The sequence below is a fragment of the Dermacentor andersoni genome, chromosome 2 (assembly GCF_023375885.2).
Source record: "Dermacentor andersoni chromosome 2, qqDerAnde1_hic_scaffold, whole genome shotgun sequence".
Classification (NCBI taxonomy): Eukaryota; Metazoa; Arthropoda; class Arachnida; order Ixodida; family Ixodidae; genus Dermacentor; species Dermacentor andersoni.
The window spans coordinates 210,828,989-210,901,077 of record NC_092815.1 but is presented as its reverse complement, the minus strand read 5'-3'; the positions used below and the strand labels follow the sequence as shown (position 1 = coordinate 210,901,077).

The following is a 72,089-nucleotide window of genomic DNA, read 5'->3' as shown; positions in this document are numbered from 1 at the left end:
CACAGTGCTTTTGGTTGCTCGGAACAGACGGTGAATCGGCGCAGCTTCCACGAGCGACGGTTTCGCGTTTGCATACACGCGGAAGGGAGAAGCCGCACTATAAGTAAGCTTTTACATTCAGTGGTGTCTTTTGTCTTACTTAACTGTTGCTAATAAGGTGCTGATGTTCTCTCTTCTCCAGCTTAAACTAACGCGGATGAAAGCGCGGGAGTCCTTTCACAAGCGCTCTCACGTGTGCCCGCTTTGGCTGCGTAGCTTTTCCTTCTAAGCCAGAGAAAGTTTTCCGCTAGTATAGTACAGGACTAGTGCAACATATCAGAAAAACAGAAATCTTCGCTTATGAAAACCTTCGCGAGTTTATGAAAACATTTTCGCGTCTAAGTCAACCACTCTGTTGCGCTATATATATTGCGCGAGCTACTCCTGCCGTAGCTATTATTTACGGTTAGTGAAGGCATCATTATTAGATTATTCTGCCGAGCGCTGTGATCCTCTGCTGAGTACAGCGATTTAAATAAAGTATTACTAAAAATTTAATTATGCATTTAAGTATCCATAAGCAACACATGGGCTATAATACACCGTGAAGGGAGATGGTGCACTGTCACAGGATTAAGTTCGACGACCTCATGTGCCATTTAAGCGACACTAATGACAAACACTAAAGAGCTACGCGGCAGCCCCCCCCCCCCCCCCCCCCCTTATTTTTTGTCTTCTTTTTTTACAGCGGGCCCATGTTTGGTGTCTTTGTAATAAAAAAAAAAGAAGCTGCCATCATGCCTGGTGTCAACGCTTCGTACACACGACACGAATCCACACACGCATAGATAGCTGTACCAGTAGGAGAAACAATAAATAAATGACGGTGCGAGCGCTCACAAGGCCTGCAAAAGGATGCGCTACACTTGAATCTGTGAGGGTTATGACATAGCCATAACACAGATCACTACCACGCATGCGCATAGAGAAGCAAATGCTGCTCATGAGCGCAAGTGATTCACTCAAAGACCGGCGGCGAAACAAGAGGTCAACCTTGTAATTGGTAAGGGAAAGGCTGACTGGTTCAATAGTAAGGGTACCCTAAAGAAGTCAGGTGAAGCAACTACGGAAGTCTCGAAAGAGGTTTACGTCGTTAAGGTCCTCGCACTTGCGAAAAATCGCCTGTCTGTTTCTTAGCTCTTTGTTCGGTGCGACGACCTCGTCTTTTGCAATCATAGGTGATAATAATAGAATGCGATCGAACACTTTACGGGGTTTGTGTTCTTGTACAGTCGAATACTTCATCTTCATGTTTCTTTTTTTGAGGATATAGCAACAGCGACTTGCTAAAGCTCGAGTCTACAGAAGCGATGTGGGGAGATAGAAGGTGACCATGCACATAAACGAACGATACAGCAGGTGGAATTTCGCGCAGACGTACGAGATGGTGCATGAGTAACTCTTTGTATGATTCAGTTTAAGTCGAACCTGCAACCTGCTGATCTGCCACAAAATTATTTCACAATGGCGACTCAGGGGTCGAGTGAAACGGCGGCTTTAAAGTGCCAAACTACGCTGCTTGCGTTTCTCGGTGAGCAATCGAGCTCTAAGACGCTGACAAGCAGACAGACTGCTGGGACGAAGCCGGTGGAACTGTTTTCGCGGGCGAGCTTATCTACACTTGAGAGGCAGGCGATATCAGAAAAGAAGCACCGCATCCCTGTATCCTGTTTTTCTCATATCGCATTATCCTAGACCCATTCGTTTTTTTCGGATCGCGCCAGCTGAGACATTCGCGCGCGCAAACTCATCTGCCGTTCTCCAAGACTGCGTTCGCAGCGGAGTCTAAGAGTTTGAGCTGGCTGTTCTTACTCGAACTTTGGAAGAACGGCGCACCAGTTTCGCGAACCGAACGGGCCCTGATTCTCGACCGCAACGAAGCACTGCAGCGAGCGTACCTGCACAGTGTAGTTGTGAGTGTGTCCGAAATAAACAGTCGCCGATTTCGCTAAGCGAGACAAACAGCGAGCAGTGAGCGTACACTGCGTGCCTTACCGACCTGGAGCGCCGCAGGGAAGGTCACGAAAAAAAAAAAGAAAGGGCCCCTCCTTTTTTTTTTTTCCGTTTGCCCTCCCCCATCCGACTCCCCAAGCTCGGTAGAAGGAAAGCCTGGTTGTCAGGACCAGGCAGGAGGGAGGCTTCCGCGGGCAAGGAAGGAAGAAGGAAAGGCGGCAAACGAAGGCGGCGATAGCGGGCACAGCGAGAGATGGATGGCAATTCATCCCACTGGGCACCAATTAGGCCTCGCCGGGGGTAACATTCGATTTGCGCCGCGCGCGCGGTCGCCGCAAACGAGCCCTTGCGCCGGACGTCGGCGCCCCTATTGACCGGCGCAGATTAATGGCACTTGTTGATGCCGCTGCGGCTCCCTCGCCGCCCGGGAGCGCGGAGTAGGCCTCGGCGCGGTTGCCGAGGGGGGAGGGAGGCGGCGGCAACGAAGGCGGGTGCAGCCGGCCGCCGCTGCCACGAGCGCGTGCGGCGACCAGCGGAGCATCACGCGCGAGTTGTGGGCAAGCTCGAGGGATGCGATGGGGAAGACGCCGCGCGGCGCTCCACTCCTTCCGACGGGGTCTATCGGGACAGCGCTTCTGCGGCTTCTCCCTCCCCCGCCTCCTGGGGACGACGGTCTTGCGTACGAAACCGAGCGCAGTGTCATTCCGCGACGAGGAATCGCTCCCGCGCCTGGAATGTAATCAGGACCTTGGTCCGAGCCTTTCGCTTCGCACGGGGCGCGGCACTCTTCGCGACTGGCCAAGACGCAAAAGCGAGCCTAACGAAATTGGGATTTTCTACACGGCCGGTGCGGTGCGCGCAGTGGTCTGCGCTGAAGAAGTGCGGCACTTCGCAGTGATACGTGTAGCTCGAACGTAACCTTTATTACTATTTCGTTGCTTCGCGGTACTCCATGTGAAATGAGTGACCGGTAGTTTGCATCCAATCCTTGTTGCGGACGCATGAACTTAGCGAAGGCCGATTTTGGCGACACTCAGAACGCCGTGTGCTAGCCCTGCGTGATGGTGCGAAGTGTTCAGGCACATGTGTCCCTTTTTCCGAAAGAGTGAGCAGGCAGGCGTTGTGCCTCCTCGCTGGAAGCTGCCAGCCTGCTCCTTCCTTTCCTCTCTTTCAGTTGTGTATATGCTTTGAATAATGATAATAATAATAATAATAATAATAATAATAATAATAATAATAATAATAATAATAATAATAATAATAATAATAATAAGAAGAAGAAGAAGAAGAAGAAGAAGAAGAGGATGAGGCGACGAAATATTCCAGCACATTCATTGTTTTATCGCGGCTCACTAGAAAGAGGGGAGAAGGGTCACGTTATAGTCGGGATACTCAAAGATCTATTAATGACAGCCATGATATGAATAGGAATAGCGAAACCAGGTTTTGGCGCCGACATCTTTCCCCACGGAAAAAAAAAGAGGATACAATTGACGCGTTAACTGCTAAGGCACAGTACACCGACGGAACCCAATTACGTAAGGACCTACTTTGTCCCATTTTACTCATTTCAATCATCCATACGCTTAAGTGGCGTTTCCCGGCAATAGCGAGGCACGCAGGTTTGCGAGGACCAAAAACGAAATAAACTATTTAAATTGTGTGCATTTCCGTGCCTAAACCACGATGCGATTGTGAAGCGCGCCGTAAGGGGGGACTCCGGTTTAATTTTGAATATCTGTGGTTCTTCACCATGCGCCCAATGCACGGCCATTTTCGCATTTCGCCGCCATCGAAATGCGGCCGCCGGGCCATGATTTGAGCCCTTGAGCTTAGCAACGAACGCCCGTGCCACTACGCGACGGCGGCTGGTGAGCCAAACACGAAGGGCCATAAGGATGACATAATCGTTACAAAACACGGACGTGGTTCTTGGTTTAGATGGCTATCTGATGCGGACACATGGGGAAATAAGAATTCGTACGGCGCTGACGTGGCCAAGCCTCCGTGGCACTGGACGGTGGGTGTTTACGGCAGCGTGGGGCTGGACCGAGGCCGTAGAGCACTGCCACGGCACCCTAGCCGGGGCTCAGGAGCTGTCGCTGGCCAACTCTCAGACGCCCCTTCACCAGTCCGTGGTCCCCGAAGCTGCCGATTCCCGTTTCCAGATGACAGCTGAAGGAATCCCTGCTCACCTCCCTTCGCTTTTTACAGCGAAGCTCGTTATGGCTAGGGTCTCATGCCTCCTTGTTCTGCGTCAACGAAAATGTGGGCCGATCCTGGTGATAGTGTAGAGAGGGTATAAGCGCAATGGCTCATACCCTTCCGGACTCCGGGTGGTAGACTCCGGGACCTGTAACGTGTCCTTCAACTACTCTTGTGACACCTGAGACCCAAAGAGGTCCCAGGCACAAGGGTAAGAACAGATTTTATTCGAATGTTCAAGACAAAAAGAATAAGGAGAAAGGAGTGAGAAGGTGACAAGAAAAGAAGGGGAATAAAAAAAGAAAGAGACAGAGAAGGCAAGGAAATGGGGGGAAGGGCCTAATAGGATGTCACTAGCGGTAGGCGACGTAACGCTGGTAGATCTGCCGTGACGCGGCAATGACATCGCTGACGGCCAACCTCTTGAAAGGCCGTAGGTAGGAACGGGAGCAGAGCCGTCGCATTACGAGGTCGTTGGCGGGGTCCCAACAAGCCAGGGGCACCGACGATAACAGCGTGCACCGTCACGCGCCGATACCGCCGGGCCAGAGGAAGACGGGCGGGCTAATATTTGGTGACTTTAGCGTGACGTGCATCGGTAAACGCCTGCAGGCGGTTGTCAAACGGACAGCAGACATACACGATGACTGCCTCCTCGCCACGAGCCAGGTCGATGTCAAGGAGAAGGTTGGTTTCGCCGGTTGGCCGGTTATCGTAGAGGATGGTTAACCGATCCCGGCACGCTGTATGGAGACGCGACACGATGTTGTGTCGCGCCGTGTACAGCGCACTCTTGGCCATGTAGTGACAAAGGACGTGCGGTAGCGTTTCCCTTGCGTGACCGCGCACCCGGCATCGCTGCTGACGGTCGGCCGTCATCCCATCGGATCTACGATCGGATCTTAGCCCAAAAACCGACGCGCGTCGGCCATGTCTGCGTTCGCACCGCCCTCTCTTTGTCGGCGTTCCAAACACTTGCGTATCTAGTTTCATTTCCTTCCGCTCTCCGGTGGTGGCTGTGCCGTTAAAACTTCACGCCTGTTTACTTTCCTCCGGCTCATCGGGGCAGCGGTCCCGTCGTCCACGCGAATGTGTATAAAAAACCAGAAAGACGAGTTACCGTTCTCAATTTTGAATTTCTGTCGTCCTAATGGGGAGACCGCGTGTAGCCCGGACTCTCGAGGAGCAACACGCCCACGAAGAGCGACATCCCGCAAGCGCTTGGCATTTAGTGCACGATCTTCATCGGTGGTGTTTGCCGCCCGCCGGCGACGATTCCATTTTCGTCTTTGTTCCTGCCGTCGCTCTTCGTAGGCGGGTAGCTCATCGGGAGTCCGGGCTATACGAGGATTTGATGGAATTAATATAACAGATGTTATACGAGAATGAGTTTGCGTACCTATCATCACGATGACCACCGATAAAGACAATAAATGTGTTCGTACCTTTGTTGAAAATTCTGTGTCACCTCTGTTTCGTGTGCTAAGCAGCTTCGCTAATCATCCAGCTTCCCAGATGGGAATGCTTCATGATTTTCTTCTTCATCTTCTCTAGCGCTTCACGTGCTTCATAACATCACGTGTCCACGAGATGCTCCCGACTTCATTTCATCGACCGGCATCGTCGACGTCCTCACATATTCACCCCTCTTTTGCATGTAGTTTGCCGGTAATAGATGACGTTGATGCTGCACTACATATTAAATCTGAGGGCCGTTCTTTTCATCACCTTGATGGGCAAGCGGGACACGTTGACCCGATTCGCAGTGAATAAATCAAGACTGCACTGTGGAATAAGAGAAATCACTTGCGGTACATAGAAACTAAGACATCTCAAACTCGCAAAGCCGTTAAACAAAAGCGAAAAGTGAAATGGACACTCGAAAGAATGCCCCAAGTGCGACCCAAAAAAACACAGGCTGGCCCGACGACGGCTATAAAAAGGACAACGACGTCACCGGCTCGGCGATGATGACGGAAATCAATGCACGACGACGACCACGACTGCCGGTGATGGAACAACTATTGGTCCCAACTAATGGCCCCATCAACAAGATTCGAATCCTATTCCACGACTTGTGGACATCCATGCGGTCATTTTTGTCGTTACTGTCGTGATTGTCGGCGCCTGGTCACCAACGTCGTGTCGTCTTCATTAAGCCATCGTCACCACCGGTGTCGTCGCCATTTGCCCATGAATTCTAGGCCAAAGCATCATAACTGTGATCAAAAACATGAAGCGCATATGAGAACTGTATTGTCGTGTTAAACAAACATGCTCTTTCTTCTTTTTCTTTCTTTATGCAAGTTCGTTTTATGCAGAGCCTAGCTCGCAGAGGTTACCTAGACGTTGCAGTGGGCGCAAGAAGCGTACAACCTATTTTTGATCCATTTTAAGCAGCAGTCTGCGTTGCACGCACCCGGTTGTCGCCCCCAGACTGCTTAGCACTGCCCTTTTCTCTGGTATTGTTCAAGCCACCGAAACAGAAGACAGCCTTGAACATATTTTGCACCCTTGCGTACTTGGCGGCGCAAAGCTGTTAGAGGTGTCACGGCGTTAAACGTGTCACGCCGATGACGACACTTTGTTTATGGTGTATCCACACGACGGACGGCTCCGCGCAAATCTGTGCCGCGGACGCTTATTCCGCCGCCCGTCCGGCTGCGAAGCGCATCCAGACGACGGACGGACTGAGTAGACGACCGCGCCGGAAAAATAAAGATGGCGGCTACGCCCGAAGCGACTGCCGTCCGCCTCAAACCTGTCAAGTCGTCGTCGTCCACTGTGCGGCCCGTAACTTTCAAACTGAGGATTGTATTTGGTTTAAATTTGTGTCCAGAAGCTTCGACGACAATGTATTCGTGATGAGTGGACACCGTTTCCGAAAGCGATACTCAGATTCTCGGCGTGTAGGCTTAGAGTGGCTGTATTGGCTGAACATGGCCTCGAAGATGTTGCGGCGGCCCGAGCGGATCTCAGTGACCGTAAGTTATTATAATTGCTTGTTTCTACTCGCTCTAGATGGCGCCATCGGTGTAACAAAGACTTTTTTATAGGTGTTTTCACTCTGAATGAAAATGGAGGTCGAAAGGAAACGACGGTTGGCCGCAATGGCTGTTGTTTTGTCCGAATTGGACACGAATGGTCCAAGCAGCGATGAAGCTGTTTCAGAAAGATCCCAAAGCCGCGCTCGTTGCCAGACTGTAGAGCATGCTAGGCTAAATCCGCAGCATTCGACCCCCAAAATCCGGATGCGAAAAATAGCTCGGCATTTTCCGTCCGTTGGGGTCGCGGACGACGCGCGGACGGCACAAATCCGTGACGCGTGGTCACGTGATGCGCAGTCCGTCGCGAAAAAGACGGATTTCGTCCGTCGTGTGGATCCACCATTACCGACAGCTAAGTCAGGGAAGTCAGTCTCGTAAGTCAGTCTCGGGCAGGAACCCGTAATATGACTAGAGCGCTCAAAGCGGCTCTACGAATTTTGGCTTAGTCCTGAATTAGCGCCTTTGTTGCACATACTTATGATGTAAAATTTTCAAGCGCATTCTTAATTTCTTCGATACTTCCTATCCCAAATTTTATCACCGAAACTCTTAGCCTGCCCACTAGAACGACACAAATGGTGTAGTAAGCATTACATTACAGTTTGCCGTTACGGAAGCTGCAGGTTGGTTCCATGTGGTATGATTGCTCACCGCAAATAAATAAAGAGAAAGAAACGCGTGGCCGAACCTGCGTTGACTTTAGGGAATGTCTTCGGCTCATGCTAGTAGACCATGGTGAAAAAAATATACAGAAATAAAACACATTCCATGCGCCTACTGTCAACGGCAACACCTGCAAAAACTTTCCGACTGTCTGCTTCTGTCACCAGAGTGCGGTGAACACACACACACAAAAAAAAGTTAAAAACGTGTCCCCAATGACCTGATCCTCTATAGCTCAGGGCTGTGTCACCTTCGTCCAAGAAAGTCTACTAAGTCGCCATGAGGCATAAATGCAAACCGTTTTATCGCCATGATTTGGTAAAGTCCGACGCAAACGTGCAACCAAGTAGCCACGTAGCGCACGAGTAGACACAAGGGCGGAAAAAACGAAAAGACAAATACGAACGAAGCACTCCTTGCAGCAAAAGTTTATTTGACAATGCACGCACTCGGGTATATGCACAGAGCGGTGTACTCTGCATATGTGTAACGGACAAGCATAATCGACATGCTTTGACAGTCAACATATGAGAAACCAAAGTACGCCTACGAAACCGCGGATAAAGATAAGCCTTTCTTCCAAATAACCTAAAGGCGCGGCCATGCGTGAGCCCTGGACGCGTATGTATTTAAGCACTTAACCTCCTTGCTGGGCAACTATAGCGACGGAGCGCTAGAGTAAGTTTTTCTCTCCCAAAGACGTCTGCAGCGCTTCAAAAGGAAGTCGCGCAAACACGCCGCCACAGAACGCTTCCGAGTGAAGAGATCAAGTCGATGGAGGAGCCAAGAGCTGTCGCACGGGGAAGGAAGGCATCAATAGGGGCCCGTGGGTCCAGAAGCGCATCGGTGCGCGAGCAAATCTCGCCAGCATGCGCCTGACCGACGGGCACGTCATCACACGCCGCGCTTCCCGGGGGAAGAAGCGAGATCGGGGCGGCGTTCCTCATTAGCGACGGCGGCGTCTTCGGGGTGTCTCCACGCGTCGACCGAGGTGCCTGGCGCTGGCGCTCTCGAATCCCGAGAGAGCTGCCGGTCAGAGCGGCGTGCGGTCGTGCCTGGGACCCGCGGCGTGCGTGTCGCTCCTATCTCCAACACGAGCTGAATGGCCGGCGCGGTTAACCGCGTGCGAGACTTCTTTGCTCGGTGACCCATGGCTACCGCACAAACTGCACTGGCAAGGGCTGCCAAAGGGCATCTAGTTTTTAGCATCGCTCCCCAACTTCCCCAACTCCTCTCGTCCTCCGCAGTCTGCTCTCGAACTCTAGCGGCGGTATCTGCTCGCCACACGCAGATTCTACAACTGGCCAAGAGGACGCTGCAATGAAGATGAGCTAGACTTTTTAGCGTATCTGTACAACTGCCACCAAAAGTCAGCTCAGTGCGGCATAGAAGCCGCACGCCGTAGTGTACTTATGCGTATTGTGTATCTTGCGCAATTCTAGCCGGAAGCAAACAAGGCTGCGTGACAGGTGGTCGACTTAAGACATTTCTCCTTTGCACTTGCCAGAGAAGGACGTAGCTTCCACCGGCTGTCGCCGCTGTTTCTGGGCGAGCCAGCACTATGCAAAGCCACTTTCTCCACTTTTGATAACAGCAAACGTGCTCCTCCCCCCTTCTCTCTCTCTCTCTCTCTCTCTCTCTCTCTCTCTCTCTCTCTCTCTCTCTCTCCAGCAAACGCATCTCCCGTCCCCACTCACAAAAACAAGGTCCATCTAATGCCCGTACGAACGCTATTGCGTGTACGCATCGGTATAAAACAATCGCCTGCGCATGTAGCTGCGCAGCCTGCGCCCGACGTGTCCTAAAGCCAACGGCAGATGCGCGTTTATTGCGACAGCCCGAAACCTGGGTCAAATGAACCTCTCTATCACGGAGGCCAGCATCTGTGTGTTTATTCTGCAACAGAGAAAGGCGTTTCTTAATGCCCGTCTGCGAAAAATAAGATATCGGCCTACTTCCCGAGAAGGACGCAAAAGGGATCGAGTTTTCCCCATGGTACCAGGATATTGCGTTGACTACAAAGCCCGAGGCATCGTTTCCACAGCCGGTACATCATGCAATAATGCCAACTGCATATTCCTAACAGTCATACAGCTGCAGCATGACAGGCGGCTACTTCTCTTTCAGGGCAGTATACCTTACTGCATTACACGCCATTGTACTTCGCGAATCGAGAACAGCTTTTATCACGTAAAGGATCCCTAAAAGCTCCCATACTGCTGCGTAAACTCCGTATTATATTTCTTCGCGGCACTGACGCACTCATGAATGTTCGTATATTGCATAGCGTTCGTGGAATTTCGGCATATAACAAAAGCAGGGCGCGGTAGCTCGGCCCGACGTTTTTCAGCGTCGCGCTCCTGAAGCGCAGATCTAATGACGCTCGCATACTGCAAAGCACAACCTTAGAGACGGGCAGAGATAATCATGCCGGAAAAAATAGGGGAGGCAACCGTCACCGTGGCGTGCCCGCGAAAACAACGCGCTCCGCTGAAGATCAACGTGAACGAAAGAAAAGAAAAAGCACGCGACCGACACACGAGGCGCTGGAGAAGGCACACGAAATCTGGGAGACTCGCTTGCGAGACAAAAGAGCGGAGACAATTAACTTGGGCCGGGTCCTGCAGCATCTCAAGCAGCTTAGCGAAGGAACCAGATAAGCCCGGGGGTAGCAAACTCCGCAACAGGGGAGAGAAGGTGGGCGGGGGGGGGGGGGGTGACATCGAGGAGGGAGGTCACCGGCTCGTGTCTCTCCTCTCCGATAACAGTAGACGAAGACGACTCCGGGACGCAGACCGTGGAGCCTGGACTTGAGGCGCTGGCGGCATTTCGCAAGAGGAAGGCAGGCGGGCACAGAGAGAGAGATGCCTCTTTCGGCATGCAATCCCGGGCAACGCTGCCAGGGCGGGGGGTCGAGGGAGAGAACGCCAGCGAACGACATCTTTTCATCGAACCCCCATTGATCCCTTGTTAGAGGAAGCGGCTGCCGCGCCTGTCATTGTCTCTCGACGGCCGCGCGTCCGATGCCTGCCGCCTTCGTTATTTCGAAAGACGCGGCCGCCGCGCGCGCACACTCCCGCTTCCCCCCTCTTCGCCTCCATCCCGGAGAAAGTGTGGAGGCAGCGCGGGCTGCTGTACAGTGGGCCTCGGTCTTCCTCCGCTGATCCTCCCTTTAGCGTCGCGCACACGGCGCCGATTGCCCCGAGAAGGTTTCGGGACGCGGCAACGAGATGAGACACGAGCGCCGGCGCAGCGCGTGCGGCCTGCGAGGTGTGTACTGTGGGCGTCAAGCTGAGGGCGAGATGCGGGGCACGTGTTCTCTGGGTGTCCGCGTTGCGCTCCGTGGTGCATAACTTCGTAAGCGCCGTTCTGAAGGCGACCCGTTCGGGCGACATTAACCATCCGGAGAAATGCGGGAATGGACGGAGGTTCTCGACGTTGCAAATACGCGCCGTAGTGGCTCTGTGGCCATGGCGCTTCGCTGAAAAACTCGGAGTAAACTTCAAATTACCTGCGATGGCAGCCGCACTCTGAGTCGAGAGAAATGAAAAAAATTCTGGTGGTTGGGTACATATTGAAGACGCCTAGGGATCGGAAATTATTTCTTATCCCCCCACGACGACTCTCATGGCCCTTGTGACACTTGGGATCTCCCACTCACTATGTAACTCAATCAATCAATCAATCAATCAATCAATCAATCAATCAATCAATCAATCAATCAATCAATCAATCAATCAATCAATTACCAAACAATTAATTACTTCTCTAATTCATCAATCAAACGTTGTGGCAGATATCCTAAGATTCGGAAGTATTGGAAGTCGTCGTGTTCCGCATGGCAATCAATAGACTACTTTTTGGTGCCGCCGTTATTTCTCGACACCTACTTTGAAAAGCTCGCTGTAGTGTTTCCTTTCAATGATATTTATCACTGAGTTGAAGCATCTTCGGTCTTATTTATTTCGTGAATGATTACTTAGAAGACATAGCCGCCCTGATGTTCCATTGATTGCTGCAAGTCCAAGACTTGGCCGTATAACAGAGTGCCACTCTTTACCGAGCAATATGGAGAAGGCTTTTTTCCAAACCGCGAATTTCGGTTCGAGGATGCTCGTATACGAGCAGGACAGGCTTTCTTAAATAAAAAGATCGCGTGCAAACTTTCGCTTAGATATTTTTAAAAGCTTGCTTCTCAAGCTGCAAACAAAACACACACGCTGCGATAATGCAACAAAAGTCTTGGGAATGTAATGACGGTAGGACAATCTTATCAGTTCACTTAATCCTCGAGCGCCATCAAACCCGTTTTACTTCACTGCGTTGAAGTTCTCTGCACAAGCTACACGAGGTCCAGCTTCATCAACGAGCTGTAATGTGAGCACGAATGAACTGACTTTGCAACAGAAATTCCTTATACCTTTCAAGCAATCGCTTTCAACGGACGTCGGCTCCTTCTTCTAATTCTTTTCCTTTCTTTTCTCGAAACACAAGGAGCTTCCTTGCTAAGAATGCCATCGACCTCGGAGCTCTCGAACGCGCACGAAGGATCTGCGGAGCAGCTTTTCGGGACAGTAAAAGCGCGTCGGCGCCCGATCTATAGCGGCCCACTGTCAATCCCACGAAATGCCCCGATAACGACTAAAAGGAGACAGACATAAACGCAGAGAAAAGGCGAATTGATAGCCCGCAGTGGTGTCCAGGGCGAAGAAGACACCGACGACGACTGGCCGCTGCACAAGTTGGCAGAAGAAAAAAAAAAAAAAGAAAAAGGCGGGCAGCCAGTAACCGCCAGCGAGCCACCGGTGACAGTGGCATGAGCGACCGTGGCTTGGCGTGGGTGTAGCTCGGCGGTGGCGTGGCGGCAGTTACAAGGCAGCGCGTCTAATGACGTGCCCCACCGGTGGTGGTGATAAGGGGGGCGTCGTTGCGCGAGAACTTCCTTCCTGTTATAGGAGCGCCTAGAGCGGTGGTGAGGGCGGGGCTGTGGGATCCACGCGACGACATCGAGTTACACCCACGGTTCGGTTTCTCTCTCGCGGAAAGTAAATCACGCCTGAGGCCCGCTGGGGACCAGGATCGGCGTACCTGCGCGGCCAGTGGCATCGCGGTACGCTCGTCGGGGAAGCTCCCGCGCTGCATTTATCGCAAAAGTTCGTGCGGTCCAGCCGCAGTGATTGATCAGACACAGATAGATAAACTTCATTTTACAAGCCGCTCTTTGCCCGAGCCGTCGTCGCTGGTGACGCGGCATGTGGTGCAGTCGAACAGGCTGTCACCTCAAAGAGAACAGCAACAAGGATGCCACAGAGGTGAAAAAAGCAAGAAAAGGTGATTGTAGAAGATTGTAGTTACGCAAAAGAAAACGACGATAAGGAGAGAGACAGTGGTAAGAACGACCCTATTATTTCCCTCATTATTTCTTGAGCCTGTCTCTGAACATGAAGTTTTCTCTGTTTTCATGTCACTGGGAAATAGTTCCTCGTGTGATTTTGAAGGCATGCAAATTAGACCGATAAAGCACGTGTTAGATATTGTCACAGCGTACCTTACCTATATTATTAATTTATGTTTGTCCAGTGCAACGTTTCCCAAAAGAATGCAAATCACTAAATTGAGTGTTTTATTTAAAAAGGGAGACAGAAATGATATCCAAAATTATAGGCCTATATCCATATTGCCTATCTTTTCTAAGGGCCTGGAAAAAATTTTACGTCGCCAATTTAATAACTTTTTCGAGAAGAACAATATAATATCCCCTGCCCAATTCGGCTTCAGAAAGCATAAATCCACCGAATATGCACTGTTGGAACAAAAGGAATTCATCTTATCCCTGTTCGAAGAAAGAAGACTTGTGCTTGGCGTCTATGTGGATTTTAGCAAAGCATTTGATAATATTCACCATTTAACATTGATTGAAAAACTTGATAACTATGGCATTTGAGGTTGTTCTTTAGCACTAATTAAATCTTACCTAGCAAGCAGACGGCAATTTGTTTACATAGATATGCATTGCTCAAGTATGAAGCCTATTTCAAAAGGAGTTCCGCAGGGAAGTGTTTTGGGGCCCCTTCTTTTTAACGCCTATATCAATGATGTAACGAATATTTACCTAAACGCGAAATATGTCCTGTATGCTGATGACGCCAGTATATTTGTTTCAGGAACAAACTGTACAGATATAGAGTATGAAACGAACCTCATGCTCTCTAAGCTGAGGGACTGGTCAATAATGAACCAATTAGAAATAAATCCAAAAAAAAAAAACCCAAAGCTGTGCTCTTTAGGCCTAAAAATAAGCCAGTGAATTCAAATATTAACGTTATGTACGATGAAAAAACGATAGAAATGGTCACTAGTATGAGAACTCTCGGCGTGACGTTTTCGAGTAATATGCTTTAGGACGAACACATTGACGCAGTCACAATCCAGTTATCTAGGGTCATTGGCATGACATGGAAATGTAAATCACTATTGCCGTTTAAAGTTAAACTTCTCATTTATAACTCGCTTTTTTATTCGTACCTCTATTATTGGTTATTGTTATGGGGTACAACTACTTTTGTTAATTTGCATAAATTACCTGTCTTGCAAAAGAAGTTTGTTCGGCTGCTCGTTAATGTCCCCTACAACTCCCATACTATAAACTTATTTCAGGAAGCCAACATAATTTCTTTGTTAAAGTTATACCAGTACAAGTTAACAACTGCAGTTAGGCGGGAAGTAAAACTGAACTGCTCCTTTCTACGAGAACTTTGTAACCTTGAACTCAATGACAAATTTTATGTTACCCGTCATAAAGAGATATGGCGGGTGGTCACACCCAGAACAAATTATTTAAGGGAAAAGCTGTCATACACAATGTCAATGCTTCTAAATAAATATAAATAATTGATGTCACGCAAATAACGGTCCAACAACTGAGAGACTTGTATGTGCAGGATTTTTAAATTACTGGTTAAGTGTACTTCCTCTCGGCTAGTATGTATATAAAGCGTGTATATATGCTTCTGTATATGTGTGTGTATAATGTAAATATGCATACGAGTGTGTATGCATATACGGGTATATGAATGCATGTGTGTGTATATATATGTGTGTATATAATAATGTTCAGCGGCGTCTTATTTCATTTGAATTCACCACGAGAGCCACACAAGCTACCCTACGTATTTCTTGATCTAGTCACCAGTGGCTCTCTAAGTATATGGATATGGGTGTGCATGTGTATATGCGAGTATGTGGGTTCATGAGAGTATATATATATATATATATATGATGTATATGTGTTTGCATGTATGCTGTTGCCGAATATTCTCTAGGGGGGGGGGGGGGGAGAGACTGCGGGCCTCCTCAAGCTGCCTCTACTGGAGCAGGTTTTACTTGCAGCCTCCTCCATCAAGTAGATGGAAATAAAGTTATTCTATTCGATTCTATATAATTCTAGAGATTCTTGCTTCAAAAAATTGGAAGTGGTTTAGCTCGGCTATTGCGGCTTTTATCGGCGTTTAGCCAGTCGTTCGGCGCGCTGTTCGTCTCTTTCCTGGGCGATTCGTTTCCTCTTCATCTCGTTCCAATGTCGATTCCAGGCCGCGTCCTGCTTATAAGAATTGTCGCCGTCCATACTGCCGCCTCAACTGTGGTTGCGGCGCACGCGATCTCTCCTTTTCAATCCTCCGACATGTTATTAGGCATGCGACGCAGCTGGCGAAGCGAGCGGAGGCGAACGCAACGACGAGGAACGCAGTGTGACGTCATGTGCCTCCTCGGAGCACGGCCACGGCGAAATCGCAAGTTCGCGGCCAGTAAAGCTTTCGCTTTAAAACCAAAGCGCGCAAACGCGTCGTTTGATTTGACGGAGTCCACAACCGACTCGCTGGATGAGCAGTGAAAGCAGAACAAGCACACACGCGTTCGCGCTTTTCTTGCGATGTTTTAGCCGACCGCTAGTTTGGTCAATGTGCGGCTGCAGGCGCTGAGCCAGGAGCCTCGGAGGCGGTTCGATTCGACAGCTAGTTTCGCTCCTTGTCGTGTTGGATCCCCGCAAGGCCCAAACGGAAAATTAAGGACATTCGTTCACATATATTTCGTGCCACGGAGAGTATACATTCGTACGAATAGAATAAGCAAATAAGAAGTGAGTAAGAATTCATTAGTAATTGGTTGCCTGAACTACCCGCAACAGAAAACTCAATCAACCATATCGAAAACGCTAGTATGGGCCTCTCGTTAAGTTTACAGCGCTTAAATAAGACCTTTGAGGCATCAAGTACAGCGTGCCTAAATTGATTCGCTGCGTTTTCTGGGAATGTACCAGCGTCTCCTACTACTAACCGACAGGATACGAAACCTTATCCGATTAATGCTATGATTTCAGAAAGTTTATTTCTGATTGCGACCGCGGGAATTCTAAGTACCAGGATTCCGCTTTCGGAACACGAAGATGCCAGAACACAACGGTACCCCCCCCCCCCCCCCCCCCCTGACATAGTGGCAGTGGCATCATAAGTTACGCCAGCTACTCGCTCTAGCTTACCCGAACAATGCATATCAACGATACGCCCGCTCGGCCTAACCAACTAAAACGATAATAAAATATATACGACTCAGCGCCCACCTTTACGTAGTTTACAGATAGTTCACATTATCACATTTACGTCAGGACACATACTTTCAAATGACGTAATTACGCGCTGTATTACAAAGAAATAAAAGAAAAAAAACGTGAAATAAAAATAAAAATTGATGACGCCTCGCCTACCGGGAACAGGGGTGCACGCGAAGCTCGGGATCCGCGTCTTTTCGTAGTCGTAACGCCATGGGTTTGCGTTCGCTCACGGCGAGGTCGGCACATCGACGACGAGCCCTTTCTTGAGCGAGTTCACGGCTACGTTCATAAAACGCTGCCTGTTCTTCGGCAGAACGCACGACGCGTGGCCCGCTCCAGCTGGCGTTCCTGCAACGCAGCCCGCTCTTCGGCAGAACGAACCAAACGCGGCTTCCGCGTCTGACTACAGGGCCTGAACTTGCGGGAAAAGGCGGGCGCGAGGCTAGCAAGCACGCGATCTCCCCCTTTCCCTCCTCCGGAGGAGAGGACACATGTGATTGGCTACAAGTCCGGCTAACAACCAAGTTAACGTACACTCCTATAAGTATCTCATATCTCATAAGCCAAAATTTATTAGAACAATACCTACACGTAACAGTATGTTGGGTTAAATTACGCACTTTAAGGCGATCTCATGCTTTTGGTTTCTATTTCGAATCTCACACGGGTAGGAAAAATGGCTGTAACATTCGAACGGCTCGAGGTGAAAACCTAATTCATTTCGCTAAAGAATTTTGAATAGACAGGAATATTGGAAACGTAAAAAAACAGAAAATAAACCTGTTGTTTTTCTAGCAATGCGTTTTCAAAGATGGCGACACGACTTAAGAACAGCGGACATTCCTACATATCAAACACCTCAGTCCTTTTCAAAGAGTACGCTTACCCACAATGCCGATAAGTTAGCAAACAGAGCACGCTTTACAGGGGCTGACGACTCGCTACCATTCGTATAATTCAAACATAATTCCCTTAACCGAGAAGATGTCGCATGGCAACAGCTTCAAACTAATTCATTTCCCTGTCTCTCTGTCTCTTTTACCTTCACCTCTACCCGCCCCCACAATATCCCTCATAATGTCCCTACTGTGGAGTAAAGCCTACAGTATATCCTGATAACATCGCTGACATTAACGACCGATTATTCCTCAGACAAAAAATCAGTGCAATATTTGGCTAGTACGTAGCTAAAAACAAGTATCTCTTATAGTTTTGTTGTTCTTAACTTTATTTTTGTGTATTCATCTACGCATTTGTGTTAAGATTGTTTGCTTTATTGTATACTGGAAAGCTAGCAACTGTCAGTTTACCTTCCTTTGGTTTCGGCACGTAAAACCCCATCATTAATTAAAAAGTTTACCTTCCTTTCTTTTTATCTTTAGTTATTTCAAGTTCTTTGTTTATTATTTGATTCTTGTTCTGTTCATATTTATGTAACAAAAACATGTTTTTGATCCACAATTGTTCTCTGTACCGCCCCCCTCACGCAATACTCCTTCAGGAGTCTAGGTATATGAAATAAATAATATAATTGCACCTGGAAGTGCCCACACTCCCCTTCACCTTCCCCTTCCTGCTCGGAGACTGCGCTGACCAGCTTAGACCCGCAAGAGCAGGGAAGGCTGATCAGGCAAGAACGCAGAGTGGCGCGAGCCAATGGAGCCCTAAACTAAAGGCTCCACCCAACGAAGAAGTCTCCCCACCTCATTAGAAATAAATGTTTTCACTGACTCCCTCTCAAACGCTTACTGCTTGTATTTGAGTATAATAAAAGTTTGCCTCTGAAATTAGCCACTAAATTCCTCAACTTTACACTTATAGTCGCTTTTCTAAGGTAAGAACCTTAACCCAACCGAAAAAGTACTCATAGATAAAACCATTAATGTAAAGATCGATTACTCTCGCTTCCAGTTTCCAGTTTGTAATTTTCTGTCATAGGTAATGTGGTTGCACTAGCATGTAATATTGTCAACCTATAATGCAAGCACTGCAAACGAACTACTGAACTACTACTCCTACACCTCCTCCTCCTCCTCCTCCTTCAACTACTAATAACAATATTATTCTAATAGGGTAATATTACAGACAAGAATAATAATAAAGAAATAAGAAGAATATGCGGAATACAAAGATAATGGCCAACAGCCTGGCAAGAGAAGATGAATTCAGGATCGCCAGTCAGGTCAGCCTCTACAGTCTTTACAGCAGTACCGTTATTTAGGTCGATTACTCACAGGGGACCCTAATCATGAGAACGAAATTCATAGAACAGTAAAAATGGGTTGGAGTGCACACGGCCAGCATTACTAAATCCTTACCACTGTCATTGAAACGAAAAGCGTACAATCATTGCATTCAACCGGTGCTAGCATATGGGGCAGAAACTTGGATGTAAATGAAGAAAATCGACAAGTTAAGGACCGTGAAAATATCGATGGTACGAAAAAACTCTGCCCTTTCACACTGTGAAGAAGGATGACCTGCGAAGCTGTGTATGCGGGCCCCCAATAGCGAACTGCACCTCCGCCGCGGGTCGGCCCGGCATTGCACTATCTTCGGGATCGGCCCACGTATGGGGAGTGCTTAACGCCTGCTTCACCTGCGCGGCGGGTCCGCCCTGCGTTGCACTATCTCACGGTTTGGACACAGGGACACCCTTTGCCCTGGAAACCGCACGACGTGGACACGTCAACTATCTCGAAGCGCAAGCGCGTGTAAAGGCAGCGTCCGAAAAGGACTGGCCGAGGGGCGTCCTCCGCGAGGGCTCATATTTCTCCGCACATGGTTGTAGGCTGCCTAATACGGCCGCAGAAAAAAGAGCGTAAGAAAGAAGAGGCGCAAGCAGAAAGCGCGAAAGAAGGAAGAGACGCACCTGTGTTGCTAGGCGACAACTGCCTGGGCGGCGCATGCGCAGAGCGACGGGCTTTTATGGAAGATACCGCAGAAAGAAGCCCGAAAGAAAGAAGAGCCGTGTCCCCGTTGCTAGGTGACACCGGATCTACGGAGCATGCGTAGCGCGGCGTCCATCTGGGACCTCCAGCAAGCCGCTCTGTGTAAACATTTTCATGGTTCAACCGGAGTACTGTAGAAAGTAACGTCTCTATTTAGGCAAAGGCGCTCAATACTGTATGCCTATAGTAAACGTTAATGTGTTAAAGGTTATTGTAATCTCTACTTTAAGTGCACACCTACTTGCCTTTAGTAGAAGTTAACATTGTAAAGGTTGATGTTTAACTTATAAATTAACGGCGCACAAATTTGTGAGAACATGCCCCTTTAATAAACGCCACCGTGCTGCGCGACATCCGCGCTGCTACTCTCGTGCGAGCTACTCCCGCTGCCGCTCGCGTCGAGCGGAATACATGGGGCGAAAGGGCGCGCACCGGCAAAGCACCCGCTCCTATATCCTCTGCGCCCCCCTCCCCTGGAGCGCACTGTGACTGGTGCGCTCTTCGCCCCCCTCCCCGACACGCCCTCTGATTGGTCCATTGTCCGTCCCGACGGGGCCATGGATGGATGGATGTTATGGATGGATGTTATGAGCGTACCCTTTGGAACGGGGCGGTGGGTTGCACCACCAAGCTCTTTCTATTATACTCTCTAATGTCCTATCTAGGTTAAACAAGAAAAAAAGAAGAAAGAACGCCATGAACTCCCACAACCAAATTTTCTGATTCCCTATTGCGAACTGTGCTTTTGTACGTCTCCCTTTTTTGTCGTTTCCCTACTTTTATTCCACCAATCCTCCAATGGCCTCTTACTAATCCCTATTGCGGTCATGTTCACTTTTCCACTGCTCTCGCTGAACCCAAGGGCTTCAAGGAGGCCAGTGGTGCCTAAATCGACCGCTGGGTAGACGTCTTCACATTCTAATAAAATATGCTCCATAGTTTCCCTAGCTTTACCGCAGCAGGCACATGCTTCTTCTTTCTTCTTATATCTCGCTTTATAGGTGCGTGTTCTGAGACATCCCGATCTCGCTTCGAAAAGTAATGAGCGTCCCTTTGAGCTATCATAAATTTTTTCTTTCCTGATCTCGTTTTTTCCTCTTAAGTAGTTACTCATGGCAGGTTTCTTTTCCATTGCCGCCACCCATGAGATTATTTCGGCCTCTCTGACTTTCCGCTTGACGTTCTTTGTTGCTGTGTTGCCCACCCTACAGGTCGCATACTTGTTGGTAAGCTTCTTAGGCCTTTGGCTCCCCTGTGAATCAGTTTTTCCTGTACCTGAACACTCTCCCAGCCCATTTACTTTCTTCCATATTCCTCAGCCGTCCTTCATACTCAGTCGTGCTCCTACTCTCGGCGCGCCCTTTAGCTGTGAGCTCCGGTACCTGCCACCCTCCTGCGTGACACTGGAAGCCGGAGGGCAACAGCTCGACTTGGAAAAGCTCCGTTGTTAAAAAATGTACCCGGATGGCCATGTGATGCGTAGGGTAGATAACCACTGGATCATTAGAGTTATAGAATGAGTGCCAAGAGAAGGAAAGCGTACCCGAGGACGGCAGAAAACTAGGTGGCGTGATGAAATTAGGAAATTTGCATGCGCAACTTGGAATCACCCAGCGCAACAGGGGTAATTGGATATAGTATAGAGATGCCTTCGTCCTGCAGCGGACGTAAAAATAGGCTTATGATGATCATGATGAAGCACCGGCTACCACGAAAGAGCTATGGTCAGGCTAGCCCCCCCCCCCCCCCCCCCCCTCCCCGCCTAAGTATCGTGTGCGATTGTGGGAATTATGAGGGAGAAAAAAGCTCATTCACGAAAATTCATGAGTAAACACAACATTTGCATTAAGAAACATTACGCATATTGCCAGGATTAACAAAGAACAATTCAGTAAAATGTGTAAAACACAATTAGCTCATCATTCAAATTAGGCATGCCTCTGGCCCATGATTTCTGCAACTCATGTGATTTAGCAATAACTGTGATGTCTGATGACATTTGATCTATTCAGATAATGCGGGACATCAATCAATCATTGATCAGCCAAGTATTCAATCTGTCGGTCAATGGCTGAATTCACTAAATAAAAAGAAGAAGTACAGGTTCATGGAAAAGGAGCAAGCATTGACAGCTACGTAACAGGCGTGAACAGAATGATACATGTCTGTTATTGTGTAGGTGGTAGACACTCGCGGCGCAACAAAGTGTTAGCTTTGCCGCAAGGATCGCGGTTTTACGTTCTTTTCCGTGGACGGCTATAGACGAAATTTAGGAGAAAGTGGTATACACGGATGCAGCCCTATACCCGTGGGACCACAACACCAAAGAACATAGAGTTGCGGCAGTGACCGTGGATCACATGGGAGAGCTAATAAGCAGCGCAACCCTAAGGAGCTGCACGGTAACAGAGGGGGAAGCAGCAGCTGTGGCTCTAGCAGCGGCGGAGGGTTGCCGTAGAAACCGATCCTTGATAATACTCACAGACTCTAAAGAAGCATGCATAAATTACACGGCAGGTAGAATCAACAAAGGGGCGCTGCGAATCCTCCTCGAGGCGGGGCTTCCGAACGAAAAGATACTGCATACAATTTTCTAGGTGCCGGGTCACCAGAGGGCCGACAGTCTAGCTCGCGAGCTCAATACCGAGTGGGACAGTCAATGAACCAATGAACCCGGATACCACTATGACGGTGGAGCCAACGTACGCGGAAATACTAAACTATCACCGAGGCACAAGGATAATATATCCACCACCCCACCCATCTTTAACACAAGAAGCAGTCGGCTGGCGAAGGCTGCAGACAGGAACATTCTCCAATCTACACATCCTACATAAAATATTTCCCAGTCAATGCAGGGACACACGCCCATGGTGTGGGGCCATCCCAACACTATATCACATCACATAGGAGTACAGAAATAACTTCTCTTTCCACAAAGGAAAAAAAAAAAGAAACCAGTGCGGAACAGTGGGAGGGCCTGCTCATCAGCGGCGTGCTCACAGTCCAAAAATGATTGGTGCAACACGCTCTCAAAGTGGCCAGGCTCAGCGGTGCTCTGGAATAGGGGCGCCGACCACTCAAGACGACGGAGACTTCAGTAAAACATGAAGACCTCTGTTAGCCGCTGAAAGCTGTAAATAGAGCATTAAATTTTTTCCTTCCTTCCTTCAAAGATAAACGTGCTCGCTAGAACCCGCATATAGGAACCCCTCTAGGGTAAGGCTACGCTGTGAATGCGAGTAGACATAAATAAATAAATAAATAAATAAATAAATTAATTAATTTTATTATTCATAACAACATAGAATACCGTGCATCATATTTATACAGTGGGGACCCCAGAACTCAGTGTGAGTTGTGGAAGGGGTCCCTATGATAGATAGTGTTATTTATATCCGTGTAAGAAGATCATATGGATGGGTGCATACATTCAAAAAAAAAAAAAAAAAAGATAACGTTATAGAAAGAAAGAGGGGGAGCAGGAAGCGAAGGATAAATGAAACCAGGAAATTTTGCCAGGACTGAGCCCAGCACCCTGCAATGGGGAATACGATCCTAGAAATTCGAACGCGAATGGGATAAAATTGTCAACTCAGAATAATTGTAGCCTTACGCTAGGCTTACAGAATAAATAAATAAATAAATAAATAAATAAATAAATATATAAATAAATAAATAATGTTACAGCTGGAAAACGAGGGAGAGTGAGCAACAATTTAGAAAAAAAAAGCATAATTGACAATAAATATATGCGGTGAGTATAAATCGAAACTAGTCATTACAGTTTATCTGCTAAACATTTATGACAACCGCGTATTCGAGCTCCACCTGTCTTTAGGACACAGAGTGCAGATAGGCAAACATGGGGAAGTTATCAAGAAAAACTATATCATTCTAAATTTGTTAACTTTACGGCCGAGAGAGCGGAAGAAGGAGCACGCATCATCAGATCTCATAAAATTGTAAAATAAAAAGCGATCGGAGAAAGCAAACGAAAGAAAGAACAGGTCGGTGGGAAACACGTGAAAGACAAGCGAAAGAGAAGACAAAAGAAGCAGCAGCAGACCGGTGACAGGAAGAAACTTTCTTCGCCAAAGTGCGTTATTGATTAGCAGGGTCATTACAGCTTTAGCGCTGCGGGACGCAGCCGCCGACCGCATAAAGAGGAAGAATTATTCGCTCATGGGGAGCGCACGCACAAGGGGGGTGTGGGACGGAGGGAGGGAGGGTTAAAGGCTAGTCGTGTAGGCTGGTTAAACAAAGGCCAGATGCGTATCTGCAGCCGATATGCCACAGGGCGTTGGCCGACGACACTGACGTCGCAGCCGCCAAAGGGTGGGGCTCTGCCGACCAACGCGTGGAGGTTCCGCAGCGACGCTGCCACGAAGACAAAAAGAAGAAAGAAACAGGGAATGGAAAGGGAGGAGGCGAGTGCGTAAAAAAAGGAGAGAAGCAGAGGAGCGATCGAGATCTAGTAATGGAGCAGCCGCCGGTCCCTAATAGGTGCCAGAAGTTATCAGTACTGAGATCGTGGCAGATAGATAGATAGATAGATAGATAGATAGATAGATAGATAGATAGATAGATAGATAGATAGATAGATAGATAGATAGATAGATAGATAGATAGATACTAATTAACGACGTTTATTACATTAGAAAAGCAGATAGCGTTTGTTACTGGATATTCAGCAACAATTATTTGTAAAACGAATACAGACAAATGATACGAGTACACACTCAGATACACGAAGAAACAGAGGTAAATATAAAACATTCACCGACGATACGGTACTCCCTAATGTGAAATTTGAGCGCAGCTATATACGTATTTTCATTTCTCGTGTCAATATTTGGTATTGTGATTATGTAGGTGCACGGTTTTTATTAGGTAGAGAACCCTGTGAGTAGCGTAGCTGGCGTGGACAATATGCCTCGTGTGGCCCATTGCAAACGGAGCAAAGTGTGGCGCGACTGCCTCGCTAATCGGGAGAGACAGCGCGTGGGTGCCGCGTGGACGCGATTAACAGCAGCAGCGATGCAGCTCAGGCAGCGCCTTGTTTCCACACAGACTCTGGCTCTCTGCCGCCATATCGTAGCCATCGTCGCCGCATAGTCCGTCTTGCGCGGCACAATGCTCTTCTTCGCACGCTTTGGTTTCAACGACGGGCCGTTCGTAGCGAGGAAATCGTGCCACCAGTGTCAACGGCGACAACACATAAGGGAGCGTCAGGTCGAGCCTTACTCGTAGCCGCTTGCCATCGCCCCTTGCAGGAGCAGTGATCGCGGTGACACACGCTGGTACCGTGGACTAACCTCAGCAGTTGACGCCGCGGAAGAACGAAGCCCTTCTCACCTCACGGCACTCTGGGCCCCCTCGAAAGCGCAAATGAGATCGCCCACGCGACTGACGATGCCATGGCCGCCGGCAACCCCTCGCATGCGCAGGCCGTCTCCCCTCCGCTCTTCCTCCACTCTCGCCTCATGCTCTCACCGTAGACTCCTCCTCAACTTTCCTCCTCGCGCGCCCTGTTTTTCACCTGCCGCTGCGCTTCGCGTTCGCTCAGTTACGAGGTATTGCAACGCCGACGCTCAACGTAGGAATGGACGCCTAAGAACTGTGCCCTATAACACGTAGACGAAGAAGAGCACGCACACGACGAAAATTACGATTTAGTGTCGAAGCGTTTGAGTCGCTGACAGATGCCTTGGGCCTTCATTTTCGCCATAGCAGGGACATCGAGTTTAACGCGGTCATCCCGTGGGAAAGAGACACCGAGAGGAATAACGGAAACGAGCATGGGTACACGCTGGTTCATGAAGGTGTCGATAGCGTACGCGGTACTGCAGCACCGTTGTTACGTTATAGGGATACGTATATTCATTTTGTGCGCCAAGGAACGAGACGATAACGCAAGGGCAAACAGAACGACCTAGCTAAGCTCGGAGAAAACGCACTGGATTGCCACTAGAATCTTCCTCTTTGCCCAGTCTACTCTTACATGCAGTGAAACTGCACGCGTTCGCGTTTGTGCTGTGGGATAACGAAACAAAGGCGAGGAGAGCAAGCCCCGAAGACTGCTGAGGTCACGCTGTCCAATAAGTTTTTTTCTTTTCTCAGATCGACGAACTGGCAATTTATGAAAATATTGTATTATGATTAGGCTGTCCTAATGACGAACCAACGCATCGAAACGCTAGTTTCGAATGGTTTGAGTGAACGGATTAACAAATTACACGCATAGACGTGATTACAAAAGAGGATGCGGGGGGGGGGGGCGTTTAACTGGAGTGGGCCTACATGCTTCTCCTCTCAGTACGAAGCACCGAAGGCGCATTTAAATAGGATTGCACGTAATGCTTATGCTTCCTTACAAGCATGCGTACCAATCAACTACAGGTGGACGGCCTAGAAGCAGTCAGTATGGAGCACGGCAAAGCGAACAATGCCGTCTCCTGCACGCTCAACCCGGCACTATAACGCTGTTTTCATATTCTTGTTGTGGTATATGGAGTGTTCTGGTCACGATTCAGGGCACGCGCTATACAGATGTACTCTCTCTTCCTACAGCAGTAAACGTGACTTTCTACGGTCTGCAAATCGTTCGCACAATAGCGCCACGAGCGCCTCTTGCGTGTGCAGGTTAACTGAGAAGGTGGTACCACGCATTATCCGACCAGAATATTCATGAGCGCCTGTTGCTTAAGCTATCAACTTGTGACAGAGCAGCTTAAACAAATACGACGGAGACAAACGGAAGTGTTGTGAATCAGCATGCGCCGCTGACACGTGTTGTTTTGTTAGATTCACCGGCGTTGCCTCTTGTGAATCGGCAGTGGCTGCGGCTGACGTCACAAGATAAAGACTATAAAAGCTACACTAACCTTTAATAAAGCGTTCGTTCCTTGCCAACTGCTTCTCGAGTTACTTCAGTGGCGACGAGGCTGCCCACCACCGGGCCGGGCCTGCTCCATGGCGGCCCACGCCGGACCACCGGGTTTCGACGAAACGGAAGACAGTTGGGACGCCTACCAGGTGCGTCTGCAGTCCTACTTTGAAGCTTACGATATCGTCGACTCGAAGAAACGACGAGCCCTGCTAACGGCAGCCTTAAGTACGGCAACAGTCGGCATAATAACGGTACGGTGCGCGCCGGCGAAGATTCAAGACCTTACCTATGAGAAGCTGCTTGAACTGCTGGCAGAGCACTTTGCGCCACAGGGCAACGAAATAGCGGAGTCTTACAAGTTCTTCACCAGATGCCAGCGTCCCGACGAGTCAACGAAGGACTTCATTGTGGAAATTCGGAAGAAGGCCTGCAGGTGCAACTTTGGCGAGGCACGGGACAGGATGCTACGAGACAGACTTGTTTGTGGTCTACGTGATACCGGCGTTCGTCGGAAGCTTTTGGCGAGACCTTCGCTGACGCTGAAAGAAGCCGAAGATATAGCGTTAGCAGCAGAGATGGCAGCTCTCAACGTTGATCACATGGAGAGGACACAGGATTATGGCGACGTCCATGCCGTGAGGAGCAAGGTGCAAGGTCAACCGTATTACCACAAGACTCATCCGAGCACTTCTCGACCAAGCGAAGACGTCGTTTGCCCGTGCTGTGGTAGCACTAAGCACAAGGCAGCAAAGTGCAAGTTTCGCCGGGCGGAGTGTTTTCGCTGCCGACGTAAAGGGCACCTAGCTAAGATGTGTGTATGGAAACAAGGGGTGGCCCTTTGTGAGGAGCATTCTTCAGAGAGCGACGGCAACGAACTTTTTCTACTGAGTTTGTACACTACGTCGGTAAACTTGGTCAAGCCTGTGGTTCGCACCCTCTGCTGGAGCGGAATTCCGCTGACAATGCAAGTGGACACCGGATCGCCTGTCTCCATCATTACGTGGAAAACATACTGCAAGCATCGGCATGCCTGGCCTGCGCTCCGCGAGACGTCCTTACAGGTGTCCTGCTTTCTTGGCAAGCTGCCCGTGAGGGGTCAGCTGAAACTTCCGGTCTCGTACGCGGGAAAGACCCTAGATGCAACTCTAACCGTACTGCAATGCGATGGCCCGAACTTGTGCGGGCGAGATGTCATCAGCGCATTTGAGCGTCGCGGAAGATCAGTCTTCAGCATTCTCGACGAGGAAACCTCCGGTGAGCAAAATGTCCCTGACAGTACTTTGGTTAGCGCACTCTTAGAGGAGTTCGGCGATTTGTTTACGCCAGGTCTAGGGCTGATTGATGGCCCCGCAGTCCATTTGCGGTTGCGGGAAAATGCGATGCCGCGGTTCTGCAAAGCACGTTCTGTGCCGTATGCAATGCGGGAGCAAGTGTCAAATGAAATAGACAGACTTGTTAAGCATGGCATTCTCTCGCCTGTCGACAGTGCAGAGTGGGCCACGCCTTTGGTTCCCGTTATCAAAAAGAATGGTTCCATTCGGTCGTGTGGCGATTTTAAGGTGACCGCAAATGCTGCATGTGTCACGGAGCAGTACCCATTGCCAAAAATAAGGGATATCTTTGCAAACCTAAACGGTGGTGAAGTATTCAGCACCATCGACTTGAAGGATGCTTACAGTCAGTTGCCGCTTGACGAGGAAACGAAGAAGATATTGGTCGTAAACACTCCGAAAGGCCTGTTTTGCTTTAATAGGCTTCCTTTTGGCGTAGCCTCTGCTCCTGCGATTTTTCAGAGACATATGGACGGCATCCTGCAAGGCATTCCGGGCATTCAAGTGTACCTGGACGATGTGGTAGTCGCGGAGAAACGCGGAAACTGCGAGACGCTGCGTGAAGTTTTCAGACGTTTCCGGCAACACGGTGTCAAGCTGAATCCGCAGAAATGCAAGTTCCGACAAGCAGAAGTTGAATTTCTGGGACATCGTATAAATACGAACGGATTGTTACCTAAGATGGACAACATTGCTGCAATAATGAAAATGCCGAAGCCAACCGGTGTTGCGGAACTACGGGCGTTTTTAGGCTTCGTGACCTACTACCACTCATTTCTGGGAAACTTGGCTACTGTTCTAGGAGAATGTTTGTCCTGGGAGGTCTGTTTGTCGCCTTTATTTTTATGTATAAGTAGCGGAGAAATCGTGCCACCAGTGTCAACGCCGTTGGTGCTTGTCTGGAGCGAGGAGATGATGTTCTTAAACGGAGTAACTCGGAGCAGATCGAATCAGAGAGCGCTGTTTCGGGTATAGTATGTTCTGTCGCATCGACGTATACAAAATATTACACGCAAACACACTTCTTGAGCGCAGCAGCAACATTTCTTTCTTTCTATCTCGTACATTTTGCTTGGTAATTTTGCTGCTTCGATGTCGACTCCAGAATTAAATGACGGTGTTTTACGTGCGAGAACCACCATCTCATTAGGAGGCACGGCGTAGTGTGGGAACTCAGGATTAATTTTTGATAACCCGGGAGCTTCTAATGCACCGCTAAATCTAAGAACTCTCGCGTTTCTGCATTTCGACCCCACTGAAAATTGGCCACCGCGGCCGGGATCGAACGACACAGCCACAAAGTTAGCGCAACGAGTATCCACTCGAAAAGAATAGCAGCTCCGGAAAGTTTATCTGGAGTGAGAGACTGTCTGGTGTCGCGGAAGAGGCATAAAAGACGAGGGTACGAAAACGTAGCCTGCAGGGACAGAGGGTATATCTGTATAGCACGCGCTCTAAATCGTCAACGTTGGTCCTCCATCGGGGTTGATTAAATGCGGGAGGGAGTCGCGCTCCCTCGCTCTGCCCTTTGTCCTCCGATTTTCGCGCATTCTGAAAACCCGTCGGCGTTGCGCTGTCCATAAAGCTTCCAACAAAAATTACTACGGAGAATGCCGCAGTGTGCCTGCTAGAGTGTCTGCGGGACCTGTAAGTATAGAGGTTCCGCCGGCAAGGTAATGATGATGTAATGCATGGATTTACCTAAATTTCGTCCTTCTGGCTTACTTTAACTCACATGTGGGGCGTTGCTATTCCGTGCTTGTTATTTTTATACAACTATGAGTGCTTGTAAATTTATAAAGATAACGTATAATAGAGAAAGTCACAAGAACATTTCAAGCCACAAGGACGAACATTAGACAAATCCATCTAATTATCACAATTCCCATGGTAGCAGTATGGGGCACTGGAATAAGGCAGTGTGTCGTCCGGCGGCGAAAAACATGGCTCTTTTCGCGATGACAGCTTTGGGTGCTGGAGCACTTCGGTCTGCTGCAACATCTGTAGCTGCAGCCTGTGCTGCTTGCACGCGAATCCATAAGAGTGCAACAGAGGACCTCCGGTATCTGCGGTTACGGTTGTTGCGGAAGTCAAGCATGACCACGCGGGACTCACCGATTGCTTGCTGCGGTTTTTTCTACGGTGTTCGCACATTTTTAAAGATATATTTTTTTTTGGGGGGGGGGGGGGGGGGGAGGCACGGCAATTGTGGAGTTTGTTTCTGTTTTCTTTCCGACGCACGGCAATTGTGGAGTTTGTTTCTGTTTTCTTTCTTTTCTAATTTCTTTCTTTCTTTTTTTGTGCATTGTGGTCCCTCAACAACGATTAGAACAATTCTGGTTTTCATCATATCGGATATATTGGATGTATTCTTGCCATTCGGCGCCTTTTTGCGGAGCTATGTGTTCAAACGATGGTGCCAGCATTAGTCACTGAATTTTTTTTCTTGCAGTGAAACCTGGCGATGGCTTTTCTGCCTGATGCAGCGTGAAATTTAGGAGCCCCGTGCGACCCACCTGGTACAGTGCAGGTGCTCCTTCCAGACTTCTCATCCTCGTACGTTTCCAAATACTTTGACAGCAAGAACGTATGTGTGCTTACCGAACGAAGTGTGCGGAGGAGAGTTTGTTAGTCTTCTGCAACCGAAACACTGAGCAGACGATCAGGAACACTTTATCATCTGTGATTGTAAAAGTGCCAGATCAGACGACGTTATTGATGTATTATAATAATTTGCCTTATTAACATTGTGCAAATGATATTAAGTTCAATTGTGTTTTGAGAGCGTTCTAGTTTGTAATTGCAGAAAGTTTCAATAAATACATTTATATTTCTCGCGCTAGGCATACCGATCGATCCAAGCGTAGTCTTGTGGTGTCATCGCAGGCGCAACTACGGTTCTTCTAATGTTTTGCTACAGGGACGACACACTGCCCCATTCCAGTGCACCATAGCAGCAGAACGATTGGAGCGTGAGATTTCTGTGCGGTAATTTTTGAAGGAAGCTTTACGGCTCTGTATAGGCAATCATGCCAAACTCAATACGTGTAGAGAAACTTTGTTATTGAAATACGAAAACATGTATGTTTCCATATAAACGCACACGATCATATCGGATGATGGCACGGAGTAGATGGCTGACTTCGAATAGGGATTGGTGGCACATGCGACCTGTGCGCCTTCACGGTAGCACGAAAGAGAACATGCCCAGAAGCGCAGGACAGGGAACAAGAAAGGATGACGGTACACAGCATTCTCTCTTGTAATTTTATGCGGATACCTCTCGCGCCGTTCGCAGCGCTATTGTGCGCTTTAAGTCTGCCGCCTCTCCGTTATAAGCGGCGCGGTGGCTTGGAGACCATGAGGGCCCGCTTCTGCTGAGCGCTAAAACAGCTCCGAGATGCTGAGTGCGAGATTCCTGATCGCAGCGGCCGCATTCCACTACGGGTGGAACGGGAAAAATACGGAGCATTGGTTGCAGGTAAAAAAAAAAAAAAAAAAAACGAGGTAGGCAAAAGTGATACAGAGCCCTCCATTACATGACCTCTATGCCATAGCATGTTTGGCATCGGAGTGGTAAGCCCAAAAAATTACATGCATTTATGTGAATAACTAGACTGACTGGTTCAGATATGGTATTTCGTGTTTGTTCACTGGGAGGTGCACACAGATACAAGAATAGCGGAGAGGCCCGGCATAAGACACTGGCTGTGTTGCGGTGCCTCAAAGTCCTGGCGGGACGGCCACGTACGCATTGTTGGGGCAGAAATGAAATGTGAAACGGAGCCCCTATAAGCAATAATATCGGTGTAATTTGGATCACGACTTTGCATCTGTGCAAGTAACTAATTGTTTCAACACTAGCACATATTAGTGGTACCGCAATAGGTTTTGTTACCGTGTTCCCGTGGCTTTCGTGCGCCTGTTAACGAGCGCATGCGCAAGCTAACCATTAACGAGGAGCGTCGTTTGCACTTCAACGTGAACGATTGAATCTTGTGTTCTGCCCACGGAGAATTTCTTCTTGTTTATTGGTGTTGCGTGCGCGGCTCCCAGCTCTGTAATACCTAATGCAGGCTATATCGTATAGTCCGTCCCCGAGGCACAATATATATATATATATATATATATATATATATATATATATATATATATATATATATATATATATATATATTGTAACAGTTACGAAAGGCACAGACAAGAAGAAAGAAAAGAAGACGAAGAGGACGAGGAGTTTGAGAGGCTGGGTTGCGCTACGATCACGCTACGATCATCCTCCATCTCCTGCAAATGCAGCAATTTCTTCGCAACTCTTCGTAACAGTTGTGGTAGAAGGTGCGGGGTAATCGACACCCGAAGACGGAGGCTGAACCAGAAGTTTTTCGACGGAGCCGTCGGCTTGCTGGACTCCCACCGAATATACCGTAGTTGAATATGTCCCACGACGCAGACGAACAACGGCCCATTCCAACAGCTGTGCCGACAAGTTCCGTTCTACAACTGAGAGATGCGCGTCCCTTCGCCGGAAGATCGGACGAAGACGTCGAGGAATGGCTCATCCATTATCACCGGGTGACTGCCGCCAACAAGTGGAACAGCGCTTCTCAGCTTTCGAACGTCGTGTTCTTTCTAACGGATACTGCGTTGTTGTGGTTCGACAATCCCGAGGAAACGTTCACAACATGGGGAAGATTTGTTTCGGAAATCAGAGCGATTCGGCGACTCCGCGACGAAAAAGAACAGGGCAGAACAGACGCTACTGGAACGTGCGCAAGTGCCAGGGGAAACCTGCACGACCTGGATTGAGGCGGTAATAAAACTGTGTAGGATGGTGGACTCTGGAACGTCTGAGGAAGACAAAGTCATGCACATCCTGAAAGGAATTGCCGAAGATGTTTATAATTTCCTCATCGCAAAAGACAACCTGGCTTCCGTCACTGCCATCATTCGGCACTGACGTACTTTCGAGCAACTGAAAACGAGGCGCACCACGCCGAAGTTTGGCAGGCTAGCCAATGTGACGACAGTTGCAAGCGTGCACAGCAACCAGCCCCTCGATCTTGCATCAACGATCCGAAATATAGTTCGGGAAGAGCTCAGCCTGCACGCGCAAGTGATACATCCAGGCACTCGTAGCTTCCGCCTACCATCAGATTTCGAGCCAAACGTGGCATCCTTCTCCCCGTATCCTGTGGCGAGGGGCACTGAGGATTATGAACTCGCGCCCCGACAGCAGCCACGTCTCTACGGCAGAGGCCCTACTTATGACGCTCGGCCACAACGAGAGCAGCCGCGTTTTCACCCCCGAGGCCCTGTGACTTCTGTCAGGCCGCGACAAAGACAGCACTGACCCTACTACCACGACGTGACTTATGAACGATATAACGGATTTCAGCGAGTAGCAGAGACACGTTATCCACATGACAACGAACTTTCTCGCCGCCCGCAGCAGCCTAGCATTCGTTTCGAGGAAGATGCTGTGATCCGCGACCCTCCCGTGGGCTACAACTGCGGGTCTACAGGCCATATAGCTCGGTATTGTCGCCAAGGCCGTCAATCACGAAGGAAACCACCGATGTTGTCGCCACCCAGAACCCGTACTTCATATGACTTGCGGACGACCGATTTGCTTCTAATAGACCACTTCTCACACGAGATCTGACGCAGCAATTACCGAGCTTCTGAGTAGAGTTTGACGCCACCAAATAACCATCCCCGTCGCTCTCCGTCCCCTCGGCGCCGTTCTTCGTCACCGCCGCCGGGAAACTAGCATCGGCGGCCAATGGAGGTGTGGTCGCCGGACGGTCTTTGCAAGAAATACCTCTGCCTGTTGTGATGCTCAAAAACAAAATGAATGTCTCGATTGACGGAATACCGACAATGGCGTTAGTTGATACTGGGGCGACTGTGTCTGTGATGAGCCTCACTTTCAAAAATCGTCTAGGCCACAAAGTTATGTTTTCTTGGAACGACGGTATTACTTTTCGTGGAGTAGGCGGCGAATGGCTTCATCCCATTGGTGTTTGTGCTGTGAGTGTTTTGTTGGCAGGAAAAGTTTTTGTGTCGGAATTCCTTGTTCTTTTTCGTTGTTCGCACGATGTTATTCTTGGTATCGATTTTCTTGAACAGTGCGGCGCTTCCGTGGACTGTGGTAGTGGCGCAATGTCATTGAACAAGTAAATTAAATCAGCACATTCCGAACCAAGCTCGCGTGGCGAAGACAGGGACACAGACACACTCAGTGTTCTTGATGAAGTGATTGCACCATCGTGGTGCCTGACGCCCGTTCGTGTTTCTGCAACTACTGTTGACGCTGATTGTGTTGACCTTGTAGTTAGGCCTCTCCGCATAAACTGTGCTAAAGAAGATATACTTGTGCCCTGCTCTGTCGTGTGCATGACGAAAGGAGTCGCCACATTGTGGGCGCTGAACTGTTCCGCCACGCCAGTTGTCCTTCCTCGCGGTATGAAAATCGCTCTCTTCGACGAAGCCGCATGTAACTCAATAGCGGCACTAACTACGGACGTCTCTACAGCTTGCTTTCCTTGCGATAATCGCCATTTTGAAGAGGTAATGCTTGGCATGATCAGCAAGGCTCTCGGTACATCGGAACGGCAAGCACTGGTACATGTCCTTGCCAGGCATGGGCAGCATTCGAATTCACGCATGGAGATGCACCGCTTCATTTACCGTCGTCCCGCCCTCGTCACAGAATAGATACCGGCTCCGCACACCCCATCCGCCAGAAGCCCTACCGAGTGTCATCGTCCGAGCGCAAAGTTATTGGAGACCAAGTCAAGGAGATGATGAACAAAGGTGTCGTTCAAGAGTCGTCTAGTCCATGGGCAGCCCCAGTAATCCTGGTCCGAAAAAAAAGATGGCTCCTGGAGATTCTGCGTGAATTACAGACATCTAAACGCAGTGACGAAGAAGGATGTCTATCCACTACCGCGAATCGATGACGTCATAGATTGCTTACACGCTGCTTCTTACTTCTCAACACTTGATTTGCGATCGGGGTATTGGCAAATACCTATGGACCCTGCCAACAAGGAAAAGACCGCTTTCGTGACCCCAGATGGCCTATTCGAATTTTATGTTATGCCTGTTTGCCTCTGCAATTCTCCTGCCACGTTCGAAAGAATCATGGACACAGTACTACGTGGTCTAAAGTGGGATATATGCATGTGTTACCTCGATGATGTTGTAATCTTTGGCCGCACATTTGAAGAACATAACGAACGCCTCAGCCTTGTTTTCGACTACATCGAGAAAGCGGTACTGGTTCTAACCTCAAAGAAATTTCGATTTGGCGAACGTCAAACACTGGTCCTGGGGCACTTAGTCGACAAGGATGGCATCAGGCCCGATCCTCGTAAGATTGAAGCGGTGAGCTCCTTCAAGCCACCGCAATCAGCACGAGAACTTCGCTCATTCACTGGCCTATGTTCGTATTTTCGTCGTTTTGTTCCCCGGTTTGCCGACATCGTTTACCCGTTGACAAGTATTTTGCGACAAAATGCATCCTTCAATTGGACACCAGAGTGTGACGCATCATTCTCTCAACTGAAGTTTATACTAACGTCAGCACCCCTCTGCATCACTTCGATCCATCTTGCCCGACTGAAGTTCACACTGATGCTAGTGGAATCTGGAAAGGAGCGGTGCTTGTAGTACGTCACAGTGGCGCAGAACATGTCGCATATGCCAGCCGTTGCCTGAGCAAATCTGAACGCAATTATACGGTTACGGAACGGGAATGCCTGGCAGCTGTTTTCGCCATACAGAAGTTTCCGTGTTATCTTTACGGTAGACGATTCAAGATTATCAGCGACCGTCATTCTTTATGCTGGCTGTTCGGTTTGCGTGATCCCTCTTGTCGCCTCGCACGTTGGGCGCTGCGCCTCCAGGAATACGACTTTGCGGTGTCGTACAAGAGTGGCCGTCGTCACGCTGACGGAGACTGCCTCTCCCGGATTGCTCTTGCGGCTACCGACTGCGATGCTGAGAATTTTGACGACTGTCTCGCTGCTGTTACTTCTACGTTCCCTGACGGGGCAGACTTTCAGCGAGAATAACGGAGTGATGTTACCCTCGATCCGCTTTTTGTCCCGGCCCGTACTTCTCAAGGCAGCGGTCGCTTTACTGTCCGTGATAAATTACTCTACAAAACTAATTACTCCGGGCATGGGGAGCGTTTTCTGCTTGTTGTCCCCGAGAGTCTCCGCTCCTACGTTCTACGCGCCATGCATGACGATGTGACATCCGGCCATTTCGGCTTCGTACGAACGCTACACCACACGCAGGAGCGCTTTTGCTGGCCCAAGATGTACGAAACAACCAAGCGCTATGTCGCTAGCTGTGAAACGTGCCAACGTCACAAGCGACCGACCACCGCAGCCCCGGGTCCCCTTCGGCCATTGACACCGCCTAGTACGCCGTTCGAGCAAGTAGGCATTGATTTTTTGGGTCCATTCCCGTTATCTAACAACAAGAACCATTGGATAATTGTCTGCGTAGATCATCTTACACGGTATGCAGAAACTGCAGCCATACCGTCTTCCACCGCCGCTTGCGTGGCGGTCTTCCTGCTGCGTTCCCTGGTCCTTCGTCATGGCCCACCATGTGTCATCATCAGCGACCGTGGTCGCCAGTTCACGGCTGATGCCATTGAAGAGTTACTTCGTTTGTGCACTTCACAGTTCCGTCATTCCACGCCGTATCATCCACAGACCAATGGCCTCGTTGAAAGGACAAACAGAACGCTGACCAACATACTTGCCATGTACGTCTCCTCCAATCATAAGAACTGGGACGACGTGCTGCCCTTCATCACTTACGCCTACAACACGGCGAAACACAAAACCACGAACTATAGCCCATTTTATCTCCTGTATGCAAGGTTACCGCGAAGCCCTCTAGACACTTTCTTACCCTTCATTCTGCACAGTGACAATTATGTATCGAAGACTTTATGTCTCGCCTAAGAAGCCCGTCAAATAGCTCGTCTTCGTGCTCTGGCCTCATAAAGTCGTTCGAAAGAGCGATACGACGACCGTCACGTACAAGTATCGCTGGAAAAAGGTGACTTGGTCCTTCTTTGGACACCGCAACGCAAGCGTGGATTGTGCCAAAAGTTCTTGTCACGATATTCAGGCCCATTTGTAGTTGTGGACCGCCTGAGCGAACTCACTCACGTCATAGCTCGCCTACTTTGCAATGGTCGGCGATCAAGCAGAACTCAGCTGACTCATATCGCTCGCCTGAAGCCTTTCTACCATGCTTGTCCATCCTGACTCGCCCCACGGGCTTCGTCTGCTTGCGGGGAAATGTAACAGATACGAAAGGCACGGACAAGAAAAAGAGAAAGAGAAGACGAAGAGGACGAGGAGTGTGAGATGCCGGGCTGCGCTACGATGACGCTACGATCATCCACCATCTCCTGTAAATAAAACCATTTCTTCGCAACTCTTCGTAACAAAAAGATAGACACTTCTATTTCTTATTTTTTTTTTGTACGAGATATGCAGCTCGCTAGCAAGACATTGTTGTAGCTAGGGTGGCGTTCAGGGCATGGAATCCACCAAGCCCATCGACTATCATCGTCGACTCCGTTGCGATACCACGCTCAGGCTATCCATAAGCCGCAGTAACTCCTCCTCGGAGAAACTGGTTTGGAATTTGTGGCAAAAGAAATCATCCGGCGACACCTGGTTGGTCCGTCGTGGTCCACCACATTCTTTGCGCAATCTGCAAGGTGAAGGTCGGGCTGAGAGCCTTTCCGGCTTACACGCTGTCTTTCTTCTTCGCTCAGTCTGCCAGGTGATTTCACTCGTATAATTAACTGCGCTTATGCATTTGTTGACGGGTTCCGTCTCGTCCATCCTTTTCTCCGGTTTCCAGGTAAATAGGAGGGGGGGGGGAGCTTTTGGTCGTTGTCCACGCCGCGCTGACGTCGGGTTGGGAGGTGCCGTGGTTTGACACGTGGCAAAAATTTAATTAACACTCTTGGTGGTGTTCAGACGTAGCAAAATCTTTACAAACCGCGGTGAATTTCAGTCTAATTATACCGTTCCTGCTTGATATCTTTTCCTAACCTGCCTCGGGTGAAGAACTCAGTGGGTGCAGCTGGGTAGTTACACCAAGGGTTAAAGCAAGGTGAAAGAGCAAAGAATTATTCCTCAAAGAAGCAAAAAGTAGCCGGCCGCGTCTTTCGCTGAGGGAGGAACAGCGGCACTACACCCTAACTACTGAAAACAAGGCTAAGCTAAGGGTGTCCTTAGCTAAGGTTAAAACCTAAGGTTCTTTATAATGGAGACTTATAAAGAAAAATCGGCAGAACCCATCTCACGATGACTTACCATTGAATCAATATAGCCACACAACGCATTAACACCGTCAAAGCGAGTCATGTATGAGGCGTGTACTACAGCCGGACTTCTTTTTAGTGCTTTCCTAAGAACACTCGGCGACATCTAGCGTGGCTGCCGCGAACCCCGCGTGTGGTTTCCGAAATGTCTGGCGCACCGATGTGTGGCAATTGCTGAGAAACGAGTCTTAGGGCAACCGCGCTCTTCTCTCGCGTTTCTTTTGGACGCGTTGCGTCATCTAGCGGCGTTGCCGAGAAGCTTGCGCGTGGCCTCCGATACGAGAAGCGTGGAGCGCCGGTGCCTGCAAGCGCTGAGAATTGTTGCCGCGCTTGCGCCACGCCCAGTGGCCGATACTCCGTGACCCAAGTTGGCGAGAGGTTTATTGAAGTACAGCACATACCCAGTGCATTCGTGGCGCAGCTCGCTAAAGCGTTGGCGTGAAAGACGTTGATACAAAAAGAAATGACCGCCTTTACTCTACTGTGAAGAAGAGTGCAAGCGAAGCTCGGGATGCGCGGTTCATCGTTGTAACGTCTCGGCTTCGCGCTCCCTCACGGCGAGGTCGACACGTCGACGACGAGCGCTTTCTCGAGAAAATTCTCGGCCGCGTTCACCAAACGCCGCCTGTTCTTCAGCCGAACGCACGACGCGTGGCCCGCTCCCGCTGGCGTTCCTTCAACGCAACCTGCTCTTCGGCAGAACGAAGCAAACTCGACCTCCCCAACTGGCTGCCGGGCCAGAAGTGGCGAGAGACGGCAGGCACGAGGCAAGCGAATACGCGATCACACCGTTTCCCTCCTTCGGATGAAGGGGACGCCTGTCATTAGTTCGAAGCTTGCACTGTGTCTACTTTATGCATACAAAACCCCGCTTTAAAACACACCTATGATGAACCGACAGTGACTGAATCGGTTAGCGTGGTGGTCTCGCAACCCGACAAGCAATTTTTATTTTCGTGCGGCTTGAACGACAGCTACATTGACGGCGCGAGTCAGGCAATACAAGCTTTACTTGAAAACAACACATACCCAGTGCAATTCTCGCGCAGCCTGCTAGAGCATGGTTTTGTTGTCCTTGAGAAAGCCCTGTGACGTGCGTTCAATTCGGCTCGCCATCCGGAAAATTCGGCCGCACCAACGGCTCACCATCGCACCGTCGGCAAAAAGATGTTTTCGTCATTGTAGAGCGGCGCATTCCTAGTTACCCAAGATGACATCAAAGCGTTTTATTGAAGAGCAGCACACAGCTACTGGCGCATACAGAGTGACCCAAGTTGGCATCGAAGAGGTTCACTGAAGATCAGCGCATATCCCAGTGCTCCAAGTCGGTGTCAAATATTTTTATTGAACAGCAGCACCTACACAGTCCTACAGTGACACATGTCGGCACGAAAGAAGTTCGTTGAAGAGTGGGACATATGTGCACATTGTCACATGCATAAGATGTATGCGGTAATGTAAGCACAGTCGGCGTCACCATTGTGTAGAGCGCGGGTACAACGGCCACCGGTGCGCTCCACAGCCAACCGGCGATGTCTAACGGTAGCGGTTGGGCCCGAGATTAGATGCGTCGGCCGCTGCATGCATCACCACCTTTTATCTCAAGAGCCTAGCACCTACTGCAAAACGTCGCTGGCCGCCTCGGGAGCGGCTCAGCGGACGCTTTTCCCGCGCTCTAGACAAGGGTGACGCCGACTGTACATAAAGTGTTTTGCATGTACACGCGCTTAAAGCTCGCCGTAACTGCTGTAGAACTACTTCCCCAACGGAGCCGACTGCATAAGCGGATAGTGCGAGATTAGCACAAATTTGTGCTCAATTTTTAATTTTGAAAGCTCCTTTAATATACTACACGCTCTGCTGAGACTATAGTCTTCTTTGCATAGTCACCTATTTCCCGGCCTCGTTGTTATTTTCCCCTGTTTTCGAGTATTCTCATTACGACACGTGCTTCTTTCAACTTCATTATAAGTGCGGATAATCTATTTCTAGCATATACCTTCTTGGGCAACGTATGCAATGCGCAACGGCCGTGGCTGTGCATATACTGTGCATACACTGTGCGTAGACATGGATACACATATTGCTACAGGTATTTCTGCATGTTCAATGTTTGCATTTCTCGTGTTTTATGTGCGCGTTTATTTTCATAATGCTAATCTTGGCATTTATCTGACTAAATCATTTTCCTCTGCTTATTTTTTGGTAAGCGTTCTTTCTTCAAATAAAGAAATTGCACACACATCATCTTCTGCCTGTTAATACAAAATAAGCACGTAAATATGCGCTTTCCACGTGATGGCGTGCTGACTTGGGAGTTGTGCGATGTACTCGTTACTTTCGACATTCCAAAAAGAAATAAAAATAATTGGTCGTTAGCTACCCTGAAGCAAGCCATAAGGAGAAAAGTCTGCTTCGTTGCTTGAAACAGAAGCAAAGGGGTCTTCCATCTTCGTCAGAATGCGGCAGCCGCGGCAGGAAATCGCACCCGCGACCTCGTGCTTTGCAGGAGATCGCCACAACTACTAAACCACAGAGGCGGGTACACTCCAGGGCTGTCAGACTGGGCTATTAATAGCCACGTTGAGTTACTTCTCGTCCGAGTGGCGTCGAAAAATTTGCTGCGTGGATATTTTCGGGCCATATCTTTTGCCGAACTATTGTCTAGTGAAAACAGTCTCGTCTCTACGCGGCACGCGTAAACACCACAAACCGAAGCAGAAAGAAATCATAAAACGCCTGAAAAAGAAGAAAGCAGCATGTACCAGCACCGAACGTTCAGTCTCACCTAACAAATGCGTCACGCACTTCCGGAAGCCAGAGCCGCAACGCGCATGCGCGGTTGGAAACAGGTACGGCCGCGTGCGAGGTCACTAAGACATCCCCCCACGCCACGGGGAAAAAGAAAGAAACAAAGGGGAACGGATGGACCCGTGCCAATGTGTACAGCGAAGGGGCTCCGCGCGGCGGGCCGCAGGAAACGGCCAGCCGGACGGGCATCGCGTGAGCGCTGTCTCCCGCACCACGGCACGGAGGCGCGTTGCCAGCGCAGCAGAAAGTACGACGGGCGCGGGCTCGCGTGCCTCGCGGCAAAGCCCGTCCCGACCGCCCTTTTCGTTCTTTTCCCCCCGTGACTCCCGCGTGCGCACGTAAGGTACAGTGCTGCCTGCCGCTACTGCGGCTGCTCGTCCCCGCTCTAATGCCTTGGTCAATTTAGGGGTGCACCGCTGCCTTCCAGCGTTCCTGTCACATACGCTGGACTGCCTGGAATAAGACGCGAAGTCTCGTCAACTTCCCGTTCGCCGCTCTGGAAGCCCCATAGCCTCTCCCTAGCGCCGGTAAACTTGTGTTCCTTCGTTTTGATCGCATCGAGTTCACGTACGAACGAACAAAACGTCACAATATTGAAAGCGGCAACAACTCGTAATCGTAATATCATAGCGAGAGAGGGCGAGAAAGGCGAGCGAGGCCGCCAGCAAGGAAAGACACCACGCCGTTGTTAGTCTGTACCTTCCCAAGAGCAGTTCTGCTATTCTGCTTTACAAGCACTGCTATTTACTTTCTTTGCTTCGCTAAGAATTGAAGCAAAGGTACTGGGACACACAGTGCGCGCGTTATTTTTCTTTTTTACTTCGAACACTTAAAGTAAACATCATATTTGCTCGCATCGCGTCCGTACAGATTACTTATCTGCCCAGGTGCACATTATTTGCAAAACAAAGAACTGCAGTATAATTAATTGCATGAATTACGTAATTTAACTACTTAGTTACAAGCATTACGGCACATATCTATATAGAAAAGTTAAGTGAATCGTACCACTCTAACTCCGCGCTTCTACATTTCAAAATGGTCGCGTTGAACGAATAAGCCGGCGTCAAATCATTCTTTCAAGTTTACTGATTACACAAGCGGCACCGCGAAGTACGGCTCTGGGTGCAACCCCCCCCCCCCCTTCCCCCTTGTGACGTCACAAAGCTGGCTGTCTCACCCCTGTTGCAGAAGTGAGTGCTTGTCCAACCGCGAGATGCGCAATCAGCCAGTCGGCATGAGTTGGTGTGGAGAAGAGGCAAGTGCGGCGTCAGCTTCTTTTGGCGGCGCGCTTTTATGAAGCAGAGGGGTTAGAGGGAGAGCTTGCCGATGCCGCCGTGCATTCATCAGCCAAATTGAACGAATAATTCGGCGCCATTTATTTCGCCCTATACTTGGCCACATCGAAATTTAGAAACCTATAACAAACAAGTTATTGCACTTAATTGGTTTATTCGTGAATGGATTGATTTTCTTTGTCCTGCAACTGATGTCCGCCTGGGCAGATATTTCACCGGTAGTGACATCAATAGAGTGAAGTTTGCAGGCTTTAAAGTAATGTGCTCGAAGAAAACGGAGGAAAGGAAACACGCACTCTGTGTGCGCACGCACACTTGTGTCGTACGTTGCCAAGTCTTTATGTGCTCCCTAACGAGGCTCCTTACAGTAATAATATGACACCAAGTTTGAAGATGGTGACAGCAACATGTATGCATCGCAAAACTTTCCTGCGTCCAAATAATGGGTGAGAGGGAGAGACATTCTTTAGTGAACGATAAACATGTTTCCATATGTATGTAGCAATCGTATGAAAATAAACTTAATATTACATTATTATATTACTATTACTATATACACACGGCTAGCAGGCTATTCCAGATGACAGCTTGGTATGAAGGTGGGCGCCAGACTTTCTCACTACCGATGGTTCGGCAACGTCGTATCCCTCCTCGATAAGCGTATAGGGCAGACTTGTACGTAACCCACGCACATATTTATTATATGCAATCAATTACATATTTAGTTTTTTTCAAAGTCGATCATTTACTTTTCTACTCGTTAACGCTTACTGTAATTCAATTACCCTTTTTCAGTAAACAACTACTTCCAACCGGTTACCTTATTGACGAGGCAAGCTGTAACAGGTGACGCAGCTTTGAGCACCTGATTTTGGCAGCAGTGTACTGTAGAACTGCACAGTTGCTTGCAGTGGACATTTAAATGTGATGAAGATGATAGTGATGATGATGCACTAGAACACCCGCGGTCGTGCCAAGCAGCTGCCTCGCTTGGCACGAGATGAGCAAACCCGGGCGCTCAGTATTTCTTTCCTAATCTTAGCGCACCAGAGGCGCCATAACGTAAACTATGCCAAACTTTTCTGTTCCATTTCTCCAATCAGCCTTCCACGACTGGTCAGACATTTTACGGGTAACCCCCGTTCACTTGTCTGTCCCACGACATTGTGAAAACAGCGAATTTTTCCCACCTTATATGACGTGTACACACTGATTACGTATCATTAGACTGAACAAAAGAAAAAGATTTCTGCCAGATTCTACGCCTCCTTCGCAATCAGCTCGCCACTATTCCTTAAAGGTTTCCTGGCGGCGCCCACTTCGTCTGTGTGCCAATCAACGTCACTAAACCGCGAAAACTCACTGCGTCAAAGGGACGTGTAAAAATTGAAGATTCATTAATATTCTCCACAAATCTGAAATTTTTTTTTCGGAATAGCCGGAGACTGCCCCATTCCGAAGAGACAAAATGATGCGTAGAAATGCAGGGAGGTTAACCAGAGGTAGCTCCAGTTGGCTACCTAGCACGTGAGTAAGGAGTAGGCGGATAAACAGAGAAAGAGAGTGGAAGGGGGAGATAGAGAGAAAAAGAGACGAGCACGGGAAAACCGCGTACACTATACACTATACACTATAGAGCGGTAGGGTGTGGCTTTCGGAAAGTCTAACGTGAATGCTCCTATACCGCATGCAGTACCCTTAGCAACGCGAGTAAGGCCATCAGCGCGGATGTTCTTCGGGAGCACTGAACTAAAACTGAGTTCTGATAGTGGACGATTGTCCATCTGGTCCAGCACTCTGCATAGCACTAGTCTGTGGGCACTATATCACGGGCAGACACAGATAATCTGTGGGAGCGTTTCATCGCTGCTGCATGTGTCCCAAATCTTGGCCATTCCAATAAGGAAGGCATATGAGTTCGTAAATGCAACGCCTAGCCACAGACGGTACAGCATGGCCTGTTCGCGTCGTGGTAACCCAGGCGGTAGATGCATCCGTATATCCGGAGACAACGAACGCAAGCGACACGTAATGAAAACGTTCCAGTCCCACAGGGGTAAAACATATGCACGTTCAAGATCACAATCAAGACACGTTGACCACTGTCATGTGCAGATCTGGCGGCTTCATCGGCGTGGTGATTCCCGCTGATGCTGCAATGTCCTGAAAGTCATTCAAAAATTATGTTGTGTCCCTTGTCATGGCGGCGATGATATATCTGTTGAGGCCAGTTGTTCATCGGGTCCGGGGCGCACTGGGCTTTGTACGCGCTGAAGGGCTACCTTGGAGTCACTAACGACTGTCCATTGCTGCGGTGGTTCCTGATTAACGAAATCAAGTGCAGCAGGAAGTGCCGCAAGTTCTGCACCCGTCGGTGTGGTCACACAGGAAGTTTTTTTATTTGATTTCTTCAGATTGTGCAGGGATGGGGGGGGGGGGGGGGGGATGACTGCAGCAGCATTGCTGCTGGGTTTTACCGAACCATCTGTGTAGATTATCAGACCCATTATGGTGTCTGCACCGGCCACAAGTGCAAATGACAATATCGGGGATCAAAACGAAAACTGGAGTGCCAGTACAAGCTTTGAAGCACGCAACTTTGAACAATTTACAACGTGCACAGATTTCGGTCCCGTTTCGAAATCAATAGAAGATGACTACCCGCGATCGCTCCGGCACTGGCTGCTTGGAGCTGCCGGGGAGAATGATTTGCGTTTAATAAAAAGATTGCGTGACATCATAAGGTTGTCAAGCCCTTTCGGCGCGTACGCGATATCGATTTACCAACGTTTCTTCGTTGGGGCTCCCTTTTAGCGCAATTTCGACTTTTCCATTGCATGCCACCGTGATGTTCTATGAGCCCCCAAAAGCTAAGCAAGGAGAAGCGGGCCAATCGCAGACGCCGGCACTACCCTCCTCATCCGGCTGTCTATTTTCATGGCGCTAGCCTGGCATCCATGCTGGGATTACTGCAACCTTCTACACTTCTCCGTGCCCACTTCTTGTCAGCCAAGTAGATAAGAAAAACCTGTCAAAGTAGGCAATATTATTCGTTTTGAAAAGAGACAGAAGTGACCTCCTATAAACGAGAAATGTGATTGGTTGGGCTTCTTCAAAGGGCACTGCGGATCACCGCCCGATGCTTGCGTCGGCGGTTGCGTAAATTTTGACGTCAGGAGATTGCAATAAAAACACATTGAAATAATTGTACATTGTAGGGCCCAAGAGAGAGAGGAAGAAAGGCAAAGGAAAGACAGGGAGGTTAATCAGACCTCCATCTCCGAATTGGGTAGGCCACGCGTCATACGTACTCCTGAGGAGCAGGCAGCTTTCGACCAGCAACGCCGCGAGCAGAACCGGGAACAAGTTCTTCTACGCCGTACCGCTGCTGCAGCGTGGGCACAAGAACAGGCTCGTGCAGCCTAGCGCAAGCAACAACTGAGTACCGAGGATCCGGCAGCCTACCAAGCCGTCATTTAATGAACCGGCGACATTAACCCAGTGATAAACACCGGGGCCGCACGTTTCAGCTTCGTTGGTTAACCAATTGTACGGAGTGCTTGCACGGTGATATTTCGTGCGACACCTGCCGTTCTCTCCAGTAACGCACGTCAAGCGACTTTCGTGTCGCTATTGATGTACTGACAAGAAAATGAGCGGAGAAAACTGAAAAGAACTTCTAAATGTAATTCTTAGTGAACATAAACAATGTGCGGAGAGCTACCGAAGACGCAGAGAAAGAGCCAGACCAGTAAGTTCTGTTTCCTGTATTTATGCAAGTTTATTCAATGTTGCCAGGAAAGCAACGTAGAAGTAAACGATTGCGTATTTGTCGATTGCTTTCGCTGGGCAGTGATTGACCAGTGAAACCAATTACATTTTTATTGAAATTGTTGTAGTCACTCAACTTTTTTTCCATCGCGTGTACTGGTGCGGGGTGCATCGGGGTCCATCCAACCAAAGTTTCGGCGACGCCCAGTTCAGCACAATAGATCGCGACGCTGCAGTCCGCAACGTTCCTTGGAATCGAGCTCGCCGCACTTGCCGTTACCTTACTCCTTCTACTCTGCCTTTTTTTTTTTTGCTCATGTCGTGCCCTGTATCGTGCGGTTGAGGGTCCACCAGTGTGTGCGACGGTGCCTTCTCTCTTTGACAGTCGCTTGTTCCTCCTCATCGGACGCCCACACCTGTAGCTGTGTGCAGCTTTCGCTAACGTTTTCGATCAGCCAGCAAGCAGACATGAGGGGGCTCATCGCGGACTTCCGGTAGAGCGCCTTTCTACAAGAAGTCGCCTCATTCAGAAGATTAGCTCGTATTTCGATGGTGTCCAAACACCAAAAAGTGTAAAATTGTGCCTCAGTGGTTTCCCGCCCCTCGCTGCATAGTGGGCAAATCTCAGGCAGACCCTGCTGCAAGAACGGCGCACGATAAGCTAACGGAACTTGTCTTCTTACGGTTCCCGAAAAGGGCGGGTCAGCTCTCGTGAGTGCCGTTGCGTGGCAGAGAGACATTGCGAACCCGTTTGCTACTGTAGCCGCAGAAAATGAGACTCTCCCATGACGAACGACCTTGTAAAGCGCAGACAGTAAGCATTTTTGAAGCTTATTTGGCCAAGCGAGGCCTTCAGGAACTTCTTGTTCAAACTATGATTGAGGCGACTGCCTTATTGCAATGGGTGAAATTTATGCGATGGCTTGATTCACGTTTGAGCTATTGAGCGAAAATGTTCTATTAGCGGGTGAGCAATGTCTATACGATGTCAGAATGATATCGTACAGAAGTAGTCCCTTCATCGCTAAAGCGAGTTTGTTGGCTGAACAACTGATAAAACATGAAAGAAAGACAAGATAGGGATGCCGCTGTCGGGAGCCTCCTTGCCTTCCTTTCTTGCATCATCCGCAGTTCTGCTGGCAGACGTACTTTATATAAACTGAACATCGCCTTCGGAGTGCTGGCCCCCCAGCTGTCTGCCAGCGGTACGTCACAATCTGTTATATGGCGGCTATTAAGAATTGTGGTTTCTTGCTGGGTTTTTGAGAGTAAACGGTAGTTGTTGCTAAGGCGAGTTTGAACAGCTTAACTGATAAATAAAACCAAAAGAAAAAGGACAAAGGCACACAGACAAGGACGTCACTGTCCTAACAAATCCCTTATGTTTTTCTCTTTCATTTCAGCTCGGTTTAGTGGGCAAGCGAGCGCGTTTCAATTTGCCCTTACCCAGGTGCAGTTAGAAGGCCGGCGAGAGCTAGCGCAGACAAGGAATGCACGGATAACCCGAGTAACCAGAGATTTGCGTCTGCAACAGAGGGAATATTCTGAAGGTGGCGCGTTGAAACGAAAGCTAGCGCGTCGGTGGGTAAATTATGCGAGATAAAAAAAAACACATTAAAACAACATTTAGTTCATTTACAAAACACAAGACCGGTAGTGAAAGTTAGTTTACTAGGGAGATCATCATAGTTTCAGTGGCATTTTGTGCAGTTGCTTATCTCTTAAAATACGGCAGTCTTGGCTTCAAGGGTGTAATATAGGCTTCATAAGTAATGATTACAAAGAACGCTTCGCAGTATATGGCAATACCCCAGTGGAGATATTCTGCCATAACTTTATTTATTTATGTGTTTGTTTATTTATTTTATAGACGCGAGGCCGTTTGAGGTCATCGAGACGCGTTCCAAATGCGTTACGATATTTGGTTAACTTGGCTTCGACGCTGCCTTTGTAGGCATCAAAGTAGACTGTCTGCAGTGCAGGACAGAAGTGCAACAAGGCTTTACTTCCGCATTCTAGAACGTCCCACCAACTCATCGCTCCACCTCCACTCGAGAAAGCGGATGGCAGCGCCGCCCATCGACAGAAGTCATCACTGCGCTTCAATTGACACCCCTGAGTAATTCGTCAGGAGCGTAGCAGCGCCATCTTCAGCCGAGCGCGGTGCTGTCCTCAACTCGGTAGAGCAAATATTGGCAACCGGACGAGGCTTGTGCATACTGCAGCAAAAATCCGGAGACCACTAAGCACATTTCGAATAGAATGCGAAGGGAGTCACCCAGTGAGACCCATAGGTAACGCGCACACCTTCCAGAAGCGCTTGGATTTAAAGTGGACGGAAGCATCAACCGGTAAGCAGTCGAGATAAGCAAGACACGTTTAGAGAACTGGTGAAAAAGAAAAGAAGCGTCGAAGAAATTGATACGACTGGATCCATTACAGACATATGTAGTGGTACAAGTTATATAGAGAAATTTCGAGGAAGAGAAAAATGATTGGAGAGATGCACACAAAAATGCTGGAATGAAGAGCGCGTATAGCATAACTGAGTAACTCAAGCAGGTTAGGTGACTATTTGTCATCACCCGTTTCAAACGGAATACCAATAAATCATCAGCATCCTCTTTATCATGAAGTAGAGGAAGAGCTTTGAGTCGAGTATCACTTCAGAAGACGGGGGTTAATGTCCTAAAGTTTCTCTTTATTGTGCCCCTAAAGTGTATTTCACCAATACTGAGCACTGCAAACAAATATGCGCGGTGCGCAGATCACGCTGTTACTATCTTAGATGCGATTCAACACACCGATGAGTACGACACGAGAACTGCTGAAGGTTCAAAGAAAAACCCGCAATCTCGTCTTCTCCAAGGCGCCACTCGGCGTCAGACGTTTGGCGTAACCATGTCACACGAATGGACGCCTGAAGCAGACAAACCGCCAGCATTAGTGCGGGCAAATCTACGATTCCCGGAAAACACAAATCACTCAGAACCTTCTCTAGAACTACGCTGTGCAGCAAGCGATGAAAGGAGAGAGAGAGAGAGAGAGAGAGAGAGAGGAGCAATTTCGTCCTAAAGGCGAATCATTGACAGTGACAGCAATACATTAGGCAATTCCACGAAGAATAGGTTTGTAGGTTTATAGGCCGTATAAAATGCAGTAAACGCTCGATTACCATTAAGCGTGCATGGTCTTGCATGCGAACACACGAAAAAGTCGCAGTTTCGCCCGAAAGGCGAAGCATCGATTGCGTTAGGAAATTATTGGACCGGTATACGAAGTAAAGATAGCAGTTTTATCGGTCGTATAAACTTGTAAACATTCGCTTACTAAGTTAACAAGCATGATGTCACGCGTGCACAAGCAAACATGAACCTATATGAACTTGAAGAAGGGGGCACCAGCGAAACACAAAGGACGCGCACACAAGGAAAAGGCGTTAGACACGGACGGACGCTGGACTTTCAACTGTACTTTATTGAAATTTACATTGCCGCACATACCCTCCAACGCATGCGCATCTTCCACTCCTCCCAAGACATGTGCACAGATAACACCTCGAAGATACATTACCATGTGAAAACAGCCGACCCATGCGCAACGTCTACTCCTCCCAAGACCTGTGGATAAATGTAAGTTTCTTTATTATTCATATTTTAACTACTCGATAGGTAAGCATGTTCCTTGTTTGTTAAACACAAGGACGTATCACTGACACAAATTTCTTTCTCATTTCCAATGTGAGAAGCTTCTAAGATTTCGCGCTCGTATCTGGTCTTGCCCTTCCCTAAAATGGTCACACGACCGAACAATGGCGCACTTTTTTTGCACTTATTGCAGTCGCGGTAATGAACCACCAAATTGCTTGCCTAGTCCCCGCTTAAGGATAGGTTATGTTCTTGCAAGCGCTTGTTAACACACCGACCCGTCTGGCCTATATAGACTTTACCACAAGCCAATGACGGAATGCGGTAAACAACCCCAGTGTTGCACTTGATGAAGGGTGTCACGTGTTTAACGTTACAGGCCCCTCTCATCTTTCCCTCGTTTTCAATCCTCCCGCACAAGCTAGCCAATTTGCAAGGTGCAGAAAACACAACGCTTACACCTTGCTTTCCCGCCACCTTTATAATGTTGTGGGATATTTTATGAATGTATGGTATTACTTGGAGTTGCTTTTTTCGCTCTGATGTCGGTGACTTCTGGCTTGCTAGACCCTTTGCTTACCGCAAACTTGCTTCAGCAACAGCCTTAATGACTGAGAGAGGGAAACCTGCTGCAAGCAACCTCTCAAGCTGCTGTTTTAGGCTATACGCCATGCGGTGGCAGCAGCTCTTCCGCACTCGATGATCACTCATATCATATCACTCGATTATCGCGGGAACTCGCTGTCAAAACGCTGGAGTGAGGAAACACGGCACCACCAGCGAGCGAATTGACCTTCGTACTGCCTCTCGCATCAACGTGAACCAAGCTCTGAAAACACAGCACACGGCGGGCTCTGTCCCCGCCGCAGATGGCTTTCAATATAAAGCGGCTCGGGCGGGTGTGCGCGGCTGCCAGGCTGCCCAGGCCGCCTGGAGTTATTCGCCCCCTTGCCTCCCCTCCCCCCGAAGCCGTGCGCGCGACGTAAGACGGCGCGCTTGCTCGCTGCTTTCATCCCTCGCGTGCGCGAGATTGAGCCGTGATTGAGCCAATTGATTTATTGAGCCGATTGAGCCTCACCCTCGCACGCTTTCGCTCGCACACACAGCACACGGCGCGCGGCTACGCTTATATCGCCCTTGGACTTCATACGGAAACTTCATACGAACCGCCTGGAGTGACCACATAATTGCTATCGCAATAAAACAAACACATTTCTCTCAATGAATGCGAGCCCTCCCTATTACAACGCTGACGTGATGAGGAGCGCCGACAGCGGTGAGCGCGCCTGCTTATTCCAAATCGAAGAGTTCCTGCAGCTGCTCGCCTGGCCATTTCAACTGTGTCGCGGCTGGAAAAAAATTACGTTAATAAACTCGAACACTAGGTGTGCGGGAAGGCAGCGAGCATGAAGCCACCAGCCACCTCGGTTCGTCTTTGCATGCTAGCCTTGCAGTCGCCTTGGCACCTGCAGCAGACGACCTTGATACGGCGAGCGGGCCGCGTGCTCGCTCGACCTCACGGCAAGTCACTGGCAGCAACCGGCAGAAACCGGCAGGAAAGGCCGTGCTATAGACGCGCGCTCTTCAGCTGTTATAACTCAGCTCGATCAAGTCGCCTCCAACATTGGGCACCGGGAAAGACGGCGCGCACCAAACCACCACCCTTCTCAACTCGGCCTCGCATACGCAGCACATCACGTCACCACGAACATACCACGCGCGCGCCACTCACCCTTATCGCACTTAGGCTTTATTCGGGACAGAAATGCGATGACGATCGCGAAAATGAACACGGACTTTCTGTATGGTTTCTATTAAAAAAAAGAAAGAAAAAAGAGATGGAGGCAAGGGCCACGACAAAACAAAAGGAGGCGGGCGTTCGGCTGCGATATGGGAGAAGGGAGTAGAGGAATGTCACATGCTGGCGCTGATAAAGCGTAGCCACCGAGATCGCACCGGCACGCAGATTCGATCTAGGAGGCCCCGGTTGAGGTAACGGAAGAAATCGTCTGCTGGGGGGGAGGTTTGCTGAAGTTTTGGTGTCATGGCTCCTTAACATTTAATTTTCTCCTATCTCGGGTTCTACGAAACCATCTCTTTTTGTGCTTGCAGTAGAACACTCCATCAAATGAGCTTTACAATTGCAGCGTATCTTCTAACGGGTCCTCTAAGAACGTGAACACGCAGAGGTTTTTCTAGGTCGCAATACAGCAGCAATAACGCGGCCATGGCAGCACCACTACGTAGACGTGCTGCGTCGCGCCTGAAGTCCCACCCGACTTTCATCTTCTTTAGCGCCGGTGAAAGCGAGCTGCATGCACACCTGATATCGCGTCGTTCGGTGACGGAATGAGAGAAACAGGCAGGGGCCCGTCGTTCACTGTAATAGACAGGATGCGGAGACGTGAGAGAGCGTTGACAGCTTCTTCGAGCAGCGGGTAACGTGAGTGAGGTGCATTTCTTAGCGGTGAGAACCAGAAGCTAGCCCAGGGAGACTTTCACAGGGACAACAATGGACGCACTTCCAAAAGAAAGGGTTAAATGGGGGAGGGGGTGTAAAAGGTTGTATACAGACAGCACCGAGCTCAGTCTACGGGGTTTAATCCAGTCAGGGAACACTGGAGCGAAAAGATAGAGTGAGCGTAAAAAAAAGTTCGGATCATTCTTTTTTTTTTTCTCATACCGAAGGCGCAAGTGCCATCTCAGAGTAAACTAGATGTAAAAAAAGAAGAAATTAAAAATAATTGAAGCTTCATTCAGCGCCAACTTGCACACGCGCGCGACGGAAAAAGGGGATAACGAAGGTACAGAAACAAAGAAACCATAGACGATGTACACAGCGTGTCTCGCAGGAAAGAAGAAATAAAGGAGTGTGGGTGAATAGGTGTGCGTGTGCTGGGGGGGGGGGGGAGGGCAAGGGGAAAGTGCGCGCGTGCACCACTTCACAGCCGCCGGTGTTGTAAGAGGAGCGGAGCACTAACACGAACCAAGACAGAAAAAAAAGAAGATTAGAACCAAGAGAAACACGGGAGGGCAAGAAAGGAAAGGCGAACACATTGGACAGGTTCGGAAAGCGGATGCCGCAATAAGGAAAAGAAGGATCTCAAAACGGGAAAGGCAGGGAAGGGCGAAGCTCCGCCGTCGCACAAGTGAGCAGTTGAGCCTCTCTCCTTTCTTGCCGGAACTCGGGACAACTTCGCCCTTTTGTTATGGGGAGAGGCTCGCCGCCGCACTGCAGAAGGAGCACTCTTCTAGAGGTGCGCACATATGTGGAGGAGGGCGAGGGAACTAACCCTGCTGCGGGGACGTGCGCGCCCTTACGTCGGAGCGCGGTGTCCCCACTGGGCGTGTGTTGACTTTGCTGATGGTTCGGAAATGTGAGCTGCTAAAAGCTCGGCACACTGCGGGCCCTGTACTCCGCAGGCAAGCAAGCGAGCACGTGTGTGCGTGTGTAGGCGAGCAGGAGTACTCGCGGGCTCTGACGAACTTTTCGCCGTTGTTTGTGCGAGCGCGGAGACAAGCACGTCTGGGGCTGCCCGCAGTGGACTGGCCGGCGCGCTGATTTACCCTCGACCATTCTCGGCCCTCTCTCTCTATTTTTTTTGCTTTATACTGACTTTTTTCTTACTCGTTCTTCCCTCCCACGTCTCTGTCGCACTCCAAACTCTCGGATCTGGGAAGAAGGATCGGCGTGACTGTGTTTGCCTGCAGCGCCGGGGAGCAGAGGGAACGAGCGGCGCCGCTTCGCCGACGTCACAATGGAATGCCGCGAAGATGGCGATCTGAGCTGTTGCTAAAACATTATCCCGCAGCCCGATGCCACAAAACGTCACACACGTTACCTTTCGTCTCTTCGTGAATGAGCAACTCCGCTAAGCGGGGAGAGAAGTTTGAGTCGTCAACGACAAAGCGGCACCGAGCGGCGCTGCTTTTGCAGCAGTGTAACTTTTTGAATAGTCCAAAAAGAAAAAGGAACACGGCAAACTGCTCATTTTCGTACAATCCATCTTTCCGTCGTGGCGCATATTTTACAAAGGCTAGCAATCAGAGCTATTTTATTTTGCAATGATTTAGGCCATACGTTGAAGAAAAAAAGCTTCCGCGGAAGCCACGAAAATTCTTTCTCGGTTATCAAAAAGGCAAAATAAAAGAACGTTAAAAGAGCGGTGATTGCCGCAGCAGGATAGGCACTGGCAAGAACTTTGCAGCACTCTCTAACCACAGTTCCGTGCGTTAAAATAATTTCTCCAAGTTACGACAGAATAGTTAGAGCATGGTAATGAGAAAGCTCTGGGAGTGATATGAGCAAACGGAAATGGCATCTAGCAACAACACCGAAAAGAGTGATGTCAGCGGCACAGCAGCATCACACCAATGAAAACGTTCGCATAAGAAGGAGTTTCGTTTAAGTATCGGCAGGTCGAGAGAGTTGGCGAATATAGAAGATGTGAATTGTTTGCAATTGCTCCTTTCGGCATAGTTTCCTACCCAGGTGTAGTTCCCATGCAATGAAGCGATTTTTGATTACGCGATGTCCTTCTGTAGCATATTCGTTTGCGGTGCTCTACAGGCTCTTCGATTTTTGAAGACACGGATAGATTATATTTATTTATTTATTTGTTTGTTTGCTTATTTGTTTGTTTGTTTGCTTGTTTGTTTGTTTACTCACAATACTTACCTTACAGACCCATTGAAGGGCACTGCAATATTCCTGGTAATACTACAGCGGACGCAGCTGCGAATCTGGCGCAGAATAACGCAGACACAATCTTCCCCTATTGCGTAGTGAAGTCTGTCTGATCCTGAGACAGATTTCTTGTCGCCTACCCGGTTTGATCAGCAAACTAAAAACTCGGAGTTATACTTTATAGACCCATGTATAAACATACCAATGCCGGAAAATCTAAGAGACAACAGAAAATTTGGAACATTGGTACACCGCCTGCGTCTTGGTACTGCATTTACGAAACACTTCTTGTACAGGATAAAACGTGTCTCTAGTCCGCAATGTTCTTGTGACCATCCAGACGAAAATGTGCATGATCTTCTCCTCAAGTGCACGAAATACGGTACACAAAGAAGGGTACTGCAAGCAAATTTGTTGATATTACACAGAAGGCCATTCACTCTAATAAAGATACTTGGCCCATGGCCAACTGCAGGCCTTCAAAAAAGAGCCCTTCTTGCTCTGAAAAAGTTTTTAGGGGACACCAACATTTTGGGAAAATATTGGGTATCAGATGATCCGAATACGCTAAATGAGTAACACAAACGTTGTTCGTGGTTCATAATTGGTTTATGTGGTGATCGCAACTTTTACGCAATATGTATAATTCTGTTCTGTACTTGCAGTGCATGATATGTGTTGTGTGTTTTGGCTGTTCAAAACCACTGACTTTATATAAGCGTACGTGGACTGAACTAATGCACAGAACTTTGCGACTCATGTACTGTTGGACTGTATATTTTTATTCATCCAGTGTTCTACTGAGTACCATACTTTGTGTCGCTATTCTCCCTTTTTACGCAAATTTGTTTCCTTTGCCAAGTGACAAGGAGTAGCAGGTGCCACCATAACGGCGCCACACCTCTCCCAATATTATTTTCAATAAAAAGAAAGAAGGGGATTGCGTAAAAGGGCTATCCGTTTCTACAAAACACAAAAGTAAAGTCACCATTAAAATACATATACGTAATTCAGTGAAGGCTATTCTATACAGTGGACGACGTTTATCAGACTAATCGGTAGTATGTATGTATGTATGTATGTATGTATGTATGTATGTATGTATGTATGTATGTATGTATGTATGTATGTATGTATGTATGCATGCATGCATGCATGCATGTATGTATGTATGTATGTATGTATGTATGTATGTATGTATGTATGTATGTATGTATGTATGTATGTATGTACTAGTAGTATAACGTAATGGTTGTGCGGAAACGCGCAAGTTGGAGAGAAGTAATTAATCGAGGGATAATTACACACCCATCCAATCGTAGCAATTGCTACAGAGGAAACCCATACGGGTTCCTCGAAAGAAAAGCCTCGAAGTTGAAGAAAAAGTCATCCTGGTCCGGGACACGAACCTATTAAGACTAATTATGTAATTAGGCGGAATGCAAGAAAAGAAATAATAATCTAAGTATCCCCAAACGATGGCAAACAACTTTACCTTGGTTCTGTTCTGTTACGTGGTATTTCCAAAATTTTAAAGTTTGGCTCAAGTTACGCGCAACATCCTATATATAAAGACGAAACCCACACAGAGAATGTCAACTGTCTATCTCAGAAAGCTTTCTTTGGTACTTAGTTGCAGCAGAGGTAACAAATTCCTAGCATAAAATAAAAAAAGAAGCTTTGCAGTACACGTGCGTACGGTGTTGAAGGACGCTCGATAAAAGTGCCAAAATGAAGTGTGTAGGCGAAAGGAAAAGGGAGGCGTTATAATGAAATGACACTAATCAGCAAGCTTTCCTTGTTGAACTGGTGCGATAAAGCGCAAGCGCGGCTAGAGATGCGACTCTTTAAGGAATCCATTAATCCCAATAACACGACCCTCTCCGAAAATCAACGAACGACTAAAGAAAGAAAGCAACTACCCATACGAAGGAAACTGCAGGCGCACTCGGCCCTTTTAACCGAGCTTAGGTGGCGCCATCTGCGACACGCCATTGAAGTAATAAATTGCAGCCATTTGCGTGTTACCATCCAATTTCTCCTTTATTTTCTTTTTTTCTCCCAGTTTTCGCCAAAAGCGGGCAATCTTTTTTCGACGGAACAAGTGAGAAGCAGCAGCAGCACCAGAAGGGGTTGTGTTCGAGGGATAGGCGGTTAAATATTGGCGCGAAGCGGGAAAGGTTGTTAAAACATCGAGAAGCGACGAAGAAGCTGGGTTGGCGTAAGGGGCTAATGTCAGAAGCCAAAATTTGTGGAACGATGGTGGAGACCACGCCGAGAGGCACCTATGATTAACGGTCAGACGACGCATAACTCCGCCTCACATGGGTGGCCAGGTGGCAGCAGCTAAAGCTGATTGCACGCAGCAGCGTAGGATGGCGAAAACACGAGGCAGGGAGTCGAGAGCGGAGCGTTGCTGGCAGGCAGCGTAGAAGCCTACGCTAAACTTTCGAGGCGAAGCTGCGGCGCGGCAACCACAACTGGCGTAATTAAACGAGAAAGTTTGAGCGAAAAGCCCTCACGGCCTTCCCCCATCTCTCCTGACGCTAAGCGCGAACGCTCTCGCGTACACGACTCGATTTTCGCAGCAGGTGCTGATGGCTTTTCCGAGCCTTTGGCTTTGCTCGGCCAGGGATCGAACTTCTCAGCCCATCGGGGCATGTCCAAGCCACTCGAGTAGTTTTCCTCGTATTGAAAAATTCTTCAACCATAGCGCTCGCTGTCTCTCGCTTTTTTTTTTGCGTCACGTCGAGACGTAAAAAAACAAGAGAAAGTGAGGGGGCGGCATGGATTGGGAGGAGAGGGGAGACACTGCCGCGTTCACCATCTAAAAGAGCAGAGCTACCGCTAAACGCGAGGAACGGTTAATGCAAAGGACTCTCCTCGGATATCACTATCCACACTGGCATTTGTAACTGTGCGAAACGACATCGCTATAGGCAGGGTAGACTGCGGTTAACTTTTCGAAGAGATGAAACGCTGCACTAGCCAATTCGCAGCACTTTGCGCGATTACTTGCACAAAATAATGTACTCCGCCTTTCGGTAGCATGGAGCGTTCGCTTTGGAACAAGCACGCGCTCTTCGGTAGCGACGCTCCACAGGACGACAGCGTCGTTACCGCCGCGATCATCGGCTGATAGTCTGTTGGTGTGTGTATTCTGAGGCGTGGTACCACGCGCGTTAAGTTAGTAAGCAAATGTTTACTGTAACTGACGCCGTCCACTCGCAGCGCTGGCTCGACAGTTGTGGCCCTGCGTTGCTGAGCACGAGATCGCGGGTTTTATCCCAGTCCCATTCCAATAAAAGGTTAAACGCAAAAAAAGGAAAGAAAAAAGAAAAATATGTGTACCGTGCAGTGGGTGCACGTTAAAGACCCTCAGGTGCTCATAATTAACCCAGAGCTCTCCGCTAGAGCGTCCCTCATAACCCAATGTGATCTTTCGGAACGACAAACTCCGCAATTTTAGCTTCTAATTTATACCGCCCATACAATGAGCCGTACTTCTAAGTATAGGGCTCGTATCAGTGTAATAGTCTACTACGTTGCTATCGCTGTGAATGGGTGCAACCCGCAATGAGCGAAGCCCTAAAAAGCAAAACTTGTAAAAGCAAAACTTTTACAACTAGCAACAGATACAGAAAACAGGCACATTTGCCCCTGCAAGGAAGGCAAGGAAAGGCAACAAATGAATACAGGGCAACAAGTCCGGTTGGCACTCTGTTTGGTCGTAGGTGTCCTATAAGTGAACAGTCGGGTTAAACGCAAAAAAAAAAAAGGAAAGAAAAAAGAAAAATATGTGTACCGTGCAGTGGGTGCACGTTAAAGACCCTCAGGTGCTCATAATTAACCCAGAGCTCTCCGCTAGAGCGTCCCTCATAACCCAATGTGATCTTTCGGAACGACAAACTCCGCAATTTTAGCTTCTAATTTATACCGCCCATACAATGAGCCGTACTTCTAAGTATAGGGCTCGTATCAGTGTAATAGTCTACTACGTTGCTATCGCTGTGAATGGGTGCAACCCGCAATGAGCGAAGCCCTAAAAAGCAAAACTTGTAAAAGCAAAACTTTTACAACTAGCAACAGATACAGAAAACAGGCACATTTGCCCCTGCAAGGAAGGCAAGGAAAGGCAACAAATGAATACAGGGCAACAAGTCCGGTTGGCACTCTGTTTGGTCGTAGGTGTCCTATAAGTGAACAGTCGGGTTAAACGCAAAAAAAAAAAGGAAAGAAAAAAGAAAAATATGTGTACCGTGCAGTGGGTGCACGTTAAAGACCCTCAGGTGCTCATAATTAACCCAGAGCTCTCCGCTAGAGCGTCCCTCATAACCCAATGTGATCTTTCGGAACGACAAACTCCGCAATTTTAGCTTCTAATTTATACCGCCCATACAATGAGCCGTACTTCTAAGTATAGGGCTCGTATCAGTGTAATAGTCTACTACGTTGCTATCGCTGTGAATGGGTGCAACCCGCAATGAGCGAAGCCCTAAAAGGCAAAACTTGTAAAAGCAAAACTTTTACAACTAGCAACAGATACAGTGAACAGTCATTTTAGACTAAACTGCACTGTCCAACAAACAACGGGAAAACGAATCCGGAATAATAAATGAAAGGCCGCGTCATATCCATCAGCCAATAGACACAATAGTGCCATGCGCGAGGCCTTGGCCCCGCGCATCGTAAAAAAAAAAAACAAGACAAAAAGAAAAAGACATGTTCACCCCACACAAACTCCCCGAATAGTGACGACGACTGTGTACGCATTTCGGAACAGGCAGAATATTGAGCGGACGAAGACGACGGGCATTGTGTGCTTCGGAGCTTGATAAGATGGCGGCGTCCATTGTTAGAATCTGCTGCTGTTGCAGAAAATGAGTACTGGCCACCCACTACAAAAAAAAAAAAAGAACTATTGAAATATAGTTGTTCGTAAAAACTAATTACAGCCATTTGTGATGCCTAATTAATGAAACTGTGGAGTTTTATAAGCCAGAACCACGATCTGATTAACAAGCATGCCTTAGTGAGGGACTACGGATTGATTTTTCACCACCTCGGCTTCTTCAACGCGTGCGCCTGTATCAAAGTACGCGGGAGCTTTTTTGCTTTTTTGCTCCCATCGAAATGCAGCGGCCGCGGTCGGGATGTCGACCTGAGCAGTGTCACGCCATGGCCACCAAGCTACCACGGCGGTTCTATTCGTATGCTGGAGATGCTCGATACAGCGAAGGCGGCCGGCCAATGGGAGAGAGCGCTTACGAACAAACAGCGTCTTGCATTCGGCCCCAAAGCCGCAGAAATTTGTTCCGTTATACTGTTTTAGTAATACTTTCCCTGGACAAGGCATTGAGGAAGTCTGGTAATAATTAGTGCGTGTGTACTGGTAGTGGGCCAGGTTACTCCGCCATAATGCAATATTCAATGAAATGGATTAACAACCTACCGAATCAAAATATGCCGTTCGAAGCAAAAGTATTCGCGTTTGAAGCTACGAACACACTCGATCACCTGCAGCCTTTGTTTCCGCTCCACCCATGCCGGAAAGTCAAATTTCGGCACCCACGAGGAATTCTCGGGTTTTATTTTCTGAGAACAGGTCTTGCACTTAGAGTTTGCAACGCGATGTTTACTTTATTACTCAATTTGGTGTATTTTTGTCGTTGACCTCACCTACGCAAAATACAACATTCTTTGGAACAAAGCCTAAGAAGGAACCGACGCTGATGTCGCGAACGCCGCAATAACAACGGAACGGAACAAGCGCAGGCCACGCTCGAAGAACAAAAATGAGCCCGCCATTCATAATGTCGGCGCGCTTCAGAGTACGTATGAAGCCCTTCTACGTCTTTCAGAGTGAGTTGCCGAGTAATCCCAAACAACAACGACATCAGCCACGCACGCTGCGCTTCACACAATGTGGGGCGATCAGCACAAATGTATGCAAAAAAAAAAGCAAGAAAAAAAAGCATAATGTCAAAAAAGAAAAAAGTTGCAGGACGAAAAAATAAAAAAGAAAAGAAAAGCTTCCCACGACTGGGGAGCGCGACACAATGAGCGAAAAGCTGACTAGAGTGACGCGAGCACATCGCGCCCACGAGGCTCAAGAACAGCGAAGTCGAATAATTCGCGGCGAAGAATAAAGCAGCGGGTCACACAGTGAACGCCAACCTTTCGAGCATCACAGCTCGCTTGCAGCGGCAACAAACCGCCAAGAGGTGAACGATGGCGCGTGAAGATTGCAATGCAAATTGGAGTTTAACAGCGCAGCGGCGACGGCGAAACGCCCGCACTTGTGTAAGCCGGCTGGCAAGGAATGTGGTGTAGAGAAGCTACGCTTGGGCTTCCATTTATAAATTTTTCTTCGCTTTTTCCCCCCTTTTTTTTCTTTTTTTCTGTCTAGCGAGTCGCAATTTCCATGCAAGTTCACCCAATGCACCCGATGCTCGCCGGAGATTATAAAAGCTCTGACGCGATGAACACTGCGCAGACTGTATATATTTGAACAAGGCAGCTTGGCGTCGAGGAGAAAGAAGGAAGGGACGAGATACGAGATACAAGCGAATCGTACGTTTCTATGAAATTAGTTTAATGATAACATTACGCAGAAGACTGTCTTCACGCCCCCTTGTCTGTATACTTCAATACCCCGGTCATGTTCGAAAGGACTAATATTCACGTTGCTGACTGCAGAACATCATGTAGTAAATTAGCGTGACATAGGTCCCTGACGATGGCCAGTCTCCTCGTTTAAACACTGGCTTCAGCCGGGTTGAGGCTTACTTTGTTAGCGCACTCCCGCCGTCCGCTTCCAGAGCGTTATACACAGTTATTTCTCTCTTTCTCTGAGTTCTTTCTTTTGTAGCATCGAGGATGGCCCTATCTACCACTACGCACTACACCTGCCGAGGCGTCCACCAACACGGTATATATACAGGGTGTGTGTGTGTATTTTAGGCAATACGGATTTTTTATAAAAAGGCTACAAGCGCAGCGAACTACAAGTGCAGGGAACAAACGCAGCGTTTCTGCAGAACAGTTCCTAGGCGAGGCGGACGTGCGTACTTTGCTGCTAATAACGTGTGATTGAGAACACTAATTAACGAAAAAAAGATCGGTCGGTCGGTCGGTCGGTCGGTCGGTCGGTCGGTCGGTCGGTCGGTCGGTCGGTCGGTCGGTCGGTCGGTCGGTCGGTCGGTCGGTCGGTCGGTCGGTCGGTCGGTCGGTCGGTCGGTCGGTCGGTCGGTCGGTCGGTCGGTCGGTCGGTCGGTCGGTCGGTCGGTCGGTCGGTCGGTCGGTCGGTCGGTCGGTCGGTCGGTCGGTCGGTCGGTCGGTCGGTCGGTCGGTCGGTCGGTCGGTCGGTCGGTCGGTCGGTCGGTCGGTCGGTCGGTCGGTCGGTCGGTCGGTCGGTCGGTCGGTCGGTCGGTCGGTCGGTCGGTCGGTCGGTCGGTCGGTCGGTCGGTCGGTCGGTCGGTCGGTCGGTCGGTCGGTCGGTCGGTCGGTCGGTCGGTCGGTCGGTCGGTCGGTCGGTCGGTCGGTCGGTCGGTCGGTCGGTCGGTCGGTCGGTCGGTCGGTCGGTCGGTCGGTCGGTCGGTCGGTCGGTCGGTCGGTCGGTCGGTCGGTCGGTCGGTCGGTCGGTCGGTCGGTCGGTCGGTCGGTCGGTCGGTCGGTCGGTCGGTCGGTCGGTCGGTCGGTCGGTCGGTCGGTCGGTCGGTCGGTCGGTCGGTCGGTCGGTCGGTCGGTCGGTCGGTCGGTCGGTCGGTCGGTCGGTCGGTCGGTCGGTCGGTCGGTCGGTCGGTCGGTCGGTCGGTCGGTCGGTCGGTCGGTCGGTCGGCCGGCCGGCCGGCCGGTCGGTCGGTCGGTCGGTCGGTCGGTCGGTCGGTCGGTCGGTCGGTCGGTTAAAATATAAAAATTCAGCTGGTCACATTCAGCAGGAAATGGTCACAACTGGATTTCTGATAGCTCAGATGTTTCTTTTGAGACGTAAAATTCAATTTACTACCGCGAATATAACGAGTATGTCTTAATAACCAGACTCGGGTAGAGTACCACGTTACACTCGGAAGATTTCCAGGAATATGATTCAAGCGTCTTTCTCTCACACTTTCTCTTCAAATATCGCTGTTCAACACAAAAGAGACTTAGCCGCCAGTGCTGCGTAGCTTTCCCAGCAGTCTGTGCCAGTCTGCTGGAAACCCTTCTTGGGGGCTTCACCGCCACATGATTAAGTAACGCGAGGAAGCCTACAGCTTAAGAGCAGGAGGCACGGGTGCTGCAGGTGCTTCCAGAGCCCGTAAAATTAAACCGTCAAAGGTGACTCAATGATGACAGGTAATGTCTACAATATTTCATGACCTCAAGCTACATTACCTTCGCATGAACTAAGATACAATGCCCATCACCTAATGTGTTGTCTTGTCACTGGGAAAATGAACACAGGAACACAGAAGCATGAACACCGTTCATGCTTCTTCTGGGTGTGTTATCGCTGTAATATTTTTTCTTCGTGCGTATGTCCTACTATGTATTTGTTCTTTCTGAATTAGACCTTCAGTTGTCAGTAAGCTCTCGTGGTGTGTTCTTCGTCTGTCTTCGTCTTTTCTAGCGTTAAAATTCCAGCATGAATCAATACCAACTTGCTCTGTTCACTCTCCTTGTGAACAGGAAGCGACCTTTAAAAATAAAAGAAAAACAACGAACTAATTTGCATTTTCTGCACATTCCGGTACTTGCACATTCCGGTACTTGAATTTTTTTTTTCGCGCTTCTTTCGTCAGAAGCAAACTAAACGGTGGGGCCAGCAAACTGATTTCTATTGGCCGAGCGATGTACGTCCTCCTCTGCCAAAACTGTCGCGGAGCACTTCGTTGACATCGCGTCCCCTGTTTCCCCACGGGGTAAACAATTACCGCCTGTCGTGAAACGGCTTACGCGTAATGCCTTTCACCGCGCTCCACGGCTCGAGGCCCACAAAGAGAGTGAAATAAATAAACATAGAGTGAAAGAAGGAATGGGTGGAAAGAAATAGAGAGAACAAGGCACACACGCGAAGCCACAGCCACGCCTGCACGTTACGTGCACGCTCCGTTATTTTTTTCTTTTTGTGTGTTCTGTATTGCACCTTCTTGTTTTACTCACCCGGTTAATTCGCGTGCCGCCGCAACCACAAAAAAAAAGGAGGAGACCGCAACAGCAGCAAGAGCGATTGCAGCAATGCCGCGGACGAAAAATCACAAAATATGGCGGCCTTTCGTCGAAAACCGCTACCGTCGCCGTAATAACAGCCTCGCCCGGCGGAGACGCAACTTATAATAATGCACCGCCGCCCAGGGACAGAAAAACCAATAGTGGACAGGTTGGGCCCGGCCGCCTCTCTCGCTCCAACCCTTCCCGCGGTTAGAACGACAACGAGAGAAGATGTCTGGGTGAAAAGGTACGCAAGAAGCAAGAGGAAAGGTCACGGGGCGAGTACGGGGGAACTGGGAACGACGAGACGCGCCGAGCGTACGGTATAGGTACGCACCACTGGCTATATGGGCGAGGAGGGGACGACGAGGGGAGGAGAAAGGGGAGTTGAACGGTGGACCTCTATCAACGTCTCTTACAAAACAGCTTTTCCGTCCAAAGACAGCGCGCAAAGAGACGGGAAGAAGCAAAGGCGAAGTAAAAGGACAAAGAGCGGCGCACGATTGCACAAACAAAACAAGCGGCCGCAGGAATAGGTTTAGTCCCCCTTTTTTTTCCCTTTCTGCTAGCGGCAGCACCGAGCGCTCGCTGACGCCGCCATCAAGAGCCGTCCCCTTTGTTTTCCCTCTTTCCTTCTTTCATTTCTTATCCTCCGCCGGTCGCAACAACAATGTACGGCACGGGCCCCGTTGCGTGGGCCGACGACAGCGCCCGATGACTAATGGCGGCCGCCGAACGAAGCATGCTACCGCTGTTTTGTTTCTCTTTCTTTCTTTTTTTTCTCTCCCGTCGTGCGGGCAGGCCGCGAAGAGAGTGATGATGGGTCGTACCCTCCAACCACCCGGGCCGAACCACCTGGACTCTCTTCTAGCTGCAGCGACGGAAATAATTGCGGCCGTCGTGAGCCCTGACAGAGAGCCGCCGGCCCGAGTCTGCACTCAACCTCCGTCATCCCTTTTTTTTCACCCTCACCTTTCCTTCGGTCTGAAGCTCTCCGGTGGGGTCTTCCTTCGCGGACCGCAGTTCTCTCCGTTCCTTTCATATAGGCAACGCGGTCGCGCCCACTTTGCCATCGTAAACCACAACACGAGCTTCTCTTTCTTCGCTCTTGTGGCCGGCCCTTGATACTGGTTCGCAGAGTACCTTCGTATCGCGTTGTTCGTGCCGCAAAGATAAGCCCGGTTAAGCTGTCTGCAGTGGAGTCCCATAATAGAAATCGATCAAAGGCAGCTCAACCAGGCCATCAGAGTGATGGAAGAGGTGCGTACTGCGGTCCGTCGCACACCCTGGTGCCTCTGAACGGTACGAACGTAGGTTCGCGAGGACACACGAACCATTTGGCCCATAAGAATGTCAAAACGCAAGGGAAGCCGAGTAGGAGGCGTTTGCTGAACTTGCGGCGCAAGTTCGCAATGGACAATCAGTATCTCCAAACATCTGTCGATCTATTAGAAGGCTGGAATTAAATTCTAAGACATTTCGCAGGCGGCATTCTATACGATCGCCTAGAATGCACATCAGCTACACATATACCTCATGTTTCCTTTTTTTTTTCGTCTAGAGTACGTCGCCGCTAATACTAACCAATCACAACGCCTCAAGATGAAACGCTATGCAATGTTTCCCCCATAAAATTTGAGACAGGAGGGCTCTCCGGGCAGATGCGCTCTGGTTAAAAACGAAGAGGCCACCGACAACAGCAATATGCGGGGCTATAAACTCGCATGACATTGCAGCTCAACTTACAAAACCGCGTTCGCCCTCATAAGGTAGGAACTTGGTAAGCGTACTCCACTGAGGCGCACAATAAACGTCAGAAATGGAGTTGAACGTGACACAAGCAGTTGTCAGACCCGCGTTTGTTCTTAAACTATGGCCGATGCAGTGATGGAACAACCTGTCCTGGGCGCAGGTAAAGAGCTGGTTCTGCGCATCGTCAAGGTCTTCTGGCACAGTGTCCAATATATACATCTATATAGCAGCTACGATCTGAATTTTAATCAAACAGTAAATAAATATAGTGCAGCCGGCGTACGGGATAAATCTTATCAAGCTAGTTTCATTATATTTAATAGAATGGCTTCCTCTGCGGTCACATCGCAGTATAAAGCGTGACAACTTGAAGCAGGCGTTGCGCGTTCGGTGCGCTTCGAGCAGACAAACAAAATAAATGTTGGCAGAACTCGTGCGTGTTAACAAGACCATGCACTAAAAAGTACAAAACTGAATTGAAGATACAGGGAAGACGCTCACAGGTATTGCATTTCTTTTTATCTTTTTCGCTTTTAACAAACACAGCCTCTCCTCCATGACGAAGTCACGGAGGACAGACTGCTCCACGCGCCAAAGCTCCACATGCCAAAGCCAAACATACGAAAGCTGTTTCCGTTCATGCAGGGTTTCAAGGAACGTCTCCATAAATAAGTAAATTACACGTTAGCAGTTGAAACAACATATTACAAGGTGCTTCTAAAGTTCACAAGCCCGTCAGCAGCTGCGGACGCTATAGACAATATTCAGGTTGCAGCAACAGTATTCACTCAAGTGAATTTCGAGTCCACAACGGAACGCACTCGAAAGTTCTCAGGCGGCATTTTTCAACCCAAAAGAGTGTGGCACCATCCCGTGGGACAGCCTGTCGAACAACGTGCTCTGATACGCACCGGCTTCTTCTAATACTCAAAAACCCTTTATTGGCGGTACGCTATAGTTGTCCTTTCATCATGTCTGGCAGAGGCGCACGTAATAGCATTGTCAGTGCTAGCAGCAACCGCAACTTGCGGACCTCACCTCTATTCCGAGCACTTCGGATGCGCCAACGCTGAACTATTCCCCATTGTTGCTATCAGCAGTGCTAGCGGACCCAAAGACACAAATATACAATTTTTTTTACTGTGTTTGGCAAGCAACACGTTTACTAATTGTTCCATAACTAGCCCAGCGAATAACGCATTAAGAAAGTACCTTACTCGATTGATTTATGTTCGGTAGTGAAATGATATTTACAAAACTACCTAATTATTTTATTTATTTATTTATTTATTTATTTATTTATTTATTTATTTATGTTAAGCGGGCGGAAAAATGCCCGTGGCTAAAGAAGTGCACGCAGGTTCGAGGAAGACAGACGGAAGGCAGTTGCACCGTTTAGCCCGGTAGACCCAGCGCCAAGGTGGCACTTTGCTATCCCCCGCCTTCTTCCGGCAAAGAAATGAAATATCAGAGAGAGAGAGAGAGAGAGAGAGAGAGAGAGATGGGGAGAGGGAGAGAAAACACACAATAAAAGTGTCCATCTAATGAAACAACAGCGCCTGCTCGATCGTGTCTTTGCCAATCATGCCCCAGTTAGCGACAACTTTCGTTCCCCTAAATGACCTCCGAGCGGGCAGCAGGCCGTACGACGACACAAATGAAAACAGGCGGCCAGTGCCAGGATTCCCTAATCTAGACACTGATCCCACCTCCCTTGCCCTCGCAGCTCTCGCTCGAGGAGGCGGCAAGACAACGGACCAGCGGACGCAGCGCCGCGCGGGCACGGAATCGACGGGTCCCGGCTATGGGCCGAGGCTCCCCTATATCGCCAGCGCACGCTTCGGCAACGGCCCAACGAAGATCGCGTGGGCCGAGAGCCCAATAGACGCGACGAAACACATTGCCGCCGTACAGTTGGCCCAGCAAAGGGGGACGAGAGTGGTCGAGGCCTGGCGCATCTCGTCTGTCCGTCTGTGCGTATAGCTTGGCGGGAAGAGCGGTCGAAAACGGTGTAGCTCCGGCGCTGGCGGTACCTACCGCTAATGACTGCGCGAGACGGCGGGGCCTGCGCGTGGCCGCGCTCTGAATCAATACGCGCGGCCGGACACGCATCGATCACGCGTAATCCTCTCGCGAGCAACGACAAGGACCGAGCTCAGCGGCCGCATCCTCACCTGATCCTACAGGCCCCCTTGCCACCGGTCCTTAGGCCCACCGGCGGCCCCGTATCCCCGAGCGACACGGTTCTCGCATATAAGAGGCCGACCGCCGTCGAGCACCTCGCCGCTGCGATCACCACCGACGAGGCGGGCCCACACGCGGACAATGCTCCCTCGAGCGCGCTCAGAGGAGTGGCTCCAAATGAGCGGAACATTAGTGGGCCGGGGGGAGGTGGGGATGCGACACCGTGCTGGCTATCTCGTTCTGCGGAGAGCCCGCGGACATCGCTTTTCTCTCTCTTTCGCACGTTCGTGGCTCGGTTCTCGTCGTACTCTTTCCTGCATGCGACCTTCTCTTCCTCCTCCCCAGTTATCAGGCCGGTACTGATCGCCCGCCGGGATGGCTAGGACTCCGATCGACTTCGGCCCGTCGCGGTCTGCGCCTTCTGTATACCGTATATGTTGTGGCTTGGATGCGGTATGTCCTACCTGAATGGGGTATATTGCGGAATTAGAAGATTAGCGATGTCCCCGAAGGAACAGCCAGCGAGCTACTTCCTGCCCTACAGCCGGCTTCCGTTTGCCAGAGTGTTTTCCCTGCTTTCTCTATGGTATTCCTAATCAGGGCGCTCTGCAAGACAGCTGTATAGATTCGCTCGCGGGCCTTCACTACAAGCGAAGGGATTTGAAAGTGACTGTTTATCAGCTCATATACTCGCGACTTACCCTGAAAAGTTCTTTAGGCGCTCTACATATCGCAAGTGAAATAGGTCTCAAGATACATTAAAGGGAAAAAGAAAATACCGAGGGCAGGGAAGGTAGGAAGGAAGCACAGCGTATCAGTAGTTAACATTATACGGAGGCTTACCACCTCGGTTCTGCTTATTGCGACGGTTTCATCCTACGGAAGGACTTGTTGCAATGCCCTCACGAACTTTCTTTTAGTCTTGCTAAAGGCCGTGTTCAGCAGTAGGTTGGCTTTCCTTGCCAGGTCTCTAATTTCAAATTTCAGCTTCACTGTCTCTCGGGGTCTGGCGCGAAAATTATGCGGCGATCCATTTTTCTTCCTTTGTTTCTTTTTCTTTTTTTCAGGCCAAGCTTACCTTGCAAATCCTCCCGGACTGCTGGGTGCTGCTGCTATCTTTCCGAATAGCTAATAGTTAAAAAAAAATAATTTAGGCGCCCGATGGTGGGTTCGAACATTAGGCCACAATCGCTTCTTCTTTCTTCCCTTTATTACATTAACAAATAAGACAGCGCCCATCTACAAGCAATAAGGTTTAGGTACACACATGGTGTTTTAATACATAGTATTTTATACGTCAGGCAAACACATGCATCTAACAAAGGCATCCCTTCGGGCTGCGGCTCTTGGTTAATCGCAGAGTTCCTTCATGACTATCGTACATCCTAGTTTTCCAGAGACTATATGGACCAATTACTACGAGCATGCCTTATGGGGGACCTTCAGGATTTTCGAAAAGGAAAAACCGAATTCAGAATGGTGTTACATTGACGTCTTTTTCCAAGGTTCGCTAAAGGAGGTCCCAGAAAAAGATATGCCATCCTTCCAATATGTGAAGCGATGTTCGATGGACTCGTTGCTTGCAATGGAAGTACGCACCCCGCGGCATAGCAACCGCTCGCCTGAAACCATGTCTTAACAGGGAGCGTTGCTGTGTGCGGTTTGAAGAGAAATGATTTAACGCCTGGTGGCGAGTACATTCGGAGGACGCGTCTGAACACACCTTGCTAGCCGAATCTCAAGTAGGGGAAGTGATGAAGAGGTGCAGGAGACAGCGCATCTGCTCCAGCGGCAAACAGTGTTTTTCGAGAAACATTCAATATGTAATCCATGCTAAATAGAAGAACGTTTCAATAACATGTTCAAGAATATCCCACGGGGTATTTGGCATGTTGGTTGATTGGATGGTTAATTCGGGCTTAATGGCGCAAAGGCGACTAAGGCCATGCATGCTGCGCCACAAGACAATTCGCAAGTGAATAGAAAGCGCAACGTTAAAGCAGGCAGACCTGCGTTACATTATAGTTGGTGTAAATATCCAGTTGTTTCCAAACAGTCGAACAAGTTAGTAAACGGCACTAGCGGGTCATCTGCCAGTAATAGGGCAGGGTATAAATGCATATGTAAATTATACAGGTTGTGTAAAAGCGCCCGTCTCTGTGTTTCGATGTGTGGACATGTCATAAGAATGTGTATCAGTGTAAGAGGTTCATGGCACTTAGCGCAAATTGGCGGGTTTTATTTTAGAAGGAGAAAATTGTGCGTAAGATGTATGAGTCCAATCCGAAGCCCACATAACATCACCTCATGGAACCATTGCTGGTTACTGCACGACTTCCACTTGCCAATTACGCGTTTAGTATGATGTAGTTTGTACAGTGATCCCATTCGTGTAGACATTTTGACCTCAAGGCCTTCCGAATTGCACGGATACTATCGTCATATGGAAGTGTTGTGTTTGCTATCGCCTTGTACGCTGCCATTGATGCGCATCTATCCTCTGCTTCATCCGATGGTGCGAATCGACTGGCCTCTAATACCGCACGCCTGGTGATCACTGACCCCAGAACGAATCACATCCTGTCGCCGACAAACATATATTTGCAAATATCTTATAGTCTACGTTATAGAAAAATATCGGACGGTGTCCTTGCACTTCTTATAGCTTGGCTTCATCATTATCGTTTAGACTCAAGAACAGTACGCCCCTCGTGGAGTTCTGCAAGTAGGTAAACCAGGTTGTAAGCTTCGCGATAGACGCGGAGCAAGAAAGGAGGTAATAAAGAACAGGATGTCTTATAAAATTAAGCTGTGAGGTCACCACGTCCAGAGGTCTTACCTTTTGGCAACTGACCGATGCTATAGGTTACTCGTTCCACTGCAGCCTCTCTATCTGTCAACCACAGGGCGCTGAGTAAAGCTCTTCCTCGGCTACATGAACTGGAATGTCAGTATGCCGGTCAATATAATGAAGAAATTCGCAATATCAAAGCACAGCTACAGAAAACGGAGACGAAAAAAGAATACAGAGGTAGTTTAGCACGCTGGTGCCCGCCGGTCGACCGACGAGCAGAATTGTCGCCGTTGGTTCGGTGATGAGAACGGGCACGCTCTATCGAAACAGGTGCCAAACAAGTATGGGGGCAGCACCCTCAGTGAGCCAACTTTAAATAGTCAGTGCGTTTACTGACCGCTATAGAAAACTTTTTTTTTCATAGTAACCCCACGGACGAACGGGAATGAAAGAGCCGGAAATTAATTAGTTTCGCATTTGCCCCAGCTTGGGAAAGACGAAAGTATTAGACCACAATCGTATATTTCTATCGTGCCAACGCAAGCTATCGTGCCAACACGTCACATCGCGCATAGCACGGGTGCGCGAGGGAGCATGCGCGCGCGCCGGGTTCCTTTACGCCAATTACGCAGGAATGGGAACGGGCTAATTTACAGCATTTCATTAACCGCTTCACATGGGTACCAAATCGTACGTTGTATCCGCATTCTTGCTTTTTCTTTTTTTCCTGCGCGACAGTGTCTTGAGAAGTTGGCTTGACAAATGAAGAAAGTTTAGGCTGAATGAGCTGTAATTATGCCGATCCAGTAAGAGAACTAACATTTAGTTGAAAATGCGCTAAAATATATTCTTTCTTTCCTTGATTTTTCTTGAATTGCGCTCTTTACGGTGTGAACGCAACCAATTATCTTACCCTACGAAGCGCATTGCTGCGTGGACACTTCATAAGGCGTGTCATATTCTTAGGTACAGAAAAAAGAAACATACAACGGATTTCGCGTACAAATTAAGTATACACAGTAAAATAATTTACACCCTTGATGGTGATAATTGCGAATCATAACACCCTTGAAGGGTGTTTTCACTCAAGAAACATCCCATCATCACGACTTTTTGCGAAGCATAGGGCAGTTCTAGATGCCATAACACCCTTTTACCCACCGAAAGGGTGCACTGACTAACAATATTGGGGGTGGGTGCAAGGGTGTTTTTGTTTATTTTTATTACATTCACAAACATACAGTTGCACGAAGAGACAGCGTGTCCCACGGCACTACAAACCAGTGGCGGATACAGAAGTGTGCCCTCCCCTACCCCAACTCCTTCCCCCCGAGACATGTCGGGCTTTCAATGCCAACAAAACTCCTGAAGAGAGTCCCCCTCCGTTTCACTGTCTGTTTTGACGAGCTATATTAAATATGTCCTTCGAAAAACCTGTTGCTTAATAAGCACTACTATGTATTATGTCATACTGCTCTAGGTGGCACACAGTTCTCAAATGTCGTCACGCACAAATTCCGCGGAATCCAAAAGCGCGCACCTACTTTTTCTGGTATTGAATATTTAACCAAAAGAAAAATGTTCAAAATGTTTTCAGTAAGGCAGAACTAGTGCAGCTCTTGCTGCTTTTGGGACGCCAGGAATCCAGCAAAATGAACAGGCCACGTGACAGCATGCAGCTGTACGCGCCACACTTGCTCGAAAGCAGTGCGGTCGTCTAGGTTTCTTTCAAGCACAACAAAACAGGCAGAAAAGGGCGCGACGAACCATACAAGGAAAAAAGATACGCCGATTTGGGAAGCTTTAACCCCACCTGACCTTTTTTCGCCGAATCAATAACCCCAATTCGTTCTGCTTCTCTCAAGTTCATAAACAAGGTAGGTTCGTTGGCA

At 48.9% G+C, this 72,089-nt stretch overlaps 1 protein-coding gene across 1 annotated transcript; it reads left to right on the top strand.

Moving 5' to 3' along the window:
- The first annotated feature begins 26,441 nt into the window (after window positions 1-26,441).
- LOC126540111 (uncharacterized) lies at window positions 26,442-67,202 on the top strand. The gene is made up of 3 exons (XM_050186903.1): window positions 26,442-26,993; window positions 28,152-28,263; window positions 66,946-67,202. The coding sequence occupies exons 1-3, from the start codon at window positions 26,442-26,444 to the stop codon at window positions 67,200-67,202; spliced, it is 921 nt and encodes a 306-aa protein (XP_050042860.1).
- The last annotated feature ends 4,887 nt before the right edge of the window (window positions 67,203-72,089 follow it).

What these genes read in the sequence shown, in the direction of transcription:
- LOC126540111 (XM_050186903.1), top strand. Translation starts at nt 26,442, where the DNA reads ATGGCGGCCCACGCCGGACCACCGGGTTTCGACGAAACGGAAGACAGT. An exon ending in ATTATGGCGACGTCCATGCC is followed by an intron (nt 26,994 to 28,151) that starts GTGAGGAGCAAG and finishes GCGATTTTTCAG; the next exon opens with AGACATATGGACGGCATCCT. An exon ending in GCTGCGTGAAGTTTTCAGAC is followed by an intron (nt 28,264 to 66,945) that starts GTTTCCGGCAAC and finishes TTGCCCTCGCAG; the next exon opens with CTCTCGCTCGAGGAGGCGGC.